Source organism: Spermophilus citellus (assembly GCF_964194105.1).
Source record: "Spermophilus citellus genome assembly, chromosome: 11".
In the NCBI taxonomy this organism is placed as follows: Eukaryota; Metazoa; Chordata; class Mammalia; order Rodentia; family Sciuridae; genus Spermophilus; species Spermophilus citellus.
In genome coordinates this window covers 34566646-34636225 of record NC_138192.1, presented here as the reverse complement: position 1 = coordinate 34636225, position 69580 = coordinate 34566646, and the positions used below count along the sequence as shown (strand labels likewise).

Sequence of the window (69580 nt, the reverse complement as noted above, 5' to 3'; positions counted from 1 at the left end):
ACCAAGTGGCCATAGACCAAAACCTTTGCAACCATGAGCCAAAACATATCTTTCCTTCTTATAAGTTGATTTATTTCAGGTATTTTGTCACAGCAATGGGAAGTTGGCTAATACAGAAGGTCATTCAGGTTTTTCATCAGCCTCATGTTTTTAGGAAGGATATATTCAAAATCCCATCTGAGTAGCAGATGTCTTTAGGCAAGACTGAGAGGAATAGGCAAGCTTTGGAGTTGGGGAGTCCCTTTCTCTCTGAATGTTCTTTGGAGTTCTAGGTATGCCCACTAGATTAAAAAAAAATCACCCAGACCCACAATTAGATTAGATCTATAAGATGAACTTAGAACAAGGGAAAAAAAGATAAAAGGAAAATAAAGAAATGAAAACTCATTATCAGGAAAGCAGGAGAAATCTGGTAGAGTGGAGAGTTGCTGTGGGTTTAGTTCCAATTGCTCTACATTCTCACCCATGTTTGGTGTTTTCAGTCTTTTAAATCTGAGCCTTTTTCTTTTTTTTTTTTTTGGATGTATGTAGTGTCAGCTCATTTGTGATTTCAAGTTACCCTCCCCCAAAAGACTAAAGTTAAACCTCTTACGGGCTTATTGCCATTTGTAGATCTTCTTAAGGTTTCTTCAAATCCTTTTTTAAAATGGGCTCTATATCTTCTTATTATTAAATTATAATAATTCCTTATATATTCTGAATAAGAGTGATAATAATTCCTTATACATTCTAAATACAGGATGTCTGTATCATGAATAGTTTTATCTGAGTGGATCACCCTTTTGATTTCATAATGTATCTTTGGAAGAGCAGGTTTAAAAATTTTTAAGTCCCATTAATCAAATTTTAATGGTAGCTTAATATTCAAGATAGAGACAAACCAGAATTTGGAAGTTTGGAAACCAACCCACGTTTAGACATTTATATTGTTTCTAAAATCATTATTTTACTTGAGAGGAATATCTTTGTACTTACAACTGTGTTCTAATGTAGTCTCAGATACATCTCAGGATGCAAATGTTTAAAAGGTTTTTGTTATATGCCTTGAAATTGCTTTTCTAAAGAATGCCTTGTGGGGCTGGGGCTGGGGCTCAGTGGTAGAGCACTTGCCTCACACGTGTGAGGCACTGGGTTTGATCCTCAGCACTACATAAAAATAATAAATGAATAAATAAAGATATTGTGTCCATCTACAATAAAAAATTAATTAAAAACGGATGTCTAGTAACCTTGTCAATAAAACCCAGACTTATCTTCTTAGTTGTCTCATAGCTTGCTAGTCTATAGATTAATGAAACTTTAGAAATCCTTAAAAATAGATGATGCAATCTTGTCTCTGCACTTTATTTAGTAAGCCATTTTTTTTGGGGGGGGGGTGTAGATAATACAAAGATAATGACAGTGAATTTCCAGTGAGCATTTGCAAAGACTGGGATCTTATTTCTATAGGAGCTAAGCAGTGATTTATAGAAGGAGGTGCTGGGCAAAGGGCTGTTTGCTTTTCTACACTTCTATTTACCCATCTGTAAAGCTGGCAAAGGTCAGCCTACTGTGTCTCAGCAGCAATATGGGCCACGTGACAGCGTGTCATTGTAACAGCTACCATTTCCCAAGTCCTCTCAGTCTGGGAACAGGGACTAATTAGGTTACCTCTAATCCTCCACACAGCCTGGTCTGTTGAGTGTTTTTGCTTCATTTAAAAGGAGTGGGTCGTGACTGGCCCATGGCCTTAGACTAATACTGATGGAGCCAGGGCCCTCTATTCTAGAGCCTGAGCTGCTCCTGTTGTTTTACCTTTTAGACATACCACAGACCACACCGGGGCCAACAAAGATTTCAAGATATGCAGGAGAAACACAAGCAAGTGGTCATCTTGAAAAGTTGTTTTGCTCTTGGAGAATTCATTGCTGGCGCCAGAAGGAAGGAACTTGCTTACTTATTGCCAGAAGCCTTGTTAACATTCTCAAGCTAGTTGGTAGCTCAGTAACCAGCCCATTCCCACAGGCCCCTCCTGCAGGGACTGGTGACAGTGCATCTAAACAGTAGGTTTGGAAGTTGGGGGTGGAGGGAGGGTCATTTCAGAGAGTTCTTTGAAGGGCTGCCCTCTCCTTTCTAAAAGGATAACTTCAAGGAGACTGGATAGGCCTGGGACAAGATAGACAGGCTTGGGGGAGATGGACAGTCTGGGGGAGATGGACAGGCCTGGAGAAGATGGCCAGGACCTGGGAAGATGAACAGGCTTGGGACAAGATGGTCAGTCCTTGGGAAAGAGGACTGTGAATTGCATGTCCTTAACCTCTTTCCCCAAGTTTCTTCTTAACTCCCACTCCTAATCTAGGAACTCGTATTTCATATATAGCCTAGAATAGTCTGGGTTTATGCCTATTTTCCAAGTATAATTATTTATTTTCCTTTTCACTTGAAACTATCCCAATTTGTGCACTCCTTATTACTGCAGATGAGGCAGGAGAGACAGTAGAGACTAATTTGGAGATTCCCCTAGAATTAAGGCTGCATTATGATGTCTCTCAGAAGGATGCTATTATGACAGTGGTACATTAGTCATGTCTCTTTTGATTACAAGTGATCTCAAATTGGATTTAGCAAAAAAAATAAATGGATTGACTCTTATAGCTGGATAGTTGCAGATGGGAGTGGGCAGGATTCAGGAATGACTGGGACCAACTTCTCAAGTAATATCCTTCATTCTGCTTCTTAGCCTCTGTTTCTCTGTCTTTGTTTTGCCATTTCTCCATCTTTCCATCTCTCTACTCTTGTTGACTGAAGCTTTTAGGTAGATCTTTCACATGGTAGGCTAGCTGGCCTCTGGCAACCTAAAATTTATTCTCCCTGCTTAGCAAATCTAGCAGAAAGAGGAACTTCTGGACCCACAAACTAGATCAGTCCAGAGAAGGTTCCAATGAGCTCTGCTTGGGTCATGTACTCATGTGTCCATCCTTTAAGCCCATGGTATTAGCATATCAGGGTGCAAGGGACAAGACTGCACTAACCACACTACCTCGGTTAATTTTGGGTTGCTATAACAGAATGCCTGATACTGAGTGATGAATGAAGAAAAAAAGTTTACTCAACTTACTTTTTTTTTTTTTTTTTTTGAGACTGAAAGTTAAACATTGGGTGGCCTCACTTGACTGGCCTTTGGTGAGGGCTTTCCCTGGTAGAGAAGTGGAAAAGGAAACAGCTACAGATAGAAGGGTCTAAACTCATGGGATGACCTCAGTTTATGGCAATTGGCTCTCATGATAACTAACCTGATTCCGGGAGAACAGTACTAATACCTTTGGAAGACAGAGTCCCCATGACCTAATAACATCCACTAGGCTCTTTGCATGTTCTCAAGCTCCGGACTTCTAGCATATGAGCTTCTGAGGGACAGACAAACCTTCAAACCATAGCATACTCTCAATAGGAAGGAGCTCCAAATGAAAGCAGGACAATTAGCAGAGGAGACCAGAGTTATACCATCTGCCAGCTACTATATATAGCCATCATTGTCAGAGTCATTTCCAATATTCCCAGGGCTTGGTAGATATTTCCACAACATTCTAAACCATATTATAGATGAATATTGAATAGTTGAAGTAACACACCTAAGGATGGAAAAGGGGCAAACCGGGGAGCCAATTTCTGACCCCAGGTCTGTTTGCCCTTTTCATAAACTCATGGAACTTGAAAACGGCAACATTTTATAGATGAGAGGGAGGGAGGATAATTTGAGTTAGAGAGCACTTCTTAGACACTTTATCACATTTATGGTACCCCTAAATAATTGGTTCAGCCTGTAGATTCTTCTAGATGCTGGACCAGACAGCCCCTTCCTGTCCTAAGAGGTGAAGCCTGCTGTTCTAGAAGGGAGGTATGAAGCTGGTCTATTCAGGGCCTGGGTGCTGACTGTCTCAGAGCAGGACCTACCAACCAAATACCTTTGGTAAGTTTATCTGAGTATCTATCTATAAAAGGGTAGCAAAAAATCCTGCTTTTGTCAAACACAGGATTATTTTGACATCCAAAAATGTATAAATAATAGAAATCTTGCTTCATAAGAGAATTATGCTGCTGCTGCTGCTGCTGCTGCTGATAGTGCTCGTTCAGAGCCTTTAATTCTTGAATTATAAAAGGGAACATGGGGGAATGCTGTTTTCTTTCCAAGGGAAAGGAGGACTCCTTTTGGCTTGCCTGTGTTCCTCATGGTTTAAACAAACAAAAACAGACAGGCAGACAGACACTTTCCAATCAATGAGACACCGACACACACATGTACCAGAATGGCCAAAATCCAGAACTCTGACAACACCAAATGTTGGCATCCATTGCTGGTGTGAATGCACAATGGCCCCACCACTCTGGAAGACGGTTGGTCAGTTCCTCACAACGTCAAACATACCCTTCCCATTTATCCAGCAATTGAGTTCCTCGATATTTATCCAAGGAGTCTATAACTTAGGTCTATATGAAGACCTGTACATAGATGTTTACAGCAGCTTTATTCATGATGGCCGACCCTTAGAAATAACCAAGATGTCCTTCCATAGGTAAATGGATAAACTACTACAACCAGACCATGGAATATTATTAGTGCTGAAAAGGAACAGTCTATCAAGCCACAGAGGGACATGGAGGGAACTTAAATGCATATTATCAAGTGAAAGAAGCCAATCTGAATGCATTACATGGGTGTGATTCCAACTATCTGACATTCTGGAAATGGAATAACTATGGGGAAGGTCAAAAGATCAGTGAATGATAAGGGGTGAGGGTGTAGAGATGAGTTGGTGGACCATAAAGGATTTTTAGGTAGTGAAACTACTCGTTTGATACACTAATGGTAAATGTATGTCATTATACGTTTGTCTAAATTCTCAGAATGTATATCCCCAAGAGTGAACCTTGATGTAAACTATGAGCTTCGGGGGACAATGTTGTATCAATGTAGTTCATCAATGGCAGTAAAGGTACCATTGGGGGTGGGAGGGTTGTTGATAGTGGGGGAGGCTGTGCATGTGTTGTGGGGAGGATACAGGAAATCCCTGTATCTTCCACTCAATTTTCTTGAGAACTTAAAAACGGTTGTAGAATATTTAGTTTACTAAAAACAAACAAGCAAACATAATTTCTCCAGTCCTTGAAGTTCAAACACATGGCATATACTCTCTGACTCTGAGATTTCTCTTTCTATTTTGCCACATCTGTGGTTTCTCAATTATTGTTCTAGGAGAGTTTCTTCATTTCAGTTCGCATTTTTAATAGCATTTCTATCTGATGACTAAAATAGGACATATACAAAGTTGGGAAAGTAAAAAAACAAAGAATAAGAAAAACAAACCCCCAAATCCTCCCTCCCAAATTACTCTACCCAGAAATAGCAATCGCATTTTGCATAGTGGTTGGTTCTATTCTGCATTATTCTACCATCACGAAAAACTTCACAAGCATTATCGTTCTGGTAAACATTTCATGTATGACATTACACATAGTTTAGTTAATCATTCAGAATTATGATGGTAGCATATTGGATGTTTTCAGTTTTGCACCATTCTAAATAATGTGGTGGACATCTGTGTGGTTAAAGTGTTGCTGAAATTTTTGAATTATTTCCTGGACTTGGGATTGTAGGGTTGAAGAGTGTGAATATTTTGATGATTCTTAGACTATTGCAAACTGCTTTCTAGAAATTTTGTATCTGTTTGTACTCTGAGAAGCAGTGAGTGAGAGTTTCTGTCTCTCTGGTTTTCATAAGTAAGATAATTAAAAAAAAATCAGTTGCTGGGCACAATGGTGCAAGCCTGCAATTCCAGTGATTTGGGAGGCTGAGGTAGGAGGATAACAGGTTTGGGGAGAGCCTGGGCAACTTAGTGGGACACTGACTCAAAATGAAAAATAAAAAGGATTGCAGCTGGTAGAGCGCTTCTGGGTTCAATCCCCAGTACCATGCACACAAAAATTATTATGAAAGTAGGTCAGGAAAGGTATCTGTTGGTTTAATGAACATCTTTTTTTTGTCTGGTAAAGAGTGAAATTAAAAAAATCTATTTGTTAATTTTCAAATATCCAATTTTGTGAATTATCCATTTGTACTATTTTACCATTTATAAATAGGGCTCTTACTGTTTTTAAAATGAACTTAAAAACTATTTCTATTTACACTATTTTTTAAATGTCAGACTTCAAAACGGAAAGTTTTCCCCTTGATATTTAAAATAATGACCTATCCCGATTAAAAGAAAATAGCATATTATAAAAAATTGTGAAGAAAGTAAAAATCTCCTAAATTCTACCTCTTTGATTTGTATTAACATTTTTGAAGCATTTTCTTCTAAACTTTTATCCTACATGTGGACTGCAGTTTTTGAAGTTCAAAATTTTTAATTTTTATGCACTTAAAAACTATCATTTTAAAATTTCATATATGCTTCAATGCTTTTGTGTTTTGGGAAGTCTGATCTAGACATTAGATAAAGAATCACTTTTAAAGATAGAGCCATGGGCCAGAGGTGGTGGCACATGCCTGTAATCCCAGAAGCTCAGGAGGCTGAGGCAGGAGGATTGTGAGTTTGAAGCTAGCTTCAGCAATTTAACAAGGCCCTAAGCAACTTAGTGAGACACTGTCTCAAAATAGAAGGACATGTGGTTCTTTTGATGAAGGCAATATATTTTAGGATACTTAGGAAATGAAGGGGGAAAATATCAGACACAATGCCTTGACCCTATTGCAACTACTTTCTATTTTGATGCATGGTTGAATCTTTTGATCCTGAGTATTTAATTAATTTTTATGTGGTTGTAAGGGTACTGCATATGCAATTTCCTATCTTGCTCTTTGCACTCATAACTATGCTATAAGCATCATTTTCATATTGCCACATAATCTTTGTCATGGTTATTTTAAATGATTCCCTAATGGCCCCTCTGGTTTCTTTTTAGTCATGACTGACCCTGTTCCACTGATGAACATTTCAGTTGCTTCCTATTTTTCCTTCAAGTGATATTTTGAAACACCAATGTCCAGCCAAGCAGAATCTCCTACTATTCCCGGGGGGCTGACTATAACAGAATTTGACTTCTGCTCATTTCTTCCTCTCCTTAGAGGAGCACTGGAAGAAATCACTTCCCCTCCCCCTGTGCTGAAGATGGAACACAGAGTGTTCAAACCCAGTGCCTCATGCGTGTGAGGCAAGCTCTCTACCATGGAGCTACATCCCCAGCCCAAAAAATAATTTTGAAAGAATGATTGACAGTCTTAAAATTAGGTGGAGAGGAACCATGAGTTGAAAGCATGTTGAGCTTTCAAGAGAAAGCTGCCTTAGGAACCTGGGCTGTTGACATATTTTAGGAGCTCCTGAATGAAGCACAAGTTTATAATAGTTTCGACAGAATGCTTTCTATTTATGCAGTGCTTGGTAGGTTTTGAGGGCTGGATCTGTGCTTGCCATTTGCAATCTCTGTGACTTTCAACAGTGAGGCAACTGCTGAACCTGCTGTCTTTCTGTAGAATAGGAAGAATAATAGGCCAGGAGGGAGACCAGGGGAGTGAGGAAGGTGGGGGAAAGAACCAGGAGCAACTATGGAGCAGGCAGGAGAGCCTCCCAGGAAAGAGAGATGCACTTGTATGAATGTAGGCTGGATCTTTTATTCTGGGGCCTCAGTGTCTCTATTTGTACAAGGGGCTTCACATGCAGTTTGCAAGAACCCTTCTTACAGGAACCCCCAGTCCTGAGGCCCGCACCTCTGACTGATGTGTGGCTCCCTCGGGCTCCTGTTCATACTCTGGACAGCTGAGTCTAACTTGTCTCTGTTAAACTCAGCCCATAGTTTCTAAGAAACTTCCAGGGCAGCATTCTTTACAGTTCTTGGTATGTTCTGGGGGTAGTAGATGTACATATTTATTACAGTTCATCCTCTGTACCTGTGAGTTCCATATTTCTGGATCAAAAATATTCAAGGGGAAACATTGTGTCTGTACTGAAGATGTACAGACTTCTTTTTTCCCCACTTGTCATTATTCCCTAAACAATACAGTATAACAATTATTTACAAGTATTGGGTATTATAACTTCATTTGCAAGTATTGGGTATTATAACTTACTCAGAGATGATTTAAAATACCCAGAAAGGATATGTGTAGGTTATTAAAAAAAATATACTACACCATTTTATATAACGGGCTTTAGCATCCATGGGGTTTGGAGTTTGCTGAGGTCCTGGAACCAATTCTGAAATTTATAATAACTGACGTTGGTCTGTTGGCAAAGTTGGCGTACAATAATCTTGTTCTCCATGAAAATGATCCTTAATTATTTTCCCGTCTGCAGGAATTAGGAAACAACTCAGTATTGAGCGGTGGAGAACCAGGCACATGGTCAGAAATCTTGTTTCAGGCGTCTTAATGTCTTGTTGGTAGAATGGGAATAACAACACCTACTTCATAGGGCTGTCTGGAGACTGAAGGAAATAATGATTGTCAAAACAGCACAGTTCCAGGCACGGAGTAAGTGCGCAGTAATGTTAGGTGGTTATTATGATCACGATTACTGGCAACTTGGAAAGACCGAGCCCTAAGATGGCACAGGGCTAGGCGCCAGGGAAAGACTTGGAGATGTGCCCCAGGCGTGCAGAGAGACTTGTGCGGCTACCAGCAACGAGAAGGCGGAGCTTTAGGAATCCAGCTGGAGGCGAGCCCCCGAAAGGCTGGACTCTTCCAGTCGAGGCTCCTTGACCACGCACCAATCACACCACATTATCTTTGATTTTCGAAAGTTCTCAATCCTCCAGACTTGCAGGAGGTGACTGCTGGGTAAGAGGACCAAAGCGTCAGGCCCGCGGCGGTCCCGGACCCCAGACTGTCGTGTTAGGCCCCGCCCCGGGGCGGTGTCACCAAAGCGTTTTGGGAGTACCTCTCGCCGCAGCACCCGGCGTCCTCGAAGCAGACTCCCTCCTCCCAGGCTGTGCGGTTCCGGCGAGGGGTGGCCCTTTAAAAGGCAGTGTCTTGTCCGGAGGGGGCGGGCAGGGGGAGCTGACCGCCGCCCGAGGCCCAGCCCCTCCTCCCTGCCCTCTTCCTTGGTTCGTCGGTCCCTCCCGGGTCCCAGCGTCGCTGTCTCGCTAGCCCAACGCACGCTCCGCCTCCGTCAGTCGGCTCCGCTGACTAGTGAGCGGCGTGGACAGGAGCCGCGGCCGGACGCGCGGCCGGGGCTGGGGGCTGGGAGCGCGGCGCGCACGGCCTCCCAGAGCAAGATAGGGCCCCCGCCACCGGGCGAGGCCGGCGCCGCGATGGCAGAGATGGGCAGTAAGGGGGTGACGGCGGGGAAGATCGCCAGCAATGTACAGAAGAAGCTCACCCGCGCGCAGGAGAAGGTGAGCGAACGGTGTCTCGGTCACCTGTCCCCCTACTCCCCAGGATCGGGCCCTGTCGCCGTCGCACGGCGGCTGCCCAGGGGTCCCTAGGCTGCGACCCCCGACGCTCTGAGTTTCCCCCTTCGGGTCGCGTTCTCTGTCTCCCCACCTGGGCTGGGGCTGGGGAGGGCGCAGCTGTCCGCTCACCCCCTCCTCCCCCTGCCTTCGGCCGCTTGGTACAGTCGCTGTTCCCCTGCGGAGAAGTGGTGGCCCACGCTCTGGGATCCCGTAGCTGCGCTTGGTCCTGTGTAACCCCACCCTGGAGGCCAAGGGCTGGGAGGCTGGGAGGCAAGGTGGGGACCCCCAGCTCTCCAAGCCCGTGCGGGCAATTCTGGAGGGGCCCACTCCGGGGAAGGGAGGGAGCATTTCTTTCCGGCCCGGGGCTACCGCACACCCCGGACTCCTAAGGCTACTTCCCAACCCGGGGGTGCTGGAGCCCGCAGTTTTCTTTCCCACCACCTCTCCACCTTCGATCCCGCTGGCCCGAAAGAAGGATCGGATTTCTTTTCCTGCGAGGTGCCTGAGGCCTGGGAGCTCCTGCCTGGCTCCGCGGTCAGCAGAGGGCTGCGCACCCCTCCAGGAGGTCCCCTTGTTCGAGCAGGGGCTTAGTGTTTCCCGCTGTCCGGGAGGGGGTGGCGGTGCTGGCTTTGGTAGCCCTGGCCGGCCGGGTGGGGACCTGTCCCAGAGTAGGGGCGTGTAGGGCGCCGCAGGAAATCCGACCCCTCTTCGCCGAGAGTGACTCCCAGCTGGCGCGGGGGGATGGTGTCGGGGCTTCCTGGGGCACCCTGACTGTGCAGGAAATGCAGGGATTGGGAGGCGGGGGTCCTTGCCGGGTCAGCTTTTTATCCCAAGCCATCTCTGATTTATTGAATTGGATCACGCCAGCTGCTGACGCCACTTCCCCCTGACGATTCTTACTGAAATCTGAGAATGTAGAATCCGTGTTTCTGCCAGGGTAGCTAGCCCCCCAAGAGCTCCGTGGAGGACCGGGTGGGGACCCGGGGACAAACCGGCCTTCCCCAGCAGGCCTTGTGGCTGTTTATAAACAATGACTTTTGCAGCTGAGACCTGCGGGCTCCCTAAGGATGCAGTCACGTGATGGCGGGGGTGGGGGTGGGGGGTGGGGGAAGCTTCCCCTGTGTCTCCCTGAGTCCCAGTGCTTATCCTTGTGGTTGGGCTAAGGAGGTGGGTTGTGTGTGGAGGGAAGGGCTGTGGGCCAGGCTCCAGATCTGGCCAGCCCCAGCTCCCCTACCCCACCCCAGGAGGAGGGATTAGAGCCCCAGGAATAGCTTGGTGGGGGCTGGGAAGACTTACATCTTCCAGGTTGGAGGGATAGCAGCAGTTACTCTTGCTCCCCCTCCTCCCCATGACTGGCTAATCCATCTAGGTGCCTGGAGCAGGCAGCCCTGGGCCTGAGCCTATTTCCTGATCCTAAGTGGAGGAGGAAGATGAATAGGAATCGGAGAGCTCGCTGAGACAGGTTCCCTGTCCCCTTCTGCTGATGTCCATCTCCTGCCTGGCTCCCCATTGCTCCTGGTGTGCCCCTTTGCCCCAACTGCCTTTCTCTGAAGCATCATCTTTGATGTAATTCTAGGCAAAGTAGGCATGGGTTGTGTCCTCTTATTGTAAGTGGCCATGTGTCGCTGGCTCACAGCAGCCTGGGAGCTCCTGCCTGGCTTGAGCTCCCTCTTCAACCCCTCTTCAACCCCTATTCTGTGGTCTTGGGCAGTTGGCTGACAACTGGTGGGCAATGGATGCTGGACTTGGCCAACAGCAGGTTAGGCCCTGCCCAAACCTGGGCTTCTTGGAACTGCAGTTGCTTAGTGCCACAGCTGTTCTCTTCCCCACGGGTACTAGTTAGCACCCTCACCCCACCAGAAGCCAAGGCAGTATAACAGGCATCATGGCTGTCTTTGAATGTAGACTTCCTTCCATCCTTTTCCTTCCTGGCCCAGCTGCAGGCCCTGCTCCCCATACCTCAATCCACAGCAACCTCTTCTGTTTGCTTTTCCTGCTGCTCAGAATCTGTCACAGGCTGGCTGTTGCTCACAGGGCTGCCTCCTCAGCATCTTCTGGTGGTGTTCAGGACCCATTCTAACTTCCATCGCTAATGGAACTTCAATCCTGCTGCCTTACAATCGCCCCACCACTGTCCTTACTTTGCCTCAGTCAAATCAATGAATAACGGGACAATTTCTATTTCCTTTTTTTGTCATAGGAGGGCATTTTTTGACGGAGGATAACAGGAACTATGGTGGAAGGGTCAAATGATATTCATATAGGAAGAAGTGCCCCCCATTGTTCATCCTTTCTTCTCTGCACACCCCATCTTGGCTCAAACATCCATTGAGACTCAGGGGGTCACAGTGTGGTCAAGGGCACCCTGTCCTCTGGTGTTGTGGATCTCTATGGGAGTCACTGAACCAGGTCTCCTCTGTGTCTTTCCATGGATCCTGGGTTGCTGTTACCCACTGATCCATCTGCCTCTACCACTGATTAGGGCAGATCCATATGTGTGCACTTTGGGCATTTACCAATAGGTAAATCACCCAATAGGAGCTTAGTGTTTATGAACAAATGAGGGCATTTGGGGGCATTGATTTGAGAGCCCTAAAACAGGCCTGTGGGTGGGCCGATTTGTGTCGTGTACTACTTTGCTGCCCCTTGTTCATCAAATCCTATCTAGATGTGAGCCAGATGCCTTGTCCTAGGCTGAGTCCCTGGACACACTGTCAAAGACCGGGTTGCATGTGGCTCTGGCTCATGAGGAGCGTATTCCTGTAAGGTCTCCTACTGCCACTTCTGGCCTCTCAGCCACCCCCAGTGTGCCTGAAGCTCAGGCCTGTGGGCGCCATGAGGTCATCTTCCCATTGCGTTTGGCGTGTCGGACCCTCTATAAATGACTGTGTCCATTTTTGGGCCTCAGAAGGGTGGCTGGGCAAAGCCAGTTTAGGGTGGAGCCTGGGTCAGATGACAGAGAGGATTAGAGGTTGGCGGACAGAGCCCCTTGGGGGATGGGGTGGCTGGGCAGAAGGACAGCTGGGGTGCAGGGGGTGGAATCTGTTCTGTGGCCCGAGAGAGTCCTCATGGAGCATGTGTCAAGGAGGCTGGGCCTTGTTCTGGTGGAGCTGGGCTGGTGATGAACATGGGAGAAGGCCCTGACTAGGGTGGAAGTGTGTTCTTTCCCCCTCCTGGCTGGCCTTCCCTGAGCAGGCTGGACAGTGGGGAGTACCAGCTGGGAGTGGGAGGTCCCAGGGCTGTCCGTGCACACACTGCACTGGCATGCCCAGCAGATGCTCATTAAAGGAAGGGGCAGTGGCAGTTATTTATAGGACCCTGACACATGGCCATGAGTCTCACCATGTTCCTTTGCGTGGTCAAGGTCTCCCCACGCAGTAGCTTTGTCAGCCTCTTCAGTAGGAGCCAGGCCTATACACCAAGCCCATCCTTGCTGCAATGATAAGAGTGGCCAGGCCACACTTAAAAGTAGGTGCCTGTGGCCTTTTTAACATAAGAGGCAGTTGGGGCATAGGCAGTCCTTACCACCCATCCAATCATACTACCTTGTGCTAGAGCTCAGAGCCCACCTGGACCACTGATTTTGCAGGTACCTCTCCTTCTCAGGCCCCAGTCCAGAGCTGCTGCACAAGAGCAACAGGTGCTTTGTCCACCTTTGGCCTTGAGTATTTGAGACCCTTTCCTTGCCCTCCTCCTTCCTCCTTCCCAGATCACTTGTCTTTTCCTCTACCTGTCTCTCTATCTCCTTGCTCTGGGCCTTTTCCCTTTGAGTTTGCCCAGGCTTTTTTGGGGGGGAGGCGGGGTGGATACTGGGATTGAACCAGGAGTACTTGACCACTGAGCCACATCCCCAGCCCTATTTTGTATTTTATTTAGAGACAGGGTCTCCCTGAGCTGCTAAGCACCTTACCCTTGACGAGGGTGGGTTTGAACTCGAGATTCTCCTACCTCAGCCTCCTGAGCCACTGGGATTACAGGCGTGTGCCACCGTGCCCAGCTTGCCCAGGCTTTTGATGTACCTTCTAGACTGCCATCAGCTTCCCTTGAACCCAGGTTATTTATGTAAATGTTCATCACCTGCTGGAGGGAGGGATCCTGACATCTTATTTAGGTGTGTATACAAGCTCTGTGGGTTTTGGGTTTAGGCAGGTGAGTGAGGGGAGCTTGGAAGCACATCCCGGGGACCTCTCTGAGCCTCTGCAGGCTTGGGTGGCCTTAGTACAGTGTGCTGGCAGGACATAAGCCAGGCAAAGCCTGTTTTGTCTAGGAGGGCCGATGAGGGGAGTGTAATGGGCTGCCTGGGGCCCAGGGAAGAAGAGGTCCCAGGAGGCATGAGTGTGGGCTGAGGTATGGAGTGGGGAGTGGGGATGGTCAGGACATTGGCAACCTGGAAGAAAAGGGTGGACAGGTGGCAGATTCAGGTCAGATTTGATCAAGTCTTCAATGCTGGGGATTCAGGGAAGCCGAGCTCGACTACTTCTCTTCTTCCTCACAGATCACCCACTGGGGCTCCCTTCTCACTTTTGCTCTCTGGCACCTGGCCAGGCCTTTGCCCCTGTAACCCAAGGCTGAGCCTCATGTGGTCCTTTTGCTATGAGGTTCTAGAACCCCAGAGTCCCACTTTCCACTTTAGGCCTTGTGTCCTGCAAATCACTATGTGAATGGGCTTTGGGTTTCCCTGATTGGCTGTGGGATCTTAGGCAAGCTGCAATACCTTCCCAAGCGCTGTTTCTTTTTGTCAAATTGGGGATAATGATGGTTCCTCTTTACATGTATGTTGTGGTAGAACCTTTGACAGATGTCCTGCACATAGCAAATGCTCACTAAAGCCAGCACCACAAAACCCCCACAGGGAGACCTACTTCCCCACACAGTCTGTCTTCCCAACTCCTCTCCCTGGGAGGGTCCATTACAGGCCTTTGTAGATAGCTAATCCCTGCTGAGCCCTTAGCTGATCAGGGCTTAGGGTGCTGTCACAGTCCTGGCGTGGTGCATGCATATGTTCATGTGTGTAGTGTGTGTTTGTGCTCTGTGCATGTGCCTGTGTGTGGTGTGTGCAGGGACAGTCTACGGTAGGTGGAAGGCTTGGACTAGAGATCAGACAGTTTGGGAGTGAATCTCGACTCCTACACATAAACTGTGACTGGGCACATTTCCCTTGTCTCATCTTCACTTTTCACCACTGGTAAAGTGGTAATGGGGTTTGCATATTCGTTCATTTATTCTCACAACAAATATTCGGTACCCACTACCTTCTGGGCACTGTTCCAGGGAGTAGGAACCCAGAGGTGAACAATCCAAGCCCCTGCTTTTCTAGAGCTGATATCGTAGCCAGGGAGAGTCAATACACAAATGACTGTGGTGATAGGTAGGAGCTGGAAAGCAAGAGGGTGTCCTGTATATGAGACCTGTGCTGATCTGAGATTCAGATGTGACGTAGGATGTAGGTATGCAATGGGAGGGTTGGGTTGAGGTTGTGGGAAGCTTCTGTCTTCAGGTGAGAGGGCACCTCTGCGAGCAGGGCTTCCTACTGGATGCCAGGTGTATTGTGCTTTTCTTCTCTCTCTCTCTTTTCTTTTGGTACTGGACATTGAACCCTGGGCACACTTTGCCCCTGAGCGATATCCCCATCCTTTTATATTTTTTATTTTGAGACAGGATCTCACTAAGTTGCTTAGAGCCCAAGTTACCAATACTGGCCTTAAAATTTTGATCCTCCTGCCTCAGCCTCTGGAGTTGCAGGGACTATAGGTGTATTCCACCAGGCCTGGTGTATGTTGTGTTTTTCTAAAGCCACCTTTCCATCAAGTCTCCTTTTGGGATTAAAAATACAAAGAAAGGCCACCAACACTGAAAGTACCAAGCAGGGCAGATCCGGGCAGATATGCAGCTTTGGTGGGTGTTTGTGCAGAGCCGGGGGGCAGGGCCCCCTATGCTGGATGTAGACTGGGGAGGTGGGAGAGGCCACTAAAAGATGAAGGGGACTGTGCCAGAGATGGCCTAGACCAGGAGGGCCATGTGTTAAGATTTCCACATGGAGCTGTGACTGGCATAGCAGATTGACACAGCCTTAGAGATGGGGTTGAGTCCCTCCCCAGGGATTATTATCCTAGGCCAGTCATGCTGACTTCTCTGATCCTCAGTTTCCTTGTCTGAAGCAGGGATACTTCAGACCTACTTTGTGTTAGGTATTATAAGTAATACTTAATTACTTATTAGTTATTAATTATTGCTGTGACACTCAGGATCTGGGTCAAGGAGCAGAGAGAAGGTGTGGGTCCTTGCAAGCTGAGGAAAGAAGCCATTGGGGGATGAAATGGGGAGGCTGCTAGCCCAGGGCAGGGCCCTAGAGCCACCAGTAGGATTCAGCATCTTGCTCTTCTTGTGCGACCTCACGAGCCTGGCACCCAGGCTTCTGTGCACCCCTGCCTCAGGCTGCCACCTCCTAACAAGGCCACAAGGTTGTACACATGCCAATGGCTGGCAGGGGTCAGGGTTGGGGAATGGAAAAGAGAAAGGCAGGTTCTTCCTGCCCCAGGGGAAGGTTTGTCAAATATTAACTTAATAATAATAGCTGTGGGTCACTGTACACCTGCCTTGTGCCGTCATCCCTGCCAACAAGTGAGTTCGTTAGGAGTCCCTTGAGCAAAGGAAGAAATTGAGGCTTGGCCCAGAGGTGTGACTCCCATGGATTGCCACCTCTGTTGTGGATGAGGCAGTGGGTCTGACCCTGGAGACCACCTTGGAGACATGCAGATGAGATGGCAGTCTCCAGCTTGGGGACCCTGCCTGTCCCTCCAGCCCCACTTGGGATCCAGGTTTTTACTTTGGGGTGTGTGGTAGACTCTGGAGGTGACGGGAAGACCTAGGGTTTCCAGAAACAAGTCCAGAGTCACTGGTTTATGCATCACTAGGACACAAGACCCTGTGTGTGTGTGTATTTTCTCCAATAATAAAAGCTATGTTAATTTAATCTAAAGGAGGACTCCTTATTCTGAAATTGTATCCTGCCTACTTTTGTTTCAGTCATTGCTACAATGTTTCTTTGTTGAAATGATAGCATTACTAGTCACTTTTTACTGTGTTTGAGGAAGAAGTAGCCATGTTGTCTATCACATGCAAGCACACAGAGAAGATTTTTCCTGTTGAGGGATTTCTGCTCTGGGTCCCTTGATGCCTACCTTTGTGGCCTGGGTTCAGGCTGGAGGCAAGCCTGTGTATCTCTGCTCATGAGGACAAGGGCTGGCCTGTATCCTACAGTCACTGTTACATTCATAAGTCGTCTCTTGCTTTCTTTGGTCGGGGGGGTTCCAGGACCCCCACCTTCCAGATACCAAAATTCTTCTATACTCAAGCCCTTCATATAAAACTATGTATTATTTGCATATAACCTAGGCTCCTCTTCCTGTAATACTTCAGATCATCTCCAGATTACTTATAATACCCAATACAAAGTAATTGTGATGTAAATAGTTATTATGCTGCATTGTTTAGGGAATGGTGTCAAGAAAAAGTCTGTGCATGTTCAGTACAGGCACAGTTTTTTTCTTTTGAAGATTTCTGATGTGTGGTTGGTTGAATCTGCAGATGTAGATACCCAGGGCCGACTGTACTTCTTGCATGCATGGGTGCACGGCTTCTCTGGTAGTGAAGAGACAGGGCTGATGGCTGTCAAAGACTCTGGGTTTCAGGGTGCAGGCTGGAAGAGAGGGACTGCAGGATTCGGACTGGGGTTACAAGGTGCCGATCCCACCCTGCCTCTACCACTGTGGGGTGATCTAGTCCTCCTTCCACACTGCCTTTTCCCATGATCAAATGGCATGATGATGAGTGGACAGCCCAGTGCTGTAGTGCGGCCTAATCTAAGCCGGTAGCTATAGCACTTGGTGATGGGTAACAGGGCTCTCGTGATTGGCTGGGACCCTGCTACGGAGTCCTGCCTGGTTTTAGGCCAGATGCCAAATGGGGCTTGGCCTCAGTCCTCAGCAGATGGGTGTTCATAAGAGCCTATGGGTGACAGGGGCACTGGGGGCGCTGACTGGTGGTAGTGGGGATTAGTGTGATTGGCCAGACCAGACACCTCACTGTTAATGCAGCCTGCCACTGCCCTCAGACGCAGTTCCTGGGCTCTTTGCAGAGGCTCTTCCCTCAGCTTGCAAGGACCCACACCTTCTCCCCGCTCCCTGACCCAGATCCTGAGTGTCACAGCAAGCAGATGCAGTGAGATTGGGGTCACAGCATGGAGTGGGGGAGGAGTCCAGACTTGAAGCCTTCTGGGACAGAGCTTGGAGTGCTGAGTACTCTGCCCCTTTGGAAGGGCTGTGAGCTGTGGATATGTCCCCTCTGCAGTGTGAGGGCCCAGTGCCATGGGCTGAGCCCCAGATCATCATGGGAGGGAGTGAGTGAGTGGGCGGCTGTAGGCCGCAGCTGCTGCATAACTGAGCCCTGGTGAATTCCTTGCTGCCAGCACGGCTTGCTGCTCTCAGCTCTTCCAGACCTTTGTTGACCCTTTCCTCAATGTCATCAGGGTACCCTTTTCAGGGTCTGGTCTCCCCAAATATGCTCCTTGCTTTGTTTTTGTTTTTGTTGTTGTTTTGATACTGGGGATTGAACCAAAGGGGGCACTTTACTACTGAGCTACATCTCAAGCCCTTTTTAAATTAAAAAAAAAAATTAAAAAAAAAAACATTCTTTTAGTTTTGAAAGAGGACCTGGCTTAGTTGCTAAGGCTGGCCTCAAACTTGCAAACCTCCTGCCTCAACTTCCTTCCTGCTTCAGCCTCCTGAGTTGCTGGGATTACAGGAGCATGCTATAGCACCAGGCTGGCTCCTTGATTTGTGTGAGTCTCTTCTTACACGGGTTCAATCCCCCGAGAGGACAGCAGCTCACCTATAGGTGGTGGCCATGGCCATCTTATTATCCTGGTAGTGTTCTCTCTTATGTCCATTTTGAGCCAAGATGCTGAGAGGCTCGCGATGGTGCTATCCCTGGCCAGCGGAGCTCCCTGCCTTGCAGACAGTGCCCATCCTGGGACTAGGGAGGGCACCGGAGGTAGACCCTGAGGTCTGTGCCTTATGTGCCTTAGGCTTGTGCATCAGGAAGGGGTCCTTGGGGATGGTGAGTCTGGACTGAATCCCAGGGCAAAAGAGGCAGGCTGGAGTGGGGAGTCGTGCCCTGGCAGCGTTGGGAACAGCACACCCAAGGCCTCTTTGGGTACCTGGAAGGGTGAGTGTGGATGGGGTGAGTTGAGGCCTGGATCTGAAGATTGGAGCCAGGCCTGGGATGTAGCCCGTGGGCTCCGCCCCAGACCCGCAACAAGCTCTTTAGCTTTTTTCTTCAGGTGTTATTTGAGCCATATTTCTGACTCCAGGTTTGGGTTCAACTAAGGACTGGGTATTTTACTGATGTGGGCCTCTGGAGCCTCTGGCTTTCCGAGGAGGAAAAGACTGAGGCCTGGGAGAGGTAGTGAGTCCTGAGTCTCCAGAGGGAGCATCCTCAACTAGAAAAGATCCAAACATTTCCAGGAAGGCACATGGGGACAGGGGCAGGGCTGGACTGCAATTCCGGAGGCTGCCTGTCAGGGCTGGGGCCAGGGCCAGGTGACACCTGCTGCTGAATTACTGGTGGACAGCGTTCTGCACCAGCTCTGCCCCATGCAGGTCTGTTTCTGTGTTTCAGAACCCAGGATGACACAAAGAGGGCGTGACACTGCTGGGCTCGGAGAACAAGTTGCAAGGGTCATTGGGCACCTGCGATTTGCTCCTCCCTGTGGGGCTGGCCATTAACTTAAATGGGCAAGGAGACTCCCTTTGCTTTTGGATCTGAGTGGTCCTGCCAGCTATGGGGACCCCTGGCTGCGTGTTCACACCACTGGATGGGGAGTGGGCATAGGAGGACACAGTCTTTGTTGTGTGGATGGAGGATTGGGAGCACCAGTGGGTTGATGATTCTGATTAGAGTTTCCAGGGAGTCCTGTGGCTGCAGGAGTTTTGCTGGGACTTCAGGACCAGAAGGGGGATGGGGTGACAGGAGAGTCTTTGCCAGTCCAGCTCCATTTTCGAACAGCTGTGACTGCTTTCTTTGGACCCTTTGCTTAACTCGCCCTCTCCATGAGGCTCCTGCCAAGATGCCTGAGCCCTGGGCGAGCCTGGGCCCGTCACTGGGCCCTGGGGACCAAAGTGGCACTGAGAGGCCTGAGCCATGAAAGGTCCCTTGTGGGGACCCCTGCTTTCCATTTAGCCAGCCTCCTGCAGCTCCCCTCTTCCTCTGGCCCAAGGTGTCATCAGCTGTCTTATTCTACGTTGTCTAGTTGATGGATAACTGTCTAAGGGGACAGACACTGGTGATAGGGAGGATGGGTGTGCTGATCTGGATTCAGGACCACTGGCAGGTGGTAGGAGAAAGAGGAAAAAAGAAGATTCAGGAATTATTAAGAGAAAGAGGAAGAAGATGATTCAGGGGCATGTTGGGGAGAATTAAGAAGCTTTAACCTTCAGAGAAACCAGGGAATTTGCCCTGCAGTCCTGGGCACATCGCCTGTCCTCTCTGTTTCATCCTCTGAGAGTGGTTTGGTGGGAGTTCTTGCTCCTGGGGTTTGTTTGAGGGTGAAGCACCTGGCTAGCAGCCTGCTCACTGGTGGGGGCTGATGCTCTGCTCTGCCCCAGGGAGATCTTGGGAAAGCCCTTAACATCCCACAGGCGCACACCGTTGTGGCTTTTGTGTTTTGTCTGTGCTATGGCAGGTCTCTTGAAATTGAACTGCAGTGTCCTTAATTTTTTTTTTTTTCCCTGCATAAGCTGAAGAAGCTAAATTGGGAGGTGCTGGCTGACTTCACCTTAAAAGGGAGGAAGTCAGAGCTCCTCTGAGCTAGACCCTGATTGAAGGGGGTAGGGATGGAGGACACATGGTTCCAGGTCAGGCTGCATGTTGAAGGGCCAGAGGAGGGTCTCAGAGTCATGCATTCATTCATTGGAGGAGCCTGATGTGTACCAGAAGAACTTGAACTTGAGATACTTGAGTTGGGCCCTGGCCACAGAGCCCCAGTGTGCCCATCTGGGGACTGGGAAGCCTGCAGTCAGGTGAGCTCTGGCTCCCGCTGGGTCTGGTTGGTTCAGGAGGGCAGGACTACCTTAGCATCTTCATTGAATTTGGTAAATTACTAAGAGCCATCACATCTACCACCTGCCATTTGTATCTCTCTGTCCTGTGAGGTCACCCTACAGAAATACAGTCCCCTTGGGCAGATGAGGACACTGAAGCTCAGGGGAATCCTGGCATTTCCTCCCTTTTGAAACTCAGAGTGGCCTTTCTCACTAGCTTGTTATCCCTCTCCTGGAGTGAGATGGTGGGGGAGGGCAGGAGGATGATTATTGAAGAGCAAATGTGTTTTCAAATGAAAATCAGGGGACTGAAGGTGGGGGTACACCCTTGGTTACCCAGGAGGCTGGCACATCAGAAGAGAAGTTGATAAGAGAGAGCTGGACCTCTCACTGTTGGGTATTTCCACGTGGCCCCTGGGATTCCCTCAGCTATTTCAGGATGAAGGCAGGGTGCAGGGGACCTGGGAGCCTGCAGGAATCAAGGTGCCTGAGAGGTTCGGGGCTGGATCTGAATGAAGCTGGTCTGACTCTGTGCTCCCCAGATCCTCAGGGTGTCAGGGGGAGCTAGGTCAGATGCCATATCTCCTACCTCCCTCGAAGAAAGGACTGGGGGAACCTGGGGGAATTTAGGAGCTTGGGAAGCAATTCAAGGCCAAGTGAATAGCCAGGTGTATGAGCTGAATCTTGTTCTAAATGGAGAATCAGAATCCACAATTAATTGGATGCATTTGCTAAACCTGGGACAGGACCCAAATATTGTTCTTTTTTTTTCTGAAATATGTCCCTTCTTCCCTCCAAGGACCCAGTGAAGCAGTATGTCCTGGGAGTGGGCCTGGCTGAGCTGGAACATCACCTGCTTCTCCAAGTGAACCAGCCTGGCCCTACCTTACTGGTTGAATGGTCAGCAGGCCTGGAGAAGGCCACAGCTAAGGCGTGCTCTTGTTCTATCCTGAGGACTTAGGGGGCAGTGCTGCCCCAGCTCTGGTGGCCAGGTGGGGGTTGCTCCCGGGCTGGCTTGGGGTGGACTGCAGAAGCTTTGCGGAGAAGTGGGTGTAGGTTCGGGGCCCTGCCGGGAGAGCTGAGTCAGCGTGTGGGAAACTGCTCAGGAGTGAGGACGGAGCTGCTGCACTGGCGGGTCACCCTGCCTGCTGTGCCACTCTGACCGGAGAGGAGAGGCCACCCCCGCAATCTGCAGCAGCTCTCTTTCACTCTGTGCGCAGAGTTGCTGCCTTAGCATTGCGGATGTCTGGAGCTGCAAAGGCCTCAGGCAGGCAGCTGAGACCCTGGGATTCTGTTCCACCCCGTTCCTATTACTTGGGCCAGTTAGTAAACCTTTCTGGCTTCTCTTCACTCTTCTATAAAATGGGGTAACACTCCTGCCTGCTGAACCCCAGCCCTCAAGGAGGAAGATGAGCTCTGTTGTGCATTTATATTGCTGGCTCTGGGCACAGAGCAGACTCACAGCACATAGTGAATTGGAGTGTGAGACTCCGGGGGATGAGGGATGGATGGGAAAGGCTTTGCAAAGTATGGCAAGGTGGGAAGAGTTCTCACTTTTGAGTCTCAGAGGCTCAGGTTCAAATCCCAGTTCTGCTTTCCTAAGTCCTTTGACCTTGGGCAAGTTATTCATCCCCTCCTAGCCCCAGTTTTCCTGTTGGTGGAATGGGTTTATCATTGAGGATTAAATGGGAGAATGTGGGTCTCCATTTCCTACTGAGGCCACTGAAGGTCAAAGTGCTAGGACCTTAGGCTGGTGTGAGGGTGTTAGGCCACACCGTGTCTTGTGCATGTGAACTCTTGGGGCATCATTCTTGAGACCAGGCCTTGGGCCACCAGTGCCCCACTTGGGATCTAGATGACCTGAGGGCCATCAGAGGGAGTAAGGAAGGGAAGGGTATGGTCTGTTGAGGACCTTGTAGGTGCTAGGCCCCAGCTGCACTGTGGAACTCCAGCCCTCTCAGTCCTTGCATGGAATGGCCAGGGATCTGCAGATCTCCAACCTAGCTTTGGATCTCAACCCCTGCTCCTTCCTTCCTGTGATTGGCTGCTCTGGCTGGCAGATCAAGGCCCTTTTGCTGGAGAGCAGCGTTTCCTCTTGTGAAGAGGGCCTTATGGGAGGGGACAGTTAGGGATGAGACCAGGGCTGCAGGCACAGTGGGGGTGCTGATCTTGGCTATGCTTTCTGGGAACCTCTGCCCTCTCTCTACCTCTCTGATCTCACTGCCACATCCCTCCTCCTATAGCCTTTGGAGGAGGCCTGGCTTGTTGAGCAGAGGGACGGGGTCACACACCTTCTCAGACAGTCAGAGACTTTCATGCTCTGGAGGCTGGTGACCTGCCTAAGGCTGTGGGTTAGTGACAGTTCCCTGGCTGCCCCCTGCAATTGTTCCCCTGAGCTGGTGAGAAGCCTCGAGGGTGGTGAAGACATTTAATTAGCAACACTGCCTCATGCTGGGTAGCAGGTTGGGCAGTGGTCAGCCTCTCTGAGCTCTTCTGCTCCTTTTACTTCTGCGTGGTGTTAGCAGGACCTGGATTATGGCCCAGAGAGGATTGGTACCTGTTAAGTCACGCAGCCTGTCAGAGTGGGGTTGGGAGGTCCCTCTCCTTCCCTTTCCTGTCCTGCTCCTGTCCAGCTGTGTACAGACCTCCTGCATCTGGAGGAGGTGATGGACAGTGCCTTCCCTGGCCCCTTCACCCACCTAAGCCTCCCCTAGCCCACCATGTTCTCTAAGGCCATTCCCTTTTGCCAGCACAAGAATAATAGGTATGGGATCAGCAGAGGAACACCTGGAAAAGTCCCATCTATGTCCCTGAATATTCATTCCATCTGCCAGAGAATAGGGGCAACTCCAGGGCTAAGGCTGGGGCCATGGGCAGGGCCAGGGCCAGGGCCAAAGCTGTGAGCAGGGGCAGTGGCATGGGCAGGGGCAGGACCAAGGCCAGAGGAAGGGTTAAGGCCATGGAGGCCCAAGGCTGGGGGCAGGGCTCAGGGCAGGGGCAGGGTGGGGGGCGTGTGACTCCTTCTGCCTGTTAGAGTTCCCTCTTGATTCTCCTCCCCATTGCCCTCACTCCTTCCTTCTGTGTCCATTCTCAACTCTCCTGCGACCTCCTCTACTGGCTTCTTGGGGGAAAACATGGTGGAATGACCCTGTGCCAGGATAGGGCCCCTCTCACCGGCTCTGGACTCTGAACCTGCCAGCCTCACCTTGGCTCCATCTCTGTAATGCAGGGGTCCCTCTCTGTGGTGCCTTGGGTGCCGGGTACGGTGGATAGTCTAGGTCTGAGGCAGGAGGCTCTTAGCATAGACCCAGGCTCTGGGGAAGCCCCAGGCTTTGGGAGTGTTATGAGGCTGCAGTGAGGGTGGTCTCCCCCCTGCTGTGCTGCACTTTGAATTTTCATGGTGGGCAGGACTAATGGGAGCTATTTAAAACCAACTCTGGGCATTCACTCCACTGAATAACAAAAATAACAATGGTGTCCAAAATAATATTGATGTGTTTGAAGTAAACACATATCTTATCTCTCTTAGTTACCGTTTAGTAGTTTTTGTGTCACAGATTTGGAAACTGAGGACCCTGATTAATTAGTGAATAACCTGGGTGCAGGTCTAGATGGAGTTTCTCAGGCAGGAACAGCTGAGGGCATTCAGAGGGATGAGTGAGTCTTGGGTCTGGAGGAAGTGTTATGAAGGTCCAGCAGGGCCTGGCGTCTTTAGGGAGGCAGGATGGTGGGGCTGCTCATGGCACCAAGGCTCGTTGCCCACCCACCCACCCACTCAGACCTTTACTTGGCCCGGGGGGCGCTGCCAGGCCCTTTCCCTGCTCTCCTGGGCTCCCCGGCTCCTTCCCTCCCCAGCATGGGCTGCTCCTCACTGAGTCGGGTAAGCAGGTGCTGAGGGGCAGGTGGGAGGCGGATGGGCCGGAGGGGCAGATCCCAGCACTGTTTATGGCCAGCATCCTGGCCTGTGCTGAGAATAGCACCACACTCTGTGGGGGCACAGGTGGGGCGGCTATGCTGACATCTCAGGACAGATGGGCCGAGGGCTGCGGCCAAGGGTGTGGTGCGTGCCTATGGAGACACCCTGTCCTCAGTGGGCCCCACCCAGCATGAAAGAAGAGGCCAGAGAGGCTCCCTGTGTCACTCACACTCTGCTGCTGAGTCCTCGCTTGCCAGTTTTTGGGCTTGGCACTGGGGGGGTGCAATGCTGAGGCCCAGCCAGGGTTTCTGGTAGTTGCTGCTGTGGGTCCCACAGGGACACTACTTTGATTTGCTGTTTGGTTGATTTTGATGGGGCTTTGTACCACTTTACCCTTTTGACCAAGGGGACCAGGGTAAAGTGATGGGGGATTGCAGGTGTCTGCAGAGCTGTGGGTGGAGGAGGCTGCTGAAGGGCTTGGTCCCAGAGGCTGTGGGGTGGGATGAATTTTGTTTTCCCAGAGGAATGCTGAGCCCTAGTGAGTCATGGGGCAGGTGTATACAGGGGTGGCAGGCACCCAGACAGGCATGTGTAGGCTGGGTGAGGGGGGAACTGGGCAGGGTGGGGACTTGGTGGATTAGGTTGTCCAAGGTTTCTGGCCTGGGTGGATGAATCTCAGGTCAAGATAGGGGTAAAAGCACAAAAAAGGAAAACCAGTCACCATGCTGTAGTGTACTATCTTGTCTATACAGTCGCAACTCACTTTTAAAACCCCCTTGGAGGGATTTCTTGGCTTTACTGATGAGGTTCAATGGCTCAGAGGGGTGAAGTTACTGCCCAAATTTGCACAGCATGGGCCTGCACTTTGCAGCCATTGCCTGCACTTCTTGTCCACTCACCCAAAAGGGCACTCTGCTGGCTGTCCAGACTAGTTACTCTAAGCTGGTCACTGCTCTGAGTGAGTCACCCTGGTGGGAAGGACTGAAGAAAGGAATGGTCAGGGAATGGGGAGTGGTCAGGCCCAATGGTGGGGAGGCTCTGTGGGCCCTGGCCATTGCATATCCATCTCTTCTTCTCCAGGTCCTGCTGGATTTTTGTTCAGAGATGTGCATCCTTCTTACCATGTCCCCTCCGTAGTGTGGGCTCCAGGGTGGGGACCTTGCCTGGGTCTCTACAGAACAGGATCAGGCACACTGTGGCCTCAGAGCACATTTGCAGTTTCTAGCCACACAGCCCAGGGGCCTAGGGGCCAAGTTCTGAGCCAGAAGAGAGGACTTACTGTTGGGGAGTGGGTTGCTGGGTCCGGGCTATGAGGGGCGAAATATGATGGGGCAGCTTGACCCACTCCCAGAGGTTGGTGAGAAAGGGCTAGGCTGGCTGGGTGCTTGATTAGGGGTCTAGGTGGCACTGGCCCTTCCAGGAACCCTGCTACCCACTGGTGGACACCTGGTTCTGCCGATGACTGGGCATGGGCTGGGCCTGGTGGATGGTCATGGAGCGAGTCACCACCAAACCCTGGGCCCAACACTGCCTGGGCACTGCAGCTTCTCCATCTCTCCTTTAGCTGGCACCTCCCTCTTGGCTGACTGGCTCACCCTAGGCCCATGTGGCAGATGGTAAGGGGTGGCAGGCCAGAGCCACGGGCTTGGGAGCCCATGGGCCACGTGCAAATTCTAGCTCATTTCTGAACTAACCATTGAGCCTTGGTTTCCCCATTGTGGACCACCTCCTCCTTTTAGATTTTGAGAACTCTTTTGCTCTTGCTGAGGGCTCCCTGACTCTCCCTAGCCCAGCCTGGCTTTCCTCTGGAGTCTGGGTGGCCCCACCCTGGCTGCTTGGCAGTAGGCTTATCTCTAAACTGGCTGGAATTTCAGGCACCCTGGGAGGGGTAAAGGAAGAGAGAGGTGGGGGGCTTCCTGGTCCCCCAGGGTCAACTGGACACCTTTCCCTGGGTCTGAGTGTCCCTTGCCACTGAAGAGGGAAACGTGGGGGAGGGGACCTGCCTTTTCCTCCCCCAATCCCCTCCCCCCTCATTCTTTCTCAGGGGGTGTCGGCTGTTAGACACCACTGCCCCCCACCAGCTGGGAAGGCAGCTGGCCTCCTTGCACTTTGGGTTTTAACCAGCAAGTCACAGTAAAAGTTATTGTTGTGGGGCTGACATAGGTGGCCAAGTTTTTATTCAGTCAATTAAGGACAGAAGAAGGAAAACCAAACATTGGTTTTTCCTCTCACCAGTGTTTCACTAAGGAAAGGGAAAAATCACTCAAAAGAGGAGGGTGGTGGTCATTCTGGAGTGATAGCCTTCCTGGAGAGGCCAGTTGGCTTCCTTAGTCAGCTGTTGTGACCAGAGGCCTACAGAAAAGTGTTGATGAATCTTTGTGGTCTGGTGTCAGGGGACAGTGACTTCCAAAGCACAAGGACTTGTTCAAAAGACAGATCAGATCACCATGTGGGTGGGAGATAGGCTGTGAGCTTTCCGGGCAGGGGCCACCCAGCCTCATTTGGCCAGGAGGAACCTGGACTGTGTGTGTGTGTGTGTGTGTGTGTGTGTGTGTGTGTGTGTGTGGTATATCATTGCAAAACTTTGTATTCTAATCCACAATCTGTGTTGCTTATTTCTCAAAAGTGTTTTCTTTACCAGTTAAATCCTTGGAATTTGGCAAGATGGTGCGTGAATCTTGGGCAGTAAATGCCACACGGGCTGCCTGCTACTCTAGGTGCCTGTGTCCCCCAGCTTGAGAATCACAAGTGGAGTTTGGGCTGTAGAATTGGACAGGTTTGAGTCCTGCCTGGCTCTCCTACTGACTATTGGCCTGGGCTTTAGTTTCTTTATCTATAAAATGGGGTCAACAGTCACCACCTGAGGGAGACCCAGTGATATGAGCTCAACTGTGAGAGGGGTGTTAATTGGATCAGGTGTTAATTGGACCAGAAGGGGGTTTGGACCAGAGACTCCCTAAAGGTCCTGCCTTGCAGCGTGAGCTTTGTGGGGCTCGGGGGGAGGGTCAGTGCCTTCAGCTGGGATCTACATGGCAGGCGCATGGCCCAGAGATGGAATCTGATGGGGAAAGGGTTCCCTTTGGAACATTTTCCCTCAGGGGAAAGACAGTGAGATGATGACCTGTCCCCAAGCCAGCTCCTCCTGCCACCACTTCCCTGTCAGTGTGGGGAAATAGGTCCCTGGGATGGGGACGCAGAGATTTGCAGGGGAGAGAACTAAGGCCAGGACCCGCATCCATCTCTTGGGGCAGACTGCATGTGTTGTGTGTCGGGAAGCTGAGAGGGGAGGAGCCACACAGGGAAGGACCCTCCATTCTCTCTGAGAGGTGCTTAGCTCTTCTCAGGCCGTAGACCAGCTAGGACTCAATGTTGATTTCCCTTCCTCTAGTTCTTTCTCCAGCTCTCTTGCCTCATTTGGGGTTCTTCTTCCCCTGTTCCCACCCTCAGCCTCTTGCCTGACTCCATGTCTTCTTCATGATTCCTGCTGTGCCTCCAGAGGTGGGCAGGGACTTCTGCCAGGGAGGGTGTGTCACGTGTATGAGCACCACCTCCCGTCTGGGGGAGCTTGCACTGCTTGGGGGTCTGATGGCTGGAGTGCATTTTTGCCTCCTGGGGATGGAACGCTGCCCTTGGCTTTTTGCCCAGGGCCAGTGTCTCAGTGCTTATCTTTCTTAAAAAGTCACTGTACCTTTGGAAGGTAGAAGGCAAAGTCAGAGGCATGGCCAGCCAGCCCTGTGCTACAGAAGTCTAAGGGCTTGTTTTTGTTTTTAATCGCCTGAAGTCTCTACTCTGTTCTGGATTTGATTTCTGGGATGACCTCCTAGTGGCCCTGGGCCCTGCTTCCTGGGCTTCATTTCCCTTTTGTGACCACAGCGGCAGGGCTAAGGGACCCCACAGCCTGCTGCTCTCCATCAGAAGTTGTGCCCTCATCCTATTCCCTCTCCCTTTGGTTACCCTCTCCTTCCAACTTGGACCTACACTTCAGACCTAAACCTTGAGTATTAGAATTTCCAGCCTCTGGGCTAAGTGTTGCCATTCTGAAGGGGCAGAGCACCTGACACCCCGCTGTGTGAGTTCCCTAAGCTCTGAAGAGGGAGAGGCAGAGCTTTTCTGGGCTAGATGAGACATGGAAGCTCTCCCATGAGTGGTCCCACAGCCTGAGGACAAGAGTGACATCAGTGAAGAGGGCCCAGTCCTGGCCAGGTTACCTCAGCATCTGTTCCTATTTCCTCCTCCATAAAATGGGACTGCCATATGCCCACTTGCTACTGAAAGGAAGGGGAAGATGGGAGGTCCTGGCTGGAAGAGATCCAGACTACAGTATAGTCCCAAGAGTGTCCTGCAAGGTCACCTGACCACCCTGAACCAGAGCTTCCTGGAGCTCCACCATGCTCAGTCTCTGACTGCAGCAGCCTGTGGGCACTGTGGCGTTGGCCCAAGCACAGTGATGGGCCCAGAGGGTGGCTGCAGGGGCCCTGGGTCTGTCTTACTCCCCACAGAAAGACAAATCTGAGCAGCATTTGCTTATGGGCACCACAAAGCCACAGGGTCCTGGCTCTGCTCCCGTTTTTCAGTGTGGCTGAATTCTTTAGTGTCTTTGCCTTTCTTTTCTTATCTCTAAAGTGGGGTTAACAATCTGTAGTTCAAGGAATGGTGTGAAGACTAAATGCCTAGGAGCAAAGACCCCCCAGTAGCAAGGAGCATACCTGCCCACCAGACAGAGTCAGGACTCCTTGAAGGATTAGCTGGTTCTAGGGCTGAGGCAGGGATGGGACAGGCTGAGCCTGGAGCACCTTATAGTGCCAGAAGGAAGTACAGGAAGATGAATGGGGACGTGTCCAGAGGCTCCCACTGGCTATCTTTGGGATATTTGAGCATCAAAAAGAATAATGATGGAAATAGATTTATAACATATAGAATAATGCAAAGCCAAGATATGTGTTTTTTTTTTAATATTTACTTATTTATTAGTTATTGGCGGACACAACATCTTTGTTTGTATGTGGTGCTGGAGGATCGAACCCGGGCCGCACGCATGCCAGGTGAGCGCCGCTACCGCTTGAGCCACATCCCCAGCCCCAAGATATGTGTTTGTATATCTTGGCTTTGCAAAGATATACAAACGCAAAGAGGGGAGGGTAGTAAAGATATGACTTTACTTTATCTTTACTACCCTCCCCTCAAAGGCAAGATTGAGGGAAGCTCCTTTTTAGAGAATGTTAGGGCACGAGGTAGAGTCTGGGTGACAGTGGAGTTCCTTGAAGGTGACAGTGCGATACATCTCAGTGTTTGATGTGCATTCAGTGCACCAGGGGGTCTTGCTGAAGTGGAAATCAACTCAGCAGACCTGGGGTGGAGGTTGAAATTCTCTCTCTCTACCAGGCTCTCAGGTGATGTGATACAGCTGGGGACCTCACTTTGAATAGCAAAGTGATTGTCAGTCTATGTGCATTCACATGGTGACAGTGACTGTGACTAGCAGATGACTAGTTGTCAAGAGAAAAATTATCTCTCACATCTGTAATCCTAGCAACTCAGAAGCCTGAGGCAGGAGGATTACGAGTTTGAGGCTAGCCTCAGCAATTTAGTGAGACCTAAGCAATTTAGTGAGACCCTGTCTCAAAATAAAAAATAAAGAGAAATGAGGGTGTATCTCAGTGGTTAAGCACCCCTGGATTCAATTCCTAGCACTCCCTCCACATGAAAAAAAAAAAGGAAAAAAAAGTTATAGTTATTCTTGCTCCAGGAAATCTGGCAAACGTGAGTCAAACCACAGGGTCAAGTTTAGCATACCAGGTAGGGGCCATTCTGTGGTAATGCAGTTGGAAGAGGTCAATGTCACCTCTGTAGTACTCTTGCCAAAAATATGTTCAACCTCAGCAGAATAACAGGAAAATACTCAAATGAATCCAGAGTTTTGGATTCTCCAAAGGGCTGGTTTGTACTTTAAAAAAATTGTCAAAATCATAAAAAAATAAGTGAGAAATAGGTGTGTGGGAAAATATTCTGAATTAAAGGATCCAACAAACAAGGCAATGTGTGAACTGTGCTTGGATCGCACATTGGAAAGTGAACAAGCCATCTAGAGGTGAGGGACATTTTGGGGTTTAAGTAGGAATATTTGAATATGGACTATATATAGTCCATGTATGTATATCTATATGTATATAATATTATTAAATAGGTGTTAAGCATATTGGGGGTGCTTGTGCCATTACAGATATATAGAAAATTCTTTAAAATTTTTTTTTTGGGGTACCAGGGATTGAACTCAGGGACACTTGGCCACTGAGCACATCCCCAGCCCTATTTTGTATATCATTTAAAGACAGAGTCTCACTGAGTTGTTTAGTGCCTTGCTTTTAATTGAGGCTGGTTTTGATCTTAGGATCCTCCTGCCTCAGCCTCCTGAGCTGCTGGGATTACAGGTGGGCACCATTGCTCCTGGCTAGAAAATACTCTTAAGATCTGTGCTGAAGTATTTAGTGGTGAAGTCTTTTGGGGTGAAGGGTCATGGTTCTGCAGGTTGTTTTAGGTTGGTTGGGCAAATGTAAAAGGGACCAAACTGTTTTTATATGGAGAGATAAAAGCAAATGTGGTCAAATGGTAGCAATTGGTTGGTGGGCCAACAAGAAGGGTAGATGACAGTATGTTGCACTATTTCAATTTTTTTTGAGGTTTATCTTTTCAAAATAAAAAGTTTGATGGGCATATGAAATGTGGTAGTAAATGGTGGCTTTGAACTCTTTTCTGACCCCTTTGCCCTCCTGCGGCTGTTGTTGGAGGCTGGATTACTGGAGGCCACCCAGACCCTCCACCTGGCAGTGTGGGAGTGGGCTTAGGCCACTCCAGTGTCTGAGTAGATCATGGGGATTAGGAGGAGTCGCTTGTCCCTCTGGGGAGGTGCCAGCTGCAGTCAGGAGTGTGCTTGGGAACAAGGGAACCTTGTGTGTTGTGTTTGAGAGATGGCCTTGGAGGGGGTTTGGGAGGCTGAGGGGCCTGGTGACAGGTGGGACCCTGCAGGATTGTCCTCAGGAGAGGGCCAACTCTGCCCTCCCCAGTTTTGTGGGCTCAGCAGTGAGAGTCCTCTCAGGGCAGGAGAAGAGAGGAGGGAAGGCCTTGTATCCTTTCTCTGCCTGGGTGCCCACCCACAGAGACCCTGCCTCGTTGCAAGCTTGTCTTTTGATGTCCCCAGCATCTCCAGGCATGTCCCTCAAGGCCTCCGAGCTTGTGGTGGTGAAGACCTGCAGCTGGTGGCCCTCCCCTGTCTTCCTGGAAGTCCCCTTGAGCATTAGGGCAGAAGGACAAGGGCCCTGTTCAGTCAGCTGCAGCTCCTAGCGTGGCAGACCTGAGCTAGGTGTGGGACTGGGGGTGGGAGAGATTCAGAAGAGAAAGGCCCAGGGTGTCAGGGAGACAGCCTGAAACCAAAAGGCCCTGGACAGGTAGGCAGACCACTGATTGCCTTTAGCTTGATTCTGGGGATCCCCTCTCCCTTTTGCCTTGGAGAACTGTTTGCCCAGAGGCAGGCTGGGAAAACTGCGCCTTCTCTGGGGCCTTCTGCTTGCCTCGCTGCCTGGGGAGCTTTGGTGTGAACTGCAGGGGCGTGAGGGTGTATATCCTGTCACTGTGGTCCCTGACCGCAGGCTCTGCTGGGAGGAAGAAGTTCGGAGAAGACACCCTGCCCCCCGGCTGGGCTCACTCTTCAACACCACCTTTCTGAGGCTGCAGCTGAGCCAGTGCTGGGAGGAGATAATGAAGAAGGTGAAGGCCAGATGCCTCTTCTGGGGTCTCAGCAATGTGGTGGTGGGTGAAAGGGACAGGGATGTGCATATGGGTGTTTGTGTGGTGGGGTGTGGGGAGCATTAACTGGGGGTGGTCTCGGCCTCATCTCTGCCTCTTGCTGCAGGTGGGAGGGGGGTGCCTGGAACCCAAGGCTCAGCCAGGAGAGGTCACACGACTGCTCATTGAGCAGTGCCCTCCCTTGCCTTCCCTGTCTGTACCCACCTGTCATGTGTCACAGGAGGTGAGGGGGAAGTGCTTGGTGTCTTGAAGTTCATGCAGGGGTGGGGGAGGTCAGAAGTGATGAGCAGCCTGTGGGGGCTTCCTCTCTCTCTGAGTTTGGTGGCCTGCACTGACATGTATCCTTGAAACTCACTCCTATGTTCAGGGCTGTTTAGGGGCTTGGCTGGACTCCCCCTATCAACAGGAGAGACTGGCCCTGAGCTCTTGTTCCTGTCCTAGGCTGTGACAAGGGCCACAATGCGGGGATGGCAGGGCCTCCTCCCTTTTCTGAAGTACATGGGACCCTCTTGCCAAGCCCTCATGGGCTCTGGCACCAGGAGGCACAGTGCCCTGTTGTGTCTGGGAACCTCCTAGCCTCCCAGGAGAGAGGCTGAGCCGTGTGGGTGTTTGCAAAAGGCGGTTCTGGAGCCAGCCACGTGGCAGCCTATTGTCCAGCACTTCAGCTCCACTCATGCCTGGCCTCCGGCTGAGGATGTGGTGAGAGGAAGCTTTGATATGAAGTGACACTGAGTGGCACTGATAAGGCTTCCTGAACTAAACACTGGTTCTTCCCGGCCCTTCCTCCCTCCCTCTCTCCCTCTGTTAGCTAGGGGTGTCTAGCCGGGCTTCTTCTGTCACATGAACAAAGGCTCTTCTTTGTTTATTACAAAGTGAGGCACCTATGGTTAAGTGCAGGACAAATGTAAATGATGCTGGTGGTCTGGGGCCTGCCCCACTCCCTCAGCCTCCGTGTAACCTTGAGGAGGCTGTGAACAGGCCTGTGTCACCTGGCCCTCCTCCTCTTTCAGCTCATTCTCATCCTTCCAAACCCAGCTCGGTTGTCCTATATTCCCTGAGTCCTGCTAGGCGAGGCCCATCCTGGACACTTACTACCTGCCCTGTTCCCCCCCACCCCCGGTCCATCTGTGAGCTGGGCACAGGGAGTGCCCACTCTTGATGTGTTAAATGGATGGGATGTGGACCCTGTCAGAGTAGAGGGTGGTGTGTGTGTGTGTGTGTGTGTGTGTGTGTGTGTGTAGTTTGTGCGCATGTGTGTGCATGTGCATGACTCACAGGTGAGTCTCCTGATGGAAGGTACTGGTAGGGATGGAGAGAGCAACCTTGTATCCCTGGGATGCAGACAGATACCGAGGTGACCGAGCAGTATTTAGGTGTCCTGGGTGTAAGGGCTGGTCAGAAAGGCCTCCTCTTCTGGTGGCTAGGGTGTGGCAGGGCTCCCACTCATGGAAGGAAGAATTAGAAGCTGCATTGAGAAAGGTGGTGGGGAATTGTCCCTGACCTGGGACAGGCAGTGTCCAGTGGTCCCCCCCACCCCCACCCAGGCACTGGAAACTTCTTGAAGATGGGGCCTTGTGCCCTCGTCTCTTGTCTCCAAGAAGGGGTGAGTGCAGGGAGGGCTGAACAGGGCTGCTTCTCTGGGCCTTGGCTGTGCTGCATGTTAGGTTTCAAAGTTCCGCACTTTGGGGGCTGAGTGCCTTCTGTCTAAAACACAGGAGGAGACTGAGTCTGAGAGAGGGGTATTTTGTTCACAGTCACATGGGTGCTCTTGAAGTTCCTGGCTCAATGTGCCAAAAACCAGTGAAAATATCTTGTGTGTCTGTCCTGTGTCTAGCCTTTGTGGAAGCTGAAGACCCAGAGATAATGGGGATGCTGTCCCTGACCACTAGCTGTTCATGTAGGCAGGGCAGAGGCATGAGATGGACACTCAGGCACATCACCCGGCAAAAAAGAAAGTGGGTGCAGGCCCACAGTGGCTCAGAGTATTTTTGGGGATGAGAGAAGTCAGGGACCATTTCACAGAGGAACCTTGTCATCTGAGCAGGGTTTTAAAGGGTGCGTAGGAGTTGAACGTGTGCACATCTAGGGTGTGTGGGTGATCTTGGGTTGCAGTCTGTCTGGACCTGGTGTGAGGGATGGGGATCTTAGACCCAGCTTCCAGTGGTGTGAGGCTGCCCTGCGGGCATTTAAGGGACTTGGTGTTTTTGAGTATTGTGGGGTAGGCCCTGCCAGGGGTTTTACAGACATGATCCTTGCAATCTGGGAGGTGAGTGTGGATAGTTTCTTGATTTTGCAGATGAGGCACTTGAGTGCTGATTTTTTTGGCTCATGGAGGTTTTGCTTTGATTTTCTCCTCTCACCCCAGGGTCAGTCCCTGGCACCCAGCTGCGTTTGCCCAGCTATGTCCTGTAGCACCCTCATATCCACCCCTGCCCTCCTGTCCGCTGTTCTCATCCTCTCTCCATCCTCGGTGACCTGTGGAGGCTTTGAGAGGTTTGACTATTGTCTGTGATGTGCCTCATCTCTTCAGTCTCCCCTGTCTGATCTCTGCCCTGGCTACCACAGCCCCACATGCTTCCCTCTGTCTCCGACTGGGATGCTGCTCCAGCAGAGATTCCCAAGGTGGGCAGAGAGAGATGGCCAGTGCCCAGTGAGAGCACTGGCTTCCTAGGTTGGGCCAGGGAAGATGTAGCAGGGCAGTGACCACCTTGCAAAGTCCGGTCAAGGTGGGTCAGGTGCTGGCTGGGCCCTGGGTGGGCAAAGTTGGCATTCCAGGAAGTGTGGTCCACCTTGGTACCTTCAAAGGGAAGACGTGCCAGAGGACATGGTGCATGGTGATCCGCTGGCCTTGGACAGCTGCTGGGCTGGCCCCCTGTCCTAGGGCTCCCTGTCCTTCTTGCCTCTTTATTTTTCCTCCCCTGCTATTATATCTTTCTCCCTCTCAGTGAGCTCTGGGGTTGGAGGAAGCATGGCCATGGGAGGGAGGGAAGTATGGGAGAACCTGATCCAGTTCCTGCCTTTTCCCAAATCCTTCCTGTCTCCTGGCCTTGGGTCTCCCTCTTTGTCCTAACCTTCCCACCTTACCTCTGGCCTCTGCTTCTTCTCCCAGATGTAGCCAAAGAGGAACAACTGTAAATGACCGGGGTGGGGGTGGGGGTGGGGGGAGTTGGCCTCTGAGGTTTCCAGCTGAAGTAGAGCATGTGGTCGTGTGTATGTGTGAATGTACAGGTGTGAGAGTGTGTGTGTGACCGTAAGGACAGGGGTGGGCCGGCATTGCCTGTGGGTTATGAAGGAGGAAGCAGTGTGGCTGGAGCAGGTCACTCCTAACAGTCCGTTCAGATTGGGCGCTAATTCCAAGTCACCTCAGACTCGACCTGGCCACCTCTGTCTGGGATGCTTACCTGCCAGCTCAGGGCTCTCTGTGCTCCCTGTGGTGGTCATGGCCCTTGAGCCCAGGCAGTGGACTCATGTGGAGATGTGGGGCTGCCCCGCTCCTGCTTAGCTCCCTTGCCAGCTGCCAGGTCGGGGTGGAGCTCCCAGGGAGGAAGTGTGTGATGAGCAACACCTGGCCACTCACTCTGTTTCTGAAGCCTCCCTCCTGGTGTTATCCCTCCAGCAAGCCTGTCCAAGGCTCTTGGCTGATGGTGGAGCCTGGATGGAGGGTGGGGAGGCTGTAAGGCCCAAGGGACTGTCTTCCTATCTTCATCCATTCTGTGTTGCTATAACAGAAAACTCCAGCTGGATGATTTATAAAGAGAATGTCTTGGTCAGCTTTCCATTATCCTAAGAAATATCTGAGATAATCTACTTAAAAAAGAGGAAAGTTTAATTTGGGTCATAGTTTTGAAGATTTCAAGCTGTGGTCACTTGAACTGTTGCTTTTGTGTCTACAGCAAGATGGCACATCATTGTGGTGTAGCAATCTGCTGGACTTGTGGCAGCAGGGAGGCAAAGAGAGAGAACAGGAGGGGCCAGGGTCCCAATACCCCTTTCAAGGGCAGTGACTTCCAACAAGGCCCCACCTTGTTAAAGTTCCACTGCCTCCCAACAGTGTACTGGCTGGGGACCAAGCCTTGAACAAGGGCCTTGGGGCATACTATTTAAATCATAGTAGAAAAGAAACTTATTTTTTATACTTCTGGAGACAGGGAGGTCCGAGATTGATTGAAGGTCTCCTGGGGAGACCTTCTTGGCAATCATAAGATGGCAGAAGATATCACATGACAAGAGAGTGTGCATGAGAGGAACCAAGTAGCTTTTATGGTTGGCTCTCTGTATCCACAGGTTCTGCTCCAACCAATTGTGGATTGAAAACATTTGGGGAAAAAAATTCCAGAGTTCCAACAAGCAAAACTTGAATTTGCCACACATTGATGGAATCCATATGAATGAAGCAATGTGTGGGTGCTCCCTCCTGTATCTGCCCACCATTCCAGAGACTCTGTCTCTCCAGCTCCTTGAGCATCGTTTGCCTCTTGTCTTGTGCCTTGTTCTTGTACCGGGTAGCTAGGCCCACAGTGGTTGTGTCTGTATCGAACGCATGCAGACTATTTTTCTTGTCATTATTTCCTATACAACACAGTAGAACAACTTCTTACATAGCATTTGCATTGTATTGTGTTCTCTAAGTAAACTAGAGCTGGCTTAAAGTCTGTGGGATGACGTGTGTAGGTTATGTGCAAATACCAGGCCGTTATTCTATAACCTACTTGAACATCCACAGATTTTGTTATCCCAGGATATCAGCAATATAACAAAACCAGACTCCCGAAAACTAACCCATTCTCTTGATAATGACATTAATGCCTTCATGAGGTTCTGCCCTTACCTACCATTAGGCCCCATCTTCCAACATCGCTGCATTGAGGATTAAGCTTCCAGCACAGGAACTACGAGGGACAGGTTCAGCTCATAGCAGCTGGGAGATCTCTTGATGGTCCCAGTGCCTGGGCTGGGTGATATGGTCCGCAGGCCCCCGCATTCTCATCTATGGTCTTGGCACATCAGCACCCTTGTTTTGGCTATTCTGCTTCTCATAACACTCTTCTCTCTCTGTCTCGGCAGGTCCTTCAGAAACTGGGGAAGGCAGATGAGACCAAGGATGAGCAGTTTGAACAGTGCGTCCAGAATTTCAACAAGCAGCTGGTGAGTTTAGTGACCCTTGGCCTTGGGGAGCTCATGGGAATTGAACTGCGGCTTCCATGTGGAAAATGGCAAGGACCAGATCTGTGGAGTAAGAGGGATTGGAGGGGGATCGGTGTGGGTTGGTGGTGTCACCAAAGACCTGGAGGAGAGGGCACTGGCTGGGAACACTGGAAAAGAAGAGGGTCAGGGGATACTTTAGAGAGAGTGATGTGGGAAGGGGAGGGTAGGTGGGAGCGGGCACTGGCTGGTGGCCAGACTCTGGAAGAGCTTGCATGCCAAGGCAAGTGGGAGCTACAGAAGCTTCATGCCAGGGGAGTGGCATCTGCAGGATTTAGTGTGGGGGCAGAGCCAGCTGGATTTGATTTGGGCATCTGCTGAGCATGATGGGTGCTGGGCTGAGTAACAGGCTCCAGGCTGGGTTCTGTGGATGATGGTGGATGCCTACAAACAACCCCAGGTGGCCTGTACGAATAGTTACCTTGTGTAGATGGAGCAGCTGAGGTTCTAGAAGTGAGGTGATTCATTCAAGGCCAACCAGTTTGGGAAGTGGATGCAGACCCCTACTTATCTGCTTATAAAACCTGGAGGGGGTTTCCAGGGCATCCTTACCAAGGACCATTCCAGGTTAGAGGCCAGTGACCGAAAAAGGTTTCATCACACTTGGCAGTATGGGGCAGTGGTTAGATATGAGGGAGGACTCCCCTACTGAAGGGAAAACCCTGAATATCCTGACTAGGCTGTCCTTGAAACTCCCTGCTGGAGATTTGCTAAGTCCAGAAAAAGGGGGAGTGAGATGAGCCTGTCAATTCTTCTTTCCCTGGGGAAGAACAAGGTAGCAGGAAGGGAGGGAGATCTGGGCCATGACTTTATGACTTCAGAAGGGCAGATAGAGATCTACGGGACAGATAGAGGTGGTGGCCAGTGGAATGGGACTGGGCATTGGGAGTGAGGTCAGGATCTAAGCTCTGCTAAGAGTGGGGTTGGGTGGGCACAGACTCTTGATACTTCTTGTCCATGGCTGTGGTCTTTGATGGTTCCTATCAAAGCCTCTGTAACTGGAATGAAGCCCAGGGGAAGGGGTCTCCTTTGGAGACTACTGACAGCTCACTGACTAAGGGCTAGGAGCATTCCAGAGTGACAGAGAACAGCTGGGAGAGGGCTGGGAGCTTTCTGGGAGAGGGCCAAGGAGCATACTGGGAGAGGGCCAGGGAGCATGCTGGGAAAGGGGCCTGGAGCATGCTGGGAGAGGGCCAGGGATCATGCTGAGAAGGGGGCATGGAGCATGCTGGGAGAGGGGGCCTTCAGCGTGCTGGGAGAGGGCCAGGGAGCATGGCTGGGAGAGGGGGCCTGGAGCATGCTGGGAGAAGGCCAGGGATCATGCTGAGAAGGGGGCATGGAGCATGCTGGGAGAGGGGGCCTTCAGTGTGCTGGGAGAGGGCTAGGGAGCATGGCTGGGAGAGGGGGCCTGGAGCATGCTGGGAGAAGGCCAGGAAGCATGCTGGGAGAGGGCCAGAAAGCATGCTGGGAAAGGGATTCTGGAGCATGCTGGGAGAGGGGGCCAGGGAGCATACTGGGAGAGGGCCTGGGAGCATGCTGGGAGAGGGGTTCTGGAGCATGCTGGGAGAGAGCTGATAGCATTCTGGGAGAGGACTAGGGAGCAAGCTAGGTGAGGCCTCAGAGCCAAGCTTCCCTGGTCTATCAGAAAGGCTGAGCCCAAGAGGCTCCCAGAGCAGGGATGCGAGCCATCATATCTGCTTGTCCCCCAGACCAGAAATTACAGGTGTTTTAAGACCCTCGTGGATCCCATAACAGGCCACATCTACTGTGTTAAGTTTCCTCAAATAAAATAAAGGCTTGAACAAGAAATCTAAAGCCTCAGTTCTGATTCAGTCTCTTGGAAGCTCCAGATATGTCCCCTTCTTAGCTGTTTTCCTCAGTTTGTGGGCAGCTCGGAAGTCCTTCTAGGGATTGCTGCTACTTGGATACTTACTATGGGCCACGAGATGTTATGTCTTTTGTAGACATTTCCTTGCAGCCCTTGAAATGGGCGCCAATATTCTCTTCATTTTGCAAATGTAGCACTTGAAACTCAGAGAGGTTAAGCAAACTTTCTCAGGCCCATACTACTGGTTTGGGGACTTGGGGATTTCAATCCAGACCCTGGACCCTTGAATTTACTCTTGAGTTTCTTCTCTGGAGCCGACCCCCAGTCCTGAATGCAGGTGGCTGGGTTGGTGGGAAAGCTGTAGCCCCAGAGAGGGCATGGTAGCGTCTCCCCAGAGCAGGCTGGACTGTTTGGTGGAGGTGAGGAAAGAAAGCATAGATGTGGAAGCTGAGGTTCCCGTGGCCTAGCTCTAGAGCTGAAGCCACAGCATTGCTCTCCCTACTCCTCCCTTAGAGTGACCCCTTTTGAGTCCCTGGTCCTGGACAAATAACCACTCGCTGATCTTGGGCAGAGGTACTGGGTAGAGATGCCAGGGCTAAAGATAGCCAGTGCTGGTGGCTTCCTGGCTGTAGGCTTAGAGTGGTCACCTGAGCTGGTGCTTTTGTCTGCCCCAGGTTTGGTGGGGTGACTGACTTATCCGGGGCCGGGGGGTGATAGTGGTGGTGGACAGTTTTGAAGTCTCATTCAAGTGTTGGGGTAACCCTCCTGTGGTAGTCAGCTTTTTTGTTGCTCCGACCAAAATACCTGACAAGAACAACTAGAGGAAAGATTTATTGTTTGCTCACGGTTTCAGAGAGTTCAGTCCGTGGCCGGCTGGCTCCATTGCTTTGGGTTTGAAGTGAGGCAGAATATCATGGCAGAAGGGTGTGGTGGAGGAAGGTGCTCAGATCATGGCAGCTGGGAAGCAGAAAGAGAGAAAGACAGGAAGGAACCAAGGATAAGATAGAGTCACCAAGGCACACCCCCAGTGACCTGCTTCCTTCAGCCAGCTGCTGTAGGTTGAAGATACTGTTCTGCCGTATTATGTTTTCTCATGTTTCCCGCCACAGTCTGTTTAGCTTTTGGTAGATGAATCCACTAATGAGGTCAGAGTCCTCATAGTTCACTTGCTTCCCTAAAACCCTGCTACGGGACATTGCTGCATTGGGGACCATGTCTTCAGTACATGAGCTTTTGGGGGACATTCCAGATCCAAACTATAACACCTTCTTTGAAGGTTATGGCACCCCGTCAGTTATGGATCTGACTGGTATATGCAGATGTCTGGGGTGTGGCATGAGTGTTGGGGTTGGGACTGGTGTGAGGGTCACTGCCCTTGAGAGAGGAAATGAGGGAGCTGCTGTGATTTGGCCTCAGCCAACCTACAGGGCTTGGTGGGGAGCCGGGAAATGCAAGATGGAGACAGTGCAGAAAGCCTGGATACTCTCCTGCCTCTTTACCCATGTGCCCCAGTATCACGAGGCCCAGCATTAGGGGTGGATAATGGTAGCAGAGAATTTAGTCTCCAGGGAAGAAAATTTTTCCTGTGAGGGTGAAGCCTTGGAGAGGGTGTTGCTCACCTGCTCTCATAATGAGCCCCTCTGGGCCCGTTTGATGCTGGTCATAGGCCCTTGTCTTCTGGCCATTCACTGAGGGACCATAGGGGCCTACTTGGCCCCCTTACTTCTAGAGCATTGCACATCATTGCTGCTGGAAACCATCTTGGCTTTTTAAGGTTGGCCAAGCTCTACTTCTTAGCTCTACTTCTTCCTTGTAGCTTGCAGGACCCAAGACTCTCTGAAGTGAGGCAGGTCTGGTTTCTTCTTTAACCTGGGGCACACCTGGGTTCTGCTCACAGTGGGCAGCCCTGGCTATTGAGTGAAGACTGATCCCCGAGCATTGAATGGTGAGGTGCAAGAGTCAGAGCTGGAGCCAGAGGGGTCCTTGTGGCAGGGGGCCATCCTTGTCCTCCAGACCTTCCAGGAAGCTGGGTTCTTGAGTCTGCAGGGGCTCGGGGATGATGGCTGAGCCATCCCTTTCTGGCACTGCCTCAGGTCCTGATTAACTCCCACAGGCCAAGTTGGGCAGTGGCCCCAGAATCTTCTCCTTCTCCAGCTGGGCTCTGCAAAGAGTGTGCTTAGAACCCAAGGAGCTTCCAAAAAATTATTTCCCAGGCATCCTGTAAAGGAGATTGAGGGAGCCAGTTTAGAAGTGAACACACACAGTTCTGATTGGTCCAAGAGGGGCTGGCTTGGATGGGATCCAGGGTAGAGGAAGGCTTTGTTCACCTCGAGGACTGAGTGCGGCTTAGGGATCCAGCTGCACAGGAGAGGCAGAGCTCAGGGCAGCCCCTTGCACATCTGCATACCACGTGCTTGCTTACAGCTCAGCCTTGTCCTGGAAGCACAAGAGGCCCTGGTACAGCCAGCAGCCTGGGTTAGTGCAGCTGCCCACCCCATGGGGAACCCTTTGCTTGGGTGCTGTATAGAGGCAGGTGGGGATCAGGTCAGAGGTGCAGCTGGGTTGAGGTAGTCTTCGCAGGGAAAGAAGCCGGGTCTGGAAGATTCTGTAATATCAGATGACACAATGGCATTGCATCATGAACACACTTGAATCCTCATCTCGCCCAACAAAGCATTTAATTGTTAGGTTAGGGAGGCAGTGTCAAGAGTGGATGGAGCTCTCTTCATTGGTCAGTCGGGCAGGGTGCACAGCCCATCCTTGCTGGCATTCTAGAGAGATCTGAACATTCGTTTCTTCATTTGATTTTTAATCAGTAGCCTCACATTTAGGTTTGATCAGGGTTGTGTACTATATAGTTGACCCTCCTTATCTGTGTGTTCTGAATTTGCAGATTCAGCTGATTGCAGATTGAAAATATTTTTTGGGAAAACCAATAAAAAGTAACAACACACCTATAAAAATAAAACAAACCCAGCACAAGTAAAAAGCAATGTAGTATAATGATTATTTACATAGCATTTACATGAGAGGTGTTATGAGTCATCTAGAGATGGTTTGAAGTGTACGAGAGGATGTGCCTAGGTTATATGCAGATATGATGCCGTTTTATATAAGGGACTTGATCATCTGTGGATTTTGGTATCTGAAAAGGGGTTCTGGAGCCAATTCCCCATGCATTCCAAAAATCAATGTTCTCTATGGGCAACCGAAGGAATTTTAGAGAGGCCTTTTTTTTTTATTATATAACATCTTATATGCTGTTCTCAGCCACCCCCCCCCCACTCGCCACATGGCCCCACTTTGATGTGAAAGCATTCATTGTAGTGAGTAGGCAGATCCGTGTGTTCATGGGGGCCACATTGTCACCAGTTACTCATTCAGCAAACCGCCTGGCCTTGGAGGGTCTCCCTGGCTCTCCGAGTCTCTGTGTGACTCTGGGCAGGTTGCTGACCCTCTCTGTGTCCTTGCTTTTCAGTGGAGTTGAGGTGAGGTGTACCAGCCCCTGTGGGCAGCTGGTACACAGAGCTCTGTGTGCGTTGGGGAGGAAGGGCAGGCCTGAGCTGAGGCAGGGTGAGCCTGGGGAGGGAGATGGGAAAGCCTGCTTGCCCTCCTTGGACTGACCTGCCTGGGTGGAGAGCATCTTCACACTCTTCAGGGTGACTGATCTCCTGGGACCATGGATGGCTGCTGGGCCTGCGTCTCCCAAGCCCTCTTAGGGTGAGGGGATCCAGAGCAAGGGTGTCTCTGAGGCTGGGATGGGCACCTGTAAGACCAGGAAGGTGCCTTTGTTGAACACAGGTCAGCCATAGCCATTACTGTTCTCCTTGTGTCCCTGCTCCCCAACCCCCACTCCTCCTCACTTGTAGTCCATCTCCTGAGAGTGGTCTTCAAGGCCTCTGGAATCTGGTTCATGGGAGCCACTTCCAGACCACCTTTGATGTGTCAGGCATGGTCATTCACCCAGGCTCAGGGAGGCCACTAACTTGGGCCTTACTGCCTGGCTCCAAAACCTGTATATACTTTCCTTTCTTCCCATACTTCTTCTGGAACTTTCCATGTCTCATTGCTGGTCATCTCAGACCTCTTACCTGTTATTCGCCCCTCTTTGCCCCAGAGTTCAGTGTCCTAGGCCCCTGATTTCTTTCTTTTCTTTTGTTTTCTGCAGGGGGAGCAGTACCAGGGATTGAACCCAGGGATGCTTAACCACTGAGCCATATCCACAGCCCTTTTTATATTTTATTTTGAGACAGGGTCTCCCTATGTTGTTTAGGACCTCGCTAAGTTGCTGAGGTGGGCTTTGAACGTGCAATCCTCCTGCCTCAGCCAGAGCCACTGGGATTACAGGAGTGTGCTACTGTGCCCAGCCTGGCCCCTGCTTTTTGTGGTATTGATGGTGCAGAAGGATGTGGAGCTGGTTTCACCCTCTGTGCTGGCCCTGCTGTCTCCGGAGGCCCTGTTCTCAGTTCAGGAGGCTTCACACTCTGCTCACTCGTGCTCTTCAGCCTTTTCCTCCACCATTCTATATTCTACATCCTTCCTTTCAGCTGGACCAGCGACTCTAGGGTCCTGGAAATGATCCCCGCCCCCATTTGCACCCCTGCTGACACTGTCCCTTCTGGAGTTTTCCTGTCCTTGGAGGCCTGTGGTCCTCTGCCATTAGACCCTCTGTCTTGTGAGGGCCCACACTGGGGCCTTCTTCCCTGACACTGTGCTGTGGCAGCCCTCTCTTCTTGGGTCCTACCTGAGCTTACACTACCACAGCTGGCTGTGACACTCTCCTGGCCTGGGCTTCTGTGCCTGTTGTCTGAGTGCAGTTTGGTCCTTCCACACCCAAATAACCTGCTGCATTCTGCTGTACTTCCGGCATGTCATCTGGTGCACAGGGGCCCTGCCTTCCTGCCTTATAAAGTGTGCATGGTGGGGAGACAGGGTTTTCGAGGCAGGGATGATGCCAGGAGTGCAGTGCTCTTCAGTGTGAGCTTGTGGCCATAGCTACTGTCCTCTGAGGTGGGTTCCATACTGGCCCACTGAGGGGTCAGCCGAGCAGCCTAGTTTATCATGTGAAAGAAGCAGGGAGGAGAGTTGGGGATAGAGGGTGCCCCAGGCCCTCACCTGGTTCTCATCTCTGTCCACAGACTGAGGGCACCCGGCTGCAGAAGGATCTCCGGACTTATCTGGCTTCAGTCAAAGGTGAGGGAAAGGCAGGGCAGATCTGGCAGTGAGGAGTGATGGGGGCAGAGCTGGGGACAGGATGGCAGGGCCACCTCTGCAATGGTGGTGGCTGTCACTGAGAGGCCACCTGCTTTTCTCTGTCCCTCAGCCATGCACGAAGCCTCCAAGAAGCTGAACGAGTGTCTACAGGAGGTGTATGAGCCTGACTGGCCTGGCAGGGACGAGGCCAATAAGATCGCTGAGGTGAGCATGGGACTGGTGACCTCAGCCCTTCCCGGAGTGCACTTCTAGCCTCAGCTCCTGTCCCCTAGCCTCACCCTCTGGGACAAGCTGTCTTGGTTCCCCAGTGTGCACACACTGTGTGCCCTTGGGCAAGCTGGCTGTCATTCTTCTGACACAGTCACCCGAGGGGTGAGATAATGGATTGTGGCAGTCTCTGTGTATTATGACTCATGACTTACAAAGTCTCCTTCACTGACTACACCTCCCTGTCATCCACGAGAAGCTGCAGGGCAGGAGTTGTTGCCTCTGTATTACAGATAGGGACACTGAGGCTCTGAGAATCCACTGAGTGCTTCAAGGTAGTGGGGCTGGGGCTGACCCCCAGGTCCCTGGGGTGGGAAACGGGGATGGGTATGGCCGAGCTCCCTGCAGGCCCACTTTCATGCTTTACCTATTTCAGAACAATGACCTGCTGTGGATGGACTACCACCAGAAACTGGTGGACCAGGCGCTGCTGACCATGGACACGTACTTGGGCCAGTTCCCTGACATCAAGGTGAGAGTCCTCTTGATGGATCTGACTTGTTCTAGTCTGGCATCCAGTGGAAGGGGAAGGAGGAGGAGACCCAGAAGTGCTGTCCAGGGCTGGCTCAGGCCACAGCCAACTCTGTCCTGTGGGTGACATTCTCCTGGCGTGGCATCTCATCCTTCTGGGGCTACTCCCTCTGTGGTCAGCCCACCACCTCTCCTGCTCCACAGAACTGGCCCTTCCTGTACTTTGGGTCTGAGGGCTATGGGAGGAGCCCCATGGTGTGTTACCTGTGTGTGGCCAGGTTGCTGTGGAGTGACTCTGGGACTGACTGTAAGGTGTGTGGAGTGTGAGGCCCAGGCGTGTGGTTGTGTGGAAGGGTGTGTGTAGTGGTGAGTGTTGCCTGCTATCAGGGTCTGCTTGTTGGGCTGTATTTGTGTGATGACAAGGCCAGCTGCCTCCATCAGGCTGGGTAAGTGCCAAGAGCTCTCGGTGCGCCAGGTCCTGACTGAGGCAAAGGGGACCTGGGGTGCTTGCTGTGTTCATGAAGGCACAGGGGTCTGGCACCCGGGAGGGTGACCATTATGCTGGGCTTTTGGTCCCTGGGTGCGTGTGGGTGTCATGGTCATGCTGCCCCGGGAGCTGCCCCCTGATGCCTCAGGCTTCCTGTTACTGATTGGGGGTGCTTTGGGAAGGAAAAGAGGGGCCCAGCGGCATCTGTAAGGAGCCCAGTGCTAGGCCAAGAAGGTTCTTGGCTTCCATATTACTGGCTGGTGTTTTAAGGAAAACATTTGAGGCAGAGGGGCAAGCCGCTGGAGGGGGTGAGTTCCTTCTTTCTGGAATGCTCCAGCACCCAGGGTTCCCATAGGCCTGAGACAGGCTCTCGTGGGTGCCAGGCCCCGCTCAGCCCCTCCTCCTCTGCTTGCCCCCCAGTCACGCATTGCCAAGCGAGGGCGGAAATTGGTGGACTACGACAGTGCCCGACACCACTATGAGTCCCTTCAAACCGCCAAAAAGAAAGATGAAGTCAAAATCGCCAAGGTAAGGGCTGGAGGAAGGGTCAGGGGAGTCTCTGGGAAGCAGGCAGATAGCGGGGGGGAGGGGTGATAGTCCAGGGTCCATGGGCTGGGGTGGGAATGGTGCTGGTCCAGGGCTGCAGAGAGGAAGGCCCTTCAGGGTGCCGGGGTGGGGGCTCACTTGTAGCTCCTCCCTGCCCTCAGCAGGCCCCTCTGCCCTTTCTGAGATTCTGAGGCCCCTTTCCAGAATGAGAATAGACCTAGCTTGGGTTTCAGTGGAATGGTGCCACCACCCTGCCTGGCGCAGGGTGGACTTCTGTCTTGGGATCTGACGTGACCCTGGGTTGGCTGGAACAAGCTGGTGGGCTGGTCACAGTTCCAGCCACCACTGGCCACTTGGTAAGGGGGTTGGGATGGTGGGATTCCTCCCACCGTGGGGCCGGACCCTGCTTGCTGAGCCCCTCTGCCCTGCTAACAACTCTCACTTTGCCTTTGCAGTTGGAGTTCACCCCCTCCTTGTGCCCCTCTCGGGCAGGTTCCTTTTTCTTGCTGCAGGGGCTGTCTGTCTGTGCATTTGGGGAGTGTGGGCTTAGTGTTTAACCTCTGTGTCTGTTTCTCTCTCCCCACCTCCCTCCTGTCTCTCCACTCTCCTTTGCCTTGACCTGCCTCCCTGCCCCCCAGCCTGTCTCGCTGCTTGAGAAAGCCGCCCCCCAGTGGTGCCAAGGCAAACTGCAGGCTCATCTCGTAGCTCAAACTAACCTGCTCCGAAATCAGGTGACATTGGCTTCTAACCTTGCACGTGCTGGCGCCTTTCGGTCTCTCGGTCTGTCATTCTGTCCTCTCACTGGGCACCTGCCTGCCCAGCGCCCAGAGCTTCCCTGGGCGGGTGGGGGAGGGCTCAGCCCCTTCCTGGGGTTGTGGGGTAGGGCTGGTCTCTGAGTTGGCGGAGGTCGAACCACAATCAGGCAGGGGACTCTCAGACACGTCTGGTTTAGAGAATGTCCAAGGTGGATAGAGGCAGAGGGGCTGCAGTCCACTGGAGATTCCTCTTTTGTCCCAGAGCTCCAGGAACCCAGGAATACCTTTGAACCATTTGTTGTTTCCCAGGGCTTCAGTGGGGAGGGAGGTGATATCAGGGCTCCGGTCCTGGTGTGAGCCGTCCTTCAAGTCTCACAGAACTCCACGGCTACCTGAATTGACCAGGGAGACATATCTGAGGAAGATATGTCCAGAGAGGCCCAGTCTCCTGCCCTGGGTGCCAGAGCTGGCTAGTGGCATAGCTGGATCTCACCTGACTCAAGCTACTGGGTCCTTAACCTGGTCACTCTCTGGGGCTGCATTGGCTGGGCCCTGCCACAGCTAGCCCAGGACTGAGGTGATGGGAGGGGGCATGGAGAAGGCTCCCTAGTCTGAGTAGGATGCTGAGACCTGGAAGTAGAGATCAGGGTCCTGGAGGGTTGGCCTTCTGGAGGTTTCTTGAGGACAGCTGCTCAGCATCACAGGGTTCCTGGGGGGCTTCCTGGAGGAGGCTCTTTGTACAAAACTCCTGGGTTACCCCACCACCCTGGCGATAGATAACTTCCCTTTTCTCAGTGTCCTGTCCTTAGAATGGGCTGGTGTGACTGAGACCACTGGAGACAGTGCCCTGTGAGAGGTGGGCCACGTGATTTTCTGTCCAGTGAAACCTGTTATTTTTCAGGTCGGTGTAGATGAAGCCTGGACAAGACTCCAGAACGCTTCACTGTGTGTGTGTGTGTGTGTGTGTGTGTGTGTTGTTATGGAGGCAGATGACAGGCTTGACCTAGGAGGTTGGGTTTCTCTCTGGGCAGCTGCCCTATTTTTCCTGGGCCGCATCCTGATTTCATCATCTTCAACCCACATGTATCGAGTGCCTAAGATGTGGGAAGCTCTGGCTTGGTGTGGCTCGCTGCCCAGTTTCTTACCTGACCTCTGCTGCCTGGTTTCTTTCAGGCCAAAGCTGGGGACTGACTTTGGAGGCACTGGGTGTTGATAGCCTCATTCTGAGGTTGGGGGTCAGGTTAACCCTGGCTCTCTAGGGCCTGTGGAGATGGTTGGGGGCCTTTAAAAGACCTGAGTCTTCCTCAGTCAGCTGAGGAGGTAGAGGAGAGAGGGGCTGAGGGAGGATTGGGGTTGCTGAGCCAGAGCCAGGGTTCCTGCATACTTTCCCCTGAAACAGGTGAAACCATTTGATTGGCCCCTAGGAGGCCGTGGGGCCTGGGATGGGAGACTTCCTGCTGCATTTGGGCTCTTGGGTGGGTGTGGCTGAAGATGCTGCTGGGTGGGGCCCCTGAGGCATGTGATCCCATCTTGGGAAGCTGGGTTGCAGATGTTTTTCTTGCCCAAACTGGCTTTCCTACTTGTATCTACCCCCTGCTCTTCTACCCTCGACCCAGCACTGGGGATTGAACCCAGAGGTGCTCTACCACTAAACAATATCCCAGTCCTTTTAAATTTTCTATTTTGATACAGGGTCTCCTATGTTGCCTAGGCTAGCCTCAAGCTTGCCATCCCTCTGCCTTAGCTTCCCAGGTGGCTGAGAGTACAGGGCCCCACCACAGTGCCCATCATGGGTCCCATTTTTATTTGAGCATATCCTACTTCTTCTCAGGCCTGTCTGAAAGTTGGAAATATGTTGGATTTGCTCACATGACCTGGGGGCTGCTGGCTGGCCATGAGCTGGGAACTTGGAGCTCAGGGCAGCCCCACTTGTGGACTTGGCTTTGGGGAGACAGGGCGTCCTCTTGGGAGCTGACCAGTTCCACGTGTCCCTGAGCTGGCTCTGAGGTGCTTTCTATACTTGCCATGGCCTCCTGAGGCCTTCCTGCATGACCTGGTGCTGATCTTGGATCTGTCCTTGACCTGTCAGCATATAGGGGAGCTCCAGGGCCTGGAAGGCCTCCCCTAGCCATGGACAGTCTCCCCTGCCACCCCCCCCCCCAACTCTCTGCCAACCCCAGGTGCTACTTATGAACCAGAATATGAGGAATGTGACCTAAAGGGATTAAAAGACAGGCCCTGACATCTGGCAGCTCACTAATGGACCTGCCCTGTTCTTTGCCATGTGGCTGCGACCTGTGAACAGGGCCTGGTGCTCAGAGGGCCACCAGTCTGATTGAGGGATGGGTGTGTGTTTAGATGGATATTTTCCCCACTTCTATTACACCTCTCAGTTTTATAAGGTGGATTTTAAATGGTCAGATAAGGAATCCATGCTCACTCTTTCAAGTACCTGAAGGTATAGAAGCCATGGTGGTCCCTTCTTCAGTCCCACCCCATCACCAAATGGCTCTAGCTTAGGTATATACTTGGGATAGGGGCTCACTAGGGCTGGTCCTGGTGCCTGAATCTGGGTGGAGCAACTGGCTGGGCTTGGGGAAATCGCATGCTTTTGGCAAAGTGGTGTTAAGGCCGCTGGTTGCCTTTGCCAGAAGGTGGCCCCGGCCCCAGCTCGGCCTGAGAATTGAGGCTGCTGGCAGAGGTTACCCCTGGGTGGGACCCGCTACATTCCTGGGCTGTGACTCACACCCTGAATCTGAGTCACCTTCCTGAGTCACTGTTCCCAGCAGTGTCTCTCCAGAAGTGAGCTAGCAGAGCCCCTTCCCCAGTCCTGGCCGGGATCTGACTTGCTTTCTCTGGCTGGGTGATGGAACCTTGGCGCCACCTGCTGGCGGATGTCAGCAACACGAGAGGCATGGGAAGGGGAGTGGGGACTGGCACCTGCCAGCAGCTTAGCTTCCTTCTTCCTAGTCACCACCTCCCTCTGCCAGTCCCAGAGGTACCTGAGCAGCTGCTCCTAGTAGGTCACAGAAGAGAGAGGGGTTGGTGGAAAAGACTGTCCCAGGAAGGTAAAGGAAGGCTGGCCTTGGCTGAGCAGGAGCTGGTCCTGAGGAACAGCTCTCAGGAGGGGTCAGCAAGAGCAGCAGCCCAGGGAACTGAGTGTCAGGGCTGCCACTCAGCCCAAGGGCGTGCATATGGAGGCAGGCAGGACCCCACCTGGCCGGGTCTGAGGCTTGCCTCTGCACCCCTCCTGAGTAACTCTCTAGGCCCTTTGTCTCTAGCTTTCTTGTTGTGTGCTCCCTCACGCCGCCCCCACACTGGGTTACAGGGTTCCCCTTTATTTGCGTGGCTGCTCTGCTGGTTCACTTCCTAGAGCACCTCCCTCCATCTAGCCTGGACCGGGGTGTAGGGACCCTGAAAGACTGCAGTGGGAGCCCCTGGATGAGTGTCCACATCCAGTCCACCCTCTGCCTTGCTTAGAGCCCCAGTCCCTGCATATTGGCAGGAGGTAGCAGTGGGACAGGCTGGCCTTGGGGATGGGGGTGGCCTGCCCTGGGCTGGCAGGGGCTGGCTGGGACAGAGGCCCAGAGAGAGGAATGACCTGTCCTGCCCTCCAGGCTGAGGAGGAGCTCATCAAGGCTCAGAAGGTGTTTGAGGAGATGAATGTGGATCTTCAGGAGGAGCTCCCCTCCCTGTGGAACAGGTGAGGCCAGGAGGGGTCCCTCGTGCCGGCCTGGAGTGCCCAGCCTACGTGTCCATCTGGGCTGGTCTCTGATGAGGGTGGGTGTGTTCACAGGTGGATAAGCTGGCCACGTGGCTGTCTACTAACCGTGTTCTTCTTACCCCCGCCAGCCGTGTAGGTTTCTATGTCAACACGTTTCAGAGCATTGCGGGCCTGGAGGAGAACTTCCACAAGGAGATGAGCAAGGTAGGCCCTGGGGACCCCTGTGGGCCTCAGGGTCTCTGGACCATGTTCCCTCCTGGTCTGACTATGGTGGTCATAGCCATGGATGGGGCCACCCAGGCTCCCCCTTGCCTTCCTGGCTTGGGTACACTAGCCTACTACCCTCTCTGGGCTGTGGGGAGGAACTGGCTGGTGCCTGTTTTCAAGGGGCTCCCTCTGCCTATCCCAGATCCAGCCCTGGCCCCTTCCCCACATGCTGCCTGTTGTTGCCTGGTCGAAGAGGTTGGGTGACATGGATCAGCTGCCCTCAAACTGTAAATGTGTTCTCAGGCCACATTGGCTCATGGAGCTCAGTGTTAGGAAATGATGACGGTTTCCCAATTTATGGGGAAAAAAATTGAGACGTTGAAATAGGCCCGCCTTATCTGCCAGATGTGAGAAGCGGTCTGGCCAGCTGATATTCCTACACTGTATTATTTCCATGACTGGGCTGGCAATTGGAGTGCAAAGATGTTTAACTTTGCAGTTGGAAAAACCCAGTGTTGGCAGCTTCCCTGATCCATGCAAGGGGTGTGGGTCTGACTTTTGTCTCTTGGGTCCAGAGGAATGAAGTGATTGATGATGGTGGATTACAAGCCCAGGGCCAGTGGAGGAAAAGCCAGCTGGGGACCTTTCCCGACTTACAACCCTCAGTAGGGCTTCCTGCCTTTTCGGGTCTCTCATTCATTCCTATTTTTTCCTTCTTCCCTTTCAAAGATTTGAGACAACTTATGAAAAGTCTTGGGGAGGGAAATCTCTCTATCTAAAGTTAGTCCATGGAAATAAAAAACACTAGGCAGAATTGCATATAAGTAGGAGGAAAAATTCAGCTCTGAGCTTCCTCGTCTCGGTAATGAGAACCACAAGGTGCATGGGACAAATTGCCTTTCTTGCCTGTGCTTTGGTGAAATTCCTGGCAGTTATTGTCAGTCTGAAAGCATCTTGGCAAAACGACCTTGACCATTAGGATAAACAAGTGATGGCAAAACCAAAAGTTGAAATAGTGCAAACTTTATATAGAATATTGGGGCATCCTTATAAGTAGTAAGAAGAGAAGAGATGATCCCCACAAACAATAACGGTTAGTAACAAGCCCATTCCCCTTTTCTCTTTCCCCTTGGTTTTTCGGGTTTGGTGTCCATTTCCCAACTCTCATCCATAGAGACAGAGGAGCTTGTTCCTGGCAGGGGCTGGGTTGGGAGAGGGAAAAAGAGGTGGTACTGGGGAGGTGTGGCTGTACGGGTGTGGAGCCCCCACCTGCTCAATGTCCCCCTACAGCTCAACCAGAACCTCAACGACGTGCTGGTCAGCCTGGAGAAGCAGCATGGCAGCAACACCTTCACAGTCAAGGCCCAGCCCAGGTGTGTGCAGGCGGGGAGGCCGGGGTTGGCCTGGGCTCTGGCATGGCCAACTTCAGTGGCTGGGACCCTGAGGTGCCTTTCTTGGTCCCCTGGGGTTTTGGCCCTGGGACTCTGGGAACCTTCCTGACCCTGCCTCCTTGTGACAGGGCAGCAGGTGAGGGCAGGTCAGCTGCTTCCCCAGTGTGTCCCTGAACCCGGGGTTTCCCACCTCGTTTGTGGAGAGGGGGTGATCAGGGTGTTGAGAAGCCCCTGCTCAGCGTTGGGGGCCAGGACTGAGTGGTCCCTGGACAGCGAGCCCAACTCCAGAGCAGGACGGTGCCCCTGCCCACCCCTCACTGTGGCTGTTGTGAGAGGCCCCGAGCCTGGATGCTGGCATGAAATGCTCCACATGGGCTCCTCCCTATCCTCTGCAGGTGCCCCAGGGGGCCAGGTGCCCAGGAGGTCCCCGTTTCCTGAGGGAGGCCACTAGGGGAGGGGAAAAACCCTGTGCCTTGGGTTGGGGCCGTGGGGTTGGAGCAACAGCAAGTCTGGGATTTTCCTCCCTTTCTGGGTGTATGTGTGTGAGAGAGTATGAGAGTTCAAGTGCGTACAAAAGTACACATGAGTATGTTGGTGAGATTGCGGGAGTAAGCTTATGGGCATGTTTGAGAACATGAGTATATGAGTGCACGTGAGTGTGTATGAGTGTGTGTGAGTGAATGTATGAATGTGTGAGTGTGTATGAAAATGTATGTGTGACAGTGTGGGTATGAGTGTGTGTGTAAGTGTGTGAATGTATGAGTGCATGTGAGGGTGTACGAGTGTGTTTGTGAGATTGACATATATCTCTGTGTGTGCACGTGTGCACGCGTCATAGCAGGTGCAGAGAACCCTCGTGAGCCTCAGTTTCTGCACAGGGTGATTGTGGGTGCTTTGTGGGTACCTGGGATGCTGCCTAGTGATGGTGTCTCCCCTCTTCCTTCTCTGAATGCAAGAGTGACTGAGAGAGGGCCCCACCAGTGCCTGAGGTAGCAGGAGGGGTGTGGAGGGTAGGGGAGGGTGGGATAAAAGTCCCTAGGGAGGGCACCTGCTAGCTGCGGAGGGTCATGTGGGTACACCCAGGGCATGTGAGGTGGTGGCAGGTGTGACTGTCCTGGGCAGTGCAGGCTGCCCCCTTGGGAAGGGCACCCAAGGCCAGAGGGAGGCAAGTGGAGACTTGGGACCTGGCTTTCGACCCAGCTGGCCCATGGTGCAGCCCTCCTCTTCCAGAGCTGCACACTTTTGGCCTGGGCCTTGTCAGCATCCCTGGTACACCAAACTGGGGTTTGACCAGGGCACCTGGGTCTGACAACAGGCCCAAGGATGGACTGTCCAGGCCTCTCCTGGCCCTCAGGAGGGCAGAGGAAGGGGCCTCCCTCTGCACCTGGCATTTCCCCCAAATGAAGGCTTCCATGTCCCATCCATCCCCACAGAAAGAAAAGTAAACTGTTCTCCCGGTTGCGCAGAAAGAAGAACAGGTACCGGCAGATAGTGCTGCTCTGGGGGCCTCCGAGCCAGCACCCGGCCACATCGTGCATGTGCCTTGTGCCCTGCTGTGAGGGCGCCACTAACCCCTAACCTGCCCTGTGTGCTGTGCTGCCCCAGGGGATTGGGTTGTGCCATGTGTTGGGAGGGGACAGAGGACCAAGGGAGCTGTCAGGTAGAAAGGAGGAGAGTGCAAGGTAGCAGTATGACAATGTGGCCCTGACTGCCTAGGTGCTCACAGGTGGAAAAGGTGGAAGGGGGAGGCTCCGGAAGGGGACACCGCAGCACATGTGTATACCGTACGTCATGTTGATCTCTCTTTAAGGAGGCAAATACATTTCCATAAAACAAATTCAAAATAGACAAGACAGTACCAGGAATGTGTCTCACATTGTCCCCAAGCCCCCACCAGGTGACTTGGTCTTTCTAGATCTGCACCGGCCAGCACAGTGAATGCCTGAAACGTGGCCAGGGTAATGGAGGCTTTGAGTTCGTAGTGCTAATTAATTTAGATTGAATACCCGCCTCCCCTGTGGCTGGTGGGTGCTGTGTTGGACGGTGCCATTCTAGAACATCCGTATGCAAGAACAGATGATTTTGCCCTTCACACCTAATGGCCGCTGTGCACACCTTTGCCCAGGACCTTCCCCTTATTTCTGGTCTGTCTGCTCTTCTGCCATGAAGTTATGCCATCTGTTTACCTGGCCTCTGGGGAGTGTATTGGGGAGGGACACTGGGCTGAGGGGGACTGGGATCGAAGGTCTGGAGACAGTGAGGGTATCATGGGTGGACTAATGGACTGCAGTGGGTGGAGGTGGCAGCCTGTGGGGCAGGCCGGGGAGGTGGTCCCCACCCCCTAATAGAGGGACTGCTGTGTAGTTGGGGAGACTCACTTTGCCTCTAGAGTGTCTGGCTTGCTCATGCTGTAGATCTCAGACAACATCAGCATAGGCTGGGGTACCAGGTGCCTTCTGTGTCCCCAGGGATCACAGGCCTCCGGTCTGGAGTCCCAGCTGGTGCAGCCCCTGCCTCCAAGGCAGGTCCCCACTGTGAACTCCTGCAGGTGCATGCCCAGGGCCTTTCCTTACCCCCCATTCTCAAAGACACGCACACCTCATATTCTCCTGTACTGGCACGCATGCACACACACTTCCACACGTGGATGCAGGGGGACGTGCAGGCAATGCATGTATACACACTGTTTCCATGTGGAACCCTGGGGACATGCAGGCACCGTGTACACACCCTGTCCCATGTGGAACCCTGGGGACATGCAGGGACCATGTACACTTACTCTCACATGCGGATCCATAGGGACATGTAGGCCCAAATACACACAATTCCACATCAGGATCTGCGAGGACAGGTACACAGATGTCTTTAGGCATACACCCGTGTACCCGCCACGTCTGCGCATCTCTCTTATGCCATGGCCTCACTACATTGCCCTCCCTTTCTTATCCTGCCTCCATAGTGACAGTGCCCCTGCCAAAGGGAACAAGAGCCCGTCGCCTCCACCAGATGGCTCCCCTGCGGCCACCCCCGAGATCAGAGTGAACCATGAGCCAGAGCCAGCCAGCGGGGCCACACCCGGGGCCTCCATCCCCAAGTCCCCATCTCAGGTAGGCATGCTGTCTCAGTGGCCTGTCCCCTGCCCCCCCTTTCTCTTGCTCCTATGTTGCTGTCTCCATCCTCCTCCTCCTCCTCTCCCTCCTCTTCTCCCTCCTCCTCCTCCTCCTTCTTCTCTTCCTCTTCCTCCTCCTCCTCTTCCATCCCTTGCCTGGACAGGTTTGGAGCCAGAGGCTTTGCCCAGCGGGGGCCTGGGCCTGGGCCTTGTTTTCTTCGGCCCCCACCTAGCCCAGGCTGGCCCAGTGGCCCTGGCCCACCCCAGGTCTGTGACTATTTCTCCTTCCTTGTGTCCCCACGTATCCTTTCCCTCCCCTTCCCTCTCTCCCTGGCTTTTCCGCATTTTGGCTCCTTGACTTTCTCTCCATCTTCCTTCCATGTCTAGATAGGTGCTTGGGTGTCCTCAGCCTCCTGAGTCTCGGAAGTCTCTTCTCTCACTGGCCGGGGCTTGAGGAAGGAGCCCCACCAGGTGTTCTTATGGGATCATGAAAGGGACAGAAAGAGGGAGGACTCAGTGAGGGAGCGTGGGAGGTCCAGTGGGACAGAGCCTGGTGCGTCTGGACTGTTTTGTCTCCACACCCCACCTGCCCCAACAGCGGGGGGTCTGGGAGTGGGCAGCCAGGTGGGGTTGAGAGGGGAGAACCCTTTTGGTTTCTATGCTGTTCCTGACTCAGTGGGCCATTTGGATAATGATGCTAAGAGTAGGGACAAGTGCCCAAGTGAATAGCGCTTCTTCTGGGCTGGACACTATACCAGTGCTCCCCATGTCTTCATTCACTGGATCCTCCCAGCTGCCCTGGGCAGTGGAGACCATGAGCACCGGTATTCAACAAAGGGGGAAGCCCAGGCTCGGGGACTGTGTGGCCTGCACGAGTTCCCTCACCTGGTGAGTAGGTGTGTGGCCCTGCATGGCCTGGCCCCATGTTGGCCTCTCTAGGGACAGACTGAGGCTGAGCTGGGGCAGCCCTGCCTGGGCCCAGGGAGATGGAAGAGTGGACTGTGGGAGGGCAGAGGTGGACAGGGGTGAGCGCCAGACCTCACCCAGAGGTCCTGGGGCCTGAGCGGTCACTCTTACCTTCTTTAGCTCTCTCTTTTGCTCCCTCTTTCTTTCCTCCGCTCTCCTTTTTTCTTCTTCCTGCACAGTATTTCTGGACTTCCTGCCTTGGTCTCCCTCCTGGGGGTGGCCTGTAATCCTGGTGTCTGGGTCTGGGAGCAGTGACTCTTCATTGACCTTGTTTTCCTCAGTTGCCTGCGTGGGGCCGGGGCTTGGGGGTGTGACTAACCTTGGCTTTGTCTCTGTCTCCCCGGACCCCCATGCTCTGCTCTGCCTCCTGCGCTGCCCCCTGGCCTGCGGACCCACAGCTCCGGAAAGGTCCACCAGTCCCTCCGCCCCCCAAACACACCCCGTCCAAGGAGCTCAAGCAGGAGCAGATCCTCAGCCTGTTTGATGACACGTTTGTCCCCGAGATCAGCGTGACCACCCCCTCCCAGGTCAGCCGCGGCCACCGCGGCCCAGTCTTCTCTCTCCTCTCGCTCTCCGGGAGCGTGCATGATCTTCATCCTCCATCCCATGCCCTGGGCTCCTGTCTTTAGGGCCAGGAATCTGGCTGTGTAGTCTGCGCCTGCCTCTCTCATTCATCCGCCCTCCCACCTCCATCATTCCTCCATCACTGTCCATCATCCATCTCTGAGCATGTCCTGTGGCCAGATGCAGGGATACAGAGGTGAAAGCTGTCCCCTTGCCTCTGGGGGCCAGCTCTGCTGATGCTATGGTGGGGAGTGTGGAGGGCTTGGGGCAGCCAGGGAAGGTTTCCTGGAGCAGGTAACCTTCGCTCGGTGGCTAGTCACAGAGAGCCATAGGCAGAGATAGCGGAGAGTCTGGGAGGGATGGGAGATGGGATTACTGTAGCCAGAATAACATGGGGGTGGGGGCAGTGGGAGTAGCTGGTCAGAGCAGTCGGACACCCTAGAGTGTCCTGGCATGGAGACTTTGGCTTGTAAATGTCCTAACAGACGTGTAATGCCCCTCCATGTATGAACAGGAGGAGGGCACAGCAGGGAGTGTTGCTCAGGGCTGAAACAACCTCTTGCTGGCACCAGATTGGGCTGACACATTATCAGATGGACTCAGGGGCAACCCCCAGAGAACTTCCCGCTGGAGGCTGGCTTCCCAGGCCTCACAGCCTCCCTTCTGCAGGGCCTCACCTTTGATGGAAGTGGTGCTAGACCAGACTGTGGAGGACTCGGCCACAGTGCCGTGGGGTTTCTTGGGCCTGCCTGCAGCCCGGCCCGGGGGGGTCTTTCGACTCTGCCTCCAGCAGGCTCCTTTGCACAAGCCCAGAAGCCTGGAGGAGAGGCCCATGAGCATGGTGAAGGGCAGGTGGGATCAGAGAACAATGGTTCCAGGTTGGCACCAAGACTGCTGGCAGGTGGCTGTGTGACACAATGCCAGCGGCCCAGGAGGCATACAAACCTTTCTGAGAAGGAGGCACAGGGAGGTAGGAATAGCAGTGATAGCCTTCCCCTGCCTGAGGGTGACTGGACATGCTGGCCAGCATGTTTTCAGATGAGGGAGATGAATGACATGAGAGCAACTAAGTACTGACCAAGTAGTGCCACCCGCTTCCTGCAGTACATCCTTTGGTTTTCAAACACCCTCTAGGAGGGAGCATTGCCCCCACTTAGGAGGTGAGGGACCTTCAGGCCTGATTGACAGCCTGTCTCAGACAGGGAAGAGGGGTCTGGCCAGGAGGTGGCTAGAGACTGCTCATACCCAGACTATGACTCTGTGTGTCTCTGTCCCCCCATGTGTCTGCATGTGTCCTTTGCCACCCCTTGTATCCGTATCCAGGGAGGTAGGGCTATCCATTCTGGTCTGGGGTGGGACAACTGTCCACCTGGGGTATTGCTGCATGGGGCAGGGGTGGGTTTGTCCCCATCCATGATGCAGGTTCTACCAGGGCTTCTTTGCTGTGATGTGGTGAGTAGCCTGTGTCCCTGTGAGGAAGGATCCTCAGTCATGCATGGTGCAGGGCGGGGGTCACTTGCCAGGAGCAATACAGCAAGTGGTCAATGCTGTGGCTGATGACCCTTCCCTGGGAGCACTAGGGGAGTTGCTGTCTGGACTTAGCCGACTAAGGTGAGGGTGTTGAAGAAGCAGGGTGGGGCTTGGGGAGGACGCTGGCCCCCTGCTGGTGGGAGGTACCTGGAGGCTGTGTATTGGTGTCCTAAGTACTCAGTCCTCAGAGATGGCTTGGCTGTGAGGTGGGGCAGTGACCTTACCGACTCAGGCCCATCAGATAGGACTGGACCTGAAGGAGAGTCAGCTGCTGGGGATAGGCCTGGGCCCCCCTGGTTCTGGGGAGTCAATCTATTTGACCTGCTGACGTGGAAGACCTGATGCTGGGGGACAGATGCCCGTGAGTGTTCTCAGGAGGCCTCTCTGGAGAGCCACTGCCCATGCCTCAAGTCTCAGGCCCTTGACGGAGGCTCTATGGTGGACACCGGCCTGGAGGGCACTCCCTCTTAGTGCTGGGTGCTTGTCAAGAGTGAGTAGGCCAGGGAGTTGGCTGGCCTGGACTTTGGGGGCTAGGGACCCGCCCAGTACTGCATGAGGGCTCAAGAGAGCCAGAACCCTGAGCCACATCCTCTTTTGGATCTGGATAAAGTCTTTTCTGGTCCTGAAAGAAGGAAATCCCTTGTATAATAAGATGAAGGCTGCAGACTGTCCAGCCCCTCCTTAAAAGCACCCTGTCCCCCGAGTGCTGGTGCATTCCCAGCCCCCCACCAGCCTCAGAGGGCTCTTCAAAGCCAGTCACCAGTTCTGCCATCCAAGGGTCCTCCCCTGGGGGCTCTGGGGAGACCTCCCCCTGTAGTGGTGCGGCCTGTTGTACAGTGGGCTTCTCCCTTGGGGCTGTGCCTGTTCTATGCGTGCTGCTGGGCCCACTGAACAGGGGTCTGGTGGTGGCTGCAGGGGTGGAGTCGAGATTTAATGCAGATTTCCCAGATGGATCTGAAGCCCCTAGCACTGGGGACCCCACTTTGGAGATTGGCCTCTGAGGCTGTCTGGGCTTGCTCAACTCTTTCTCCATCCCGGTAGCTGGTTGGTAGGTAGATGACACAGAGGGTGACTTGACTGGGGTTCCCCGTGGACAAGTAGTATAGAACTCCCAACCCTGGGGCCTGCAGGTGGGGGAGACTGAGGGTGATCCTGTCCAGCTGGGCTGTGGCCTGGGGCTGCTCTTGGTGTGCAGCGGAGCTTTTGGAGAAAGAAGAGGAGCACAGGAGCCTGCCCCATCCAGCGGATGGAGATGGGGGCACTCTGGGGCTTGCCTTGGTCTTGCGGGGTGGCTGCCCCATGGCGGGACTGCTGCTGGATGTCCAGTGCTGAGTGCTAGGTGTTGTCCTTATGTGAGGGGGACCTGTGCCAGGTCCTGTGGTCACGGGTAGTGCTCCTTAGTATATGTGTGTGAGGTGGGTGGGCCAGAGCCTGGGATGGGGGTCTGTATTCACCTGCTGTGTGTACCTGAGGTGAAGGTGCTCAGCCTGCCACTAACGACCTTCCTCTTCTGCTGCTGCTGCTGCCAAGTTCGAGGCCCCGGGGCCTTTCTCTGAGCAGGCCAGTCTGCTGGACCTGGACTTTGACCCTCTGCCACCCGTGGCAAGCCCCGTGAAGGCGCCCACGCCCTCTGGTCAGGTGGGTTGTGCCCACTACCACCCGCAGGCCCACCAACTTCCAGGGTCTGGGCTTATGTTTGCTCACCTGCTATGTGGCCTCTTAGGCTCAAGGTTTTGGGGTCCCAGATCACCAGGCTCTCTTCCCGCACACTGCCCTGCCCTTCACCTTGCTTCCTGACTCTCAGCCCTTGTGGCTCCCTTAGGCGCAGGGCAGAAAACAGACCCAGACTAGCCATCAGACGCCCCTCAGAAGAGGGCTGGTTAAATACTTGCTGCAACTTCTGGTTCATCTCAGCACCCTGCCTGTCCTGGCAGCCACTCCCTGACTGGGGTGTGGTAGCTGCAGACCTAGCTCTTGTTCCTGCTGTACCCAAGCCCTGGGGTAGGGGGTCTCTGTGGACTGCTTGCTCTCCGGTCTCTAACTTCCATGCTAACTCTGTCCTTCTCCCCCGCTGCTGCGCTCAGTCAATTCCGTGGGACCTCTGGGAGGTAAGCTGTGTTTGCTCTGTACCTGGGGGAGCTGCGTCTCTGTGTGCCCAGGCCACTCACCCCCTACTCCTGTTCACAGGTGCACACACCTGGCACACTCACCCACACAGCACACACAGACACGTGCACACATGCACAGGGAGCCCACTGAGGCTGCTTTCTGTAGCTGATCTACTGCTTCTCCTGGTCATCACCATGGGAAAGGGCCTCCTCAGTTTAACTGGAGATGAGGGTCCCCTCCATGATGTGACACAGTCCTCAGGGCCTGTGAGTGTTTGCCTGTGGACAAGAAGCCAGGTGGTCACCTAGGATGGACTGGGTTCTTTATGGTGGGCAGAGACCTGTGAGGCAGGAGGGCCTTGGAGTGGAGGGCTCTTTTTGGCAATGGGGGAATGCACAGAGAGGCATCAGGGAGCCATTTGGTGGGTGAAGGCAGGGCTGTTGTCTTCCGAGAGTAGTGACTATGGGCAGGTACAAGGCCAGCTCACTTGGGACAGGTGCCACCCATCAGCTTATAGCTCAGAGTGCTGAGGCCCAGGGAGGGCTTGGAATAGGACCCATGGCTGGTGGTGGTTGAGCTAGAATTCCCCATGGGCATGGTCCTTGAGACCTCCTGATGCAAGCTGAGGCCCTGGCAGGAACAAGTGGATGTGGCATGTCATGCTCTGGGGGCATACACCCCAGTGCTGCTCCTGGGAATTCCAGTAGAGCATTTTACTTGAGCTGTCAGAGACAAGCCTGGTTTGAACGGCAGGGCGAGTTTCATGTGTGGATTTCTGTGGATGCTGAACTGCAGGTTCCCATCCCACCTGACCGTTGCCTTGATAATGCAGAAATAAGGAAGGGGGAGAGAGGCGAGCCCTTGGGCTCTGGCTAGACTGTCCGCCTCGGGCACCCACACCCTCCCGTCAACACTCTGGCCACTCATGACGGTCTTCTCTTGTCTCGTGCCCCCTGCCCAACATTTTTCCCACCTGGCCTCCCTGCTCCTCCCTCCCCCCCTGCCCCGTTCTCTTCTGGTGGCCTGTCACTAGCCCACAGAGAGTCCAGCTGGCAGCCTGCCATCCGGGGAGCCTGGTGCTGCTGAGGGCACATTTGCTGTGTCCTGGCCCAACCAGACGGCCGAGCAGGGGTCTGCCCAAGTAAGTGCCTGCCCACCCCCACCCCCTGTCCAGCTTGTCCCCATCTCTGGGGATATAGCATGGATGAAGAGGCCAGAGGAGGGGGTGCAGGATGGACCAGGCCACTGTGGGCCTGAGGGTGAGGATGGTGTCCTGAGCCAGGAGGCCCCTGGACAAGGTCACTAGGGGGTGTGGGTGTACATAGCTGGAGTCACATCTTGCCTCCCTCCCACTTGCCCACCCCAGTGCAGGGCCCCCTCTGAGTGGGGGAGGGAGGACCATTATAGAGCACACTTACCAGTTTATACCAGGCACTTTCCAGAATTTTCTCACTTAATCTTCATTATGATCCTGTCAGCCACGCTTCTTCCTTTTCCAGGTGAGGAAGTGGAGGCTAAGGGAGGTCGAGTAACTTGGTTTCAGGGGTAGGAAGTGTCCGAGTCTGTGTTGGCCCAGGTCAGCCCAATTGCAGGGCCCTTGCGGGGGGCTGCTGGGGCATCTCTGACTGTGATGTAGTGTCCAGGGCTGGGAAAGGACCGCCCTGCCTGCTGTGAGCTGCATTCCTGTGGGGACAGGAGCATAGATGCAGGCTTCTTCCTGGTCAGCTGGGCCAGGCAGGGTGGACAGGAGGCAGCTGAGACTTGGTGAAGTCTTAGAGGACAGGGCCTGCGAGGCACGGTTGGGGTGGCATCCTGGGTTCCTGCACTAGGCTTCTGCATGCACGTCACTTGGTGTTCCTGTGCCTGCCAGCACCTCTTCAACATCTTCCTGTGTCTGGGGCCTGCCTGATCTGCAGGGGCTCCCAGATTTTTCAAGGTCCTGGCAATGCTAGAACTGGAGACCAGCCAGGCCAATATCCCTGGCCTTCCCACTCAGGTGCTGCTCTCCCCTGGCCTGTTCCCTGTGTCCTGGTTGCAGCATCCTGTCCTGTGTCTGACCCCCTTGCCGGCATTTATGTTGCAGCCTGCAGAGGCCTTGGAGGTGGCAGGTGGGACCCAACCTGCGCCTGGAGCCCAGGAGCCTGGGGAGACGGCGGCAAGTGAAGCAGCCTCCGTAAGACGGCAGGGACCAAAGCCCTGCTTTTCTTTCCTGCTGTGTCCACCGTCTGTCTGTCTGTCCACCTGCCTGCCTGTGGCTCCCCTGTGCTACTTGCCCATAGGCTGCGGTTCCCGTTGAGGAGCCTGGGGACAGGCTGGTCTGGCACCTGGCACAGACACCTCTCCTTCCCTCCCCGGTGGCCCTTGTTCTTCTGCACCACCACCCTGATCAGCTAACTTGTCTCCTGTCCCCAGAGTTCTCTTCCGGCTGTGGTGGTGGAAACGTTCTCAGCAACTGTGAATGGCACCGTGGAAGGCAGCAGCGGGGCCGGCCATTTGGACCTCCCCCCGGGCTTCATGTTCAAGGTGAGCCCAGGCTAGCAGACCCAGCCACCGTTCCACTGTGCCTGGGGCTGGGGCCATCCTCTCAGATTTGCTGTCATATGATCCCTGCTATGCCACTTCAGCCCACTAAGTGGCCTCGGAGCCCTGCATCACCACTTCACAGGGGTTCACGGTACAAAGCCTCTGCCCTGTGCTGGTCTGGAGGGGGACCATGGGGTGGCTGACATGCTCTCCCGACCTCTGCAGGTGCAGGCTCAGCACGATTACACGGCCACTGACACGGACGAGCTGCAGCTCAAGGCTGGTGACGTAGTGCTGGTGATCCCCTTTCAGAACCCAGAGGAACAGGTGAGTGGGTGCCAGGCTGCGGTGACGGAGACGGCCAGCAGGGGGCAGCAGAGGCTCGCTGTCTGGTGGTCCAGGACTCCATGGGATGCTCTTCCCCTTTCCCTAAAGCCCTTGACTCTCATCCTGATTTTTGTCCATCCTGTCCTCTCCCACTGGCCTCTTCTCCCTGCCCCTCTTCTCTCCATCTTTCAGCTCTTCAGTGTCCTCCTTTCCTTCAGCCTCCATTTCTTCCTCTTCGGCTCTGTCAACACTCTCTTTCCCCCTTCTCCCTCCTTATCTACCCTTCGCCCAGGCCACCTTCCTCCCAAACAGGATCCCTCTTGTTCAGGTCCCTGTCTGCAGGTGTCCTCTGTGCAGTAGACGGAGTAATGGCTGAGCAGTGGCCTCTCTCTGATCACGTCCACCTGGCTATTGCCCTCAAGGCTGGCCCTGCTCTGTCCTCGCGGGGCCACCATTTTCTCAGCTGTATTCACAGCTGGGTCTCACCCCAGATGCCTTCTGTGCCTGTGGCTTCTCCATATTAGTTCATCTCAGAGGACCCTCCTAGGTTTGGGCCAGCTGATTTGCTCAGATGGCTAAGGGCTCTCAGAAAGGCTTCACTTTTGGTGCAAGGGAGTCTTTGTGGGGTGTTTGGTGCCCATGGGGACGTCTGGCTTTTGCCCTTAGTTTCAGCACTGAGCACCTGCTGGCAGAGCATAAGGGACCTAGGTCTGAACCCACTGATTCTCCTAAGCCCCCACGTCTCCACTGACCTCTCTAGGGTGCCTGCCCTCCCTGGGTGGGATTTCCAGGAGCACCCTAAACCTCAGCCCACAGGAAGGTTTTGTTCAGGGGTGGCTGGAGTGGGCTCAGATAGGACATCAGAGTTACATGGGACAAGGCAGATAACAACACAAAGGTAAATCACAAAGATACAGGAAGTTCCCAGGCCTAGTCCAGCCCCAGGAGAAGCATGGCCCAGCTGTGGGCAGGGATGGACAGTCACTCAGTTCCAGGGTAAGCTCTGGGCAGAAGACCCCTGCTAGGGGTCAGTCGTGAAGCAAAGGGCAAGTTGGAAGTGAAGCGCTTGATAGGGTGGACTGGGGACCTTCTAGTAGCTTTTAACTGGTGAGTGCTTCTAGATCTTTCCAGTACTGTATATAGAACTCTGAAACCTGGAAGGAGTGCTGCTGTCCTCCCCAGGGACGGGTCCTCTGTGGGCACTGGGTGGTAGGAAGCCCTGGGACTGGGGCTGGGGGTGTTGTTTGTCATGATTACATCAGTGTAGTGGTCAGGCTGTCTTAGGAAAGAGCAGCTCACCCAAACCAGGCGTAGGTTTAACCCTGAACCCACCCACTGAGGGCAGGCTGGCTCCTGCGGGGTAGGTATAGGTCTCAGGAAGAGGCATCAGGAGGCATTTTCAAGGTGGGCTGGACAGGCTGAGAGGCAGGAAGAGGGACCATCTTCCCAAGAGATTCCAGGGAACCCTGTTTGGTTCTGTGCCTTCTGTCCCTCATCCCTGTGTGATGTGGGCGCTCTCCTTGCACCAGGATGAAGGCTGGCTCATGGGCGTAAAGGAGAGTGACTGGAACCAGCACAAGGAGTTGGAAAAATGCCGGGGCGTCTTCCCTGAGAACTTCACGGAACGGGTGCAGTGACGTGATGGCGGAGCTCCTGCAGTCCTCTGGGCGTGTGAAGAACCTCCCCCCCCCCCCAAAAAAAAATGTGTGTTTCTTTTTTTTTTTTCTTCTCTTTTTTCGTTTTCGTTTTTAAACTTTTGAAAAAGCAAAGGGAAACTGAGAGACGAGAGACCTAAGCCGAAAGGTATTCTCCCAAAGATTAGGTTGTTCTCCCCCCAAAGCCCAATCCTGGCCAGTCTGGTAGAATTCACCAGTGTTTCTGAAGCTGCTGTGGTCCCTAGTTGAGTTCCTGGCACCCTTCTCTGTGCCCGCATGTGTGCCCGGCTGCAGGGCGGGCTGGGGGCCGCCAAGTCACCGCCACGCTTGCCTGAAGCTTCAGCCGCGCCACCTGGGCAAGGGTCTTCTTTACCTGGCAGCTGCTGTGGGTGGGCGCAGACACCGGCCCTGCCTGGCCCTGCCCCGCAGACCATCCGTGTGCTGTTTGAAAATAAACCTTAGTGTTCAAACAAAACAAAACAAAGAAACAACAACAATGAAACTGACAAAACACTAAAAAAAAAAAAATAATAAATAAAGCCTGTGTGTTTATTTTGCCACCCCCGCCCATCATCTGTATCAGGACTCCAAGAGTCCACACAGGAGAAAACCGGGACCCTGCTGGTGAAAGGGGGTCCGAGTGCTTTGTCCAGAGTCTGGTGGACTAGGAAGGGGCCTGGGCGCTGGCCCACCTTCACCCTCCTCTTGCGGCCCCTACTGAGTGCAGCCCCAGCTCCCCGGCTCCATCAGTGATGTGGGCCGGTCTGAGCAGCCCACGATGATATGCAGCTGTGGCCCGGCCTTCCCAGGAGCTGAGGGAGATTGTGCCCGTGGCCCAGGAACCAGCCTGGACTTGCAGATGGGAAGAACTTGTCTTCCCATAAATTTGCACTGATAGTAAAAGGAGGTGACTGTGAGAAGACTCTGAGCTTTATTTTAGAGTAAAATCTCTCGACTTTGCTTTAGGTGGAAGAAGTGTCCTTGCTGTTGGCCCTGACGGGTCCTGTGGGTGACAGATAGTGCTGAATCTGCCATCCATAACTTCCAGGAGCAGTAGAAGTTACAGCAGCAGCAAACAGAGGGTTCATTTCTAGATACCTCTCTTTTGAAAGATTTTGTTTTTTGTGTCTCTCTGCCTCCTTCCCTCCGTCCCTCCTTCCCTCTTTCCTTGTTGACAGCCTTTTTCCCTTGGAGGAGCTGGATTTGGTGCCCAGACCTGGCCAGTTCCACTGCTTCTGAATCTGGGGTGTGTGTGTGCCCTGGGCTGGATGAGTAGTTGTAGCCAGGGTGGCAACAGGAGAAATCTTCACTTTTATCTCAGTGTGAATATTGAAAACATAGTCATTGAAAACACCTAGCAAAAAGAATTTGCATTAAGTTTACGACAATATGAGATTCAAAGAGAGGTCAGATGGTGACTTTGTTGCCCCTGACCTTCAAGGCAGTTCTGACCCTTGCAATTGGGATAGTTTGGCAGGACAAGCCCTGCTTGGTACCCCACTATGGGGACCTGCAGGGGGCTCCAGAGGGGAGTCAGGTCTCCAGAGACAGCGCCCAGAGAAAGCATGCAGGGTGCGAGGGCCACACTCATGGCTCCCCCTGAGCTTCAGCTGGTCTGTGTTGGACAGCTGGGGTGGCACTAGTTTCCTGGCAGGGAAATTCAGAGCCAGGTGGCCTGGACCAGAGGTTAGGGAGGTGACCAGCTGGGCAGAAAACTGAGCTGAGACCAGGACGGAATGAGGCACAAAAGGCAGAAGCCTTTGAGCCAGTTTCTACACCTGGCACCTGGGCATGCATGGCCCTGGCACGTTTGCAGAAGCCTGGCTTGATTTGTATCAATCAGTGGCCAAGGAGGCTTTGTCCCTGGGCAGGGCTCCTGGCTTTCACAGGGGGCAGGCCAGGGTGGGTTCTGGGCCCTGCACGGAGGCTGGAGGTTCTGGCAGACCCTGTGCTTTGGAGGGCCAGGCTAGGGGTTTGGAAGGAGCCCAGCTCAGGCAGTCCTCTGCTCTGGCTCCCCTTTGTCCTCCGGGGGCCAGGAGAGTGGTGGGGAAGATAGTGATGGTGCAGAGCCGGGCCTGGATGGAGCAAGGCCTAGGCAGGTGGGTCAATTGCGTGTGGGTGCCTGCAGTACTTCAGGTGCCTCGGGGTGGTGGTGGGGGGACAGGACCCACCTGGAGGCAGTCGTAAAGCTTTCTGGCAAGTGTGGGCCTCTCTGGGAATCTTTGAAAATCTTTAGAAAATTGATTGACTTATTTATTACTTCTCTATGTTATGAACCAAGTTGCTGATAGGAGGCAGGATTTTAGCCCATGGGACTTGGCAGCTGGAATCATGACACTTTAGGGCTGGGGATGTGGCTTGGGAGTAGCATGCTTGCCTAGCATACATGAGGGCCTGGGATCGATCCCCAGTACTGCCAAAATACATGTATATAACTACATATCTTATGAGTGCGAATGGCCCAACTGACCCCATGATCAAGGCCATGGGCTCTGCACAAAGGGCCCCTGGATGTCTCAGAAGTCTCCATCCCAGTTCAGGGAACTCTTCCTGGTCTCTTTGCCCTCCTGCCAGCTCCCAAGGTATCCATAGTGGCTAGGACACCTCCCCAGGGACACCCTGTGGCCTCCTGCTTCCCGTCCTTGGTTGGATTTGGTAACCATGTTGGGGTGACTGTTTAGTTCTTCTGCCCTGGATTGGCCCTGCCTCTGGGAATTTAAAAATCCATACCCAACCCCAAAACCGGGCTCCCTGAAAGGACATTGTGAAGGGAGGCCAAACATGGGGTTCCTTTGCTCAGAAGCCTTGGCTGGGCCCCCTTGTGTCCAGGTGTGCGGGCACTTAGGTGACACTCCCATGGCACCCCTGGTTCCCCATCCTCTAGGGTCAGCTTCATCTTTGGACCGGTCTCCAGTGGTTCTGGTTTGATGTCGGCACACTTCCTTCCCAGAAGCCCCCAGTAAATCTTGTGTCATTGGCCTGATCTGTGTCAGGTCCCCAGTCCTGAACCAATGACAGTGGCTGGATATGGGACCTGTGGACAGGCCCAAGACAAATAGGGCCTGAAGCTGCAAGTGGGCAGGTTAGCTGAGGCAAGGAGAAGGGGCAGTGGATTCCAGGAGCTCAGACTCTGCATGTCCACTCCACAGTGGTCTCCAGAAAGGGCATGAAACCAGGAAACTTAAGTGGACATAAACTATGAATAGGTGTGTATGTGAGTGTGTGTGTGTGTGCGTGTGTGGAGTGTGACATGCTCTTGGGCTTCCCAGCCTCCAGAGTCAAAGCCAAAATAAACCTCTTTATAAACCACCCACTTCCACATATTTGACTGAGACACAGGATTTCCAGGGGCCTGGGACATTGGGGCCAGTCTCAGGCAGGGAGCAGCAAGTGTCACAGGCAAGTTGGGGACATGGGGTTGGCTGAGTTGGAGAAACCTGTGGAGTCCAAGCTCTTGCTGAGGAGCCTGAATCTCAGGAGAGAGAGAGGCCAGGGAAGAGATGAGTGGACCCAGCCTAACAGGGAGTAGGAAGGAGGCTCAGGGAAGAGCCATTAAGAAAAGGAAGATGTGTTGAGGGCATCTTTGAGGAAGATGATAAGGGGCTGCTGTATTCCTTCCCTTAGGAAGACCTTTGGCCAAGGGGACAGGGATACAGTCAAGATGGCGGCATTGCCAGCCTGCTCTTGGGTCTTTGGGGCTCCGTGGGCAGGGACTGCTATGGGCAGGGACAGGCAGGCTGCCGCCCTGACTCTGACTATGCAGGAGAGCAGACCACTGAGGGAAGGCCCTTCTCAGAATAATTAAAAAGGATAATTAACGAGGCCAGAGGAAGGTGCCCCTGATTACAGATGAAGACCCAGGCTGGTGGAGGGAGAAGGGGAGACGGGACATTTTTCCTTCTCCCACACAGCCAAGGTCCAGGATGGCTGTGGAGTCTTGCTCAAGGCCAGGCTTTGACCCCTAGGGTGGGTGGAGACCAAAAGGCCCTGCTGTCCCTCCCTGCCAGTCAACCCTAGGCATTTATTTCATGTCCCCATTGTGCCCTTCCCATGTGACCTGCTAGGGGGTGGGTGGGCAGGAGCCACAGCTTTGCCTTGAAGGTGACAAGCTTATGGTAGGCCAAGGTTCACACAGAGACCATCTCAGCGCTCTTCCTTCCGGGAGCTTGATAACATCACCACATTCTTATTTTGGTAGATCAAGAGGACACACGGTTACCATAGAGCTGTTTTGTAATGGGCTGAGAACTTTCTGGAAGGTCATCTTCCATTATGAGCTGATGACCCATATCTGTGCCTTCGGGGCAGTGTTTCTACCCATCTTCAGCGATGGGCATCTTCCCTCATGCCATGGGCACCTCAAACTTTAGGTCTGTTAAACCTGTATCATTCCCTGGACTCTTCCTCTTGGGGCAGATGCTGCTCAGTGCTCAGCCAGTACTCATTCCCTCCACCTTCCTAACT

The 69580-nt window shown here is 52.8% G+C and overlaps 1 protein-coding gene across 9 annotated transcripts; it reads left to right on the top strand.

Moving 5' to 3' along the window:
- The first annotated feature begins 8999 nt into the window (after positions 1 to 8999).
- BIN1 (bridging integrator 1) lies at positions 9000 to 65655 on the top strand. Of its 9 annotated transcripts, XM_081261199.1 has the most exons (17): positions 9012 to 9369; positions 37306 to 37386; positions 44410 to 44464; positions 44595 to 44689; positions 45129 to 45224; positions 46131 to 46238; positions 50629 to 50714; positions 50864 to 50939; positions 52233 to 52315; positions 53767 to 53811; positions 55293 to 55440; positions 56807 to 56935; positions 61645 to 61752; positions 62695 to 62784; positions 63024 to 63134; positions 63360 to 63461; positions 64991 to 65655. In XM_081261199.1, the coding sequence occupies exons 1-17, from the start codon at positions 9286 to 9288 to the stop codon at positions 65096 to 65098; spliced, it is 1605 nt and encodes a 534-aa protein (XP_081117325.1). In that variant the 5' UTR covers positions 9012 to 9285; the 3' UTR covers positions 65099 to 65655. The 9 variants fall into 9 exon arrangements, with proteins under 9 accessions (XP_081117326.1, XP_081117328.1, XP_081117331.1 ...); XM_081261200.1 differs by lacking the exon at positions 53767 to 53811 and having other exon boundaries at positions 9000 to 9369; XM_081261201.1 differs by lacking the exon at positions 61645 to 61752 and having other exon boundaries at positions 9014 to 9369.
- Positions 65656 to 69580: the final 3925 nt, after the last annotated feature.

Coding starts and splice junctions, on each gene's coding strand:
- BIN1 (XM_081261199.1), top strand. CDS start 9,286: ATGGCAGAGATGGGCAGTAAGGGGGTGACGGCGGGGAAGATCGCCAGC. Junction 50,940..52,232: donor TCCACAAGGAGATGAGCAAG/GTAGGCCCTGGG, acceptor GTCCCCCTACAG/CTCAACCAGAACCTCAACGA. Junction 62,785..63,023: donor CGGCAAGTGAAGCAGCCTCC/GTAAGACGGCAG, acceptor TCCTGTCCCCAG/AGTTCTCTTCCGGCTGTGGT.